The 69,517-nt window shown below is 50.4% G+C and overlaps 5 protein-coding genes, 2 long non-coding RNA genes and 1 other non-coding gene across 8 annotated transcripts; 4 read left to right on the top strand and 4 right to left on the bottom strand.

The window, feature by feature from the left end:
* Positions 1-1,035: 1,035 nt before the first annotated feature.
* Positions 1,036-4,229, bottom strand: znf721 (zinc finger protein 721). The gene is given in 5 exon segments (NM_001113106.1): positions 1,036-2,481; positions 2,854-2,983; positions 3,081-3,218; positions 3,329-3,481; positions 4,167-4,229. Coding segments are annotated over 4 exon segments (1,431 nt in total). The 5' UTR covers positions 3,413-3,481; positions 4,167-4,229; the 3' UTR covers positions 1,036-1,402.
* Positions 4,230-12,934: 8,705 nt separating this feature from the next.
* LOC101734394 lies at positions 12,935-39,887 on the top strand. The gene is made up of 18 exons (XM_031893320.1): positions 12,935-13,174; positions 14,596-14,789; positions 14,900-15,037; positions 15,135-15,264; positions 15,602-16,876; positions 21,975-22,102; positions 22,181-22,951; positions 27,257-27,325; positions 28,361-29,458; positions 32,405-32,449; positions 32,560-32,697; positions 32,795-32,927; positions 33,165-34,222; positions 37,190-37,222; positions 37,792-37,908; positions 38,019-38,156; positions 38,254-38,380; positions 38,584-39,887. The coding sequence occupies exons 2-18, from the start codon at positions 14,673-14,675 to the stop codon at positions 39,849-39,851; spliced, it is 6,783 nt and encodes a 2,260-aa protein (XP_031749180.1). The 5' UTR covers positions 12,935-13,174; positions 14,596-14,672; the 3' UTR covers positions 39,852-39,887.
* Positions 21,768-26,216, bottom strand: LOC116407549 (oocyte zinc finger protein XlCOF7.1-like). The gene is made up of 5 exons (XM_031892991.1): positions 26,074-26,216; positions 25,607-25,760; positions 25,359-25,496; positions 25,129-25,261; positions 21,768-24,114 (listed from the first exon to the last, which is right to left on the bottom strand). The coding sequence occupies exons 2-5, from the start codon at positions 25,721-25,723 to the stop codon at positions 21,797-21,799; spliced, it is 2,706 nt and encodes a 901-aa protein (XP_031748851.1). The 5' UTR covers positions 25,724-25,760; positions 26,074-26,216; the 3' UTR covers positions 21,768-21,796.
* A 4,362-nt stretch (positions 39,888-44,249) lies between the features above and the next one.
* LOC116407605 lies at positions 44,250-45,071 on the top strand. The gene is made up of 3 exons (XR_004220423.1): positions 44,250-44,262; positions 44,608-44,734; positions 44,890-45,071. It is a non-coding gene; the product is annotated as an uncharacterized LOC116407605 (long non-coding RNA).
* Position 45,072: 1 nt separating this feature from the next.
* LOC105947134 (oocyte zinc finger protein XlCOF22-like) lies at positions 45,073-46,391 on the top strand. The gene has a single exon (XM_012962035.3). It carries the CDS (start codon positions 45,150-45,152, stop codon positions 45,843-45,845), a length of 696 nt encoding a protein of 231 aa, XP_012817489.2. The 5' UTR covers positions 45,073-45,149; the 3' UTR covers positions 45,846-46,391.
* A 3,151-nt stretch (positions 46,392-49,542) lies between these two features.
* Positions 49,543-66,014, bottom strand: LOC101732904 (oocyte zinc finger protein XlCOF7.1-like). Its single transcript, XM_031893319.1, has 7 exons — positions 64,000-66,014; positions 57,458-57,527; positions 56,847-57,337; positions 52,731-52,847; positions 52,483-52,620; positions 52,259-52,385; positions 49,543-51,145 (listed from the first exon to the last, which is right to left on the bottom strand). The coding sequence occupies exons 1-7, from the start codon at positions 65,707-65,709 to the stop codon at positions 49,866-49,868; spliced, it is 3,933 nt and encodes a 1,310-aa protein (XP_031749179.1). The 5' UTR covers positions 65,710-66,014; the 3' UTR covers positions 49,543-49,865.
* LOC105947130 lies at positions 55,432-56,182 on the top strand. Its single transcript, XR_004220420.1, has 3 exons — positions 55,432-55,473; positions 55,617-55,704; positions 55,963-56,182. It is a non-coding gene; the product is annotated as an uncharacterized LOC105947130 (transcript).
* Positions 66,015-66,304: 290 nt separating the features above from the next.
* On the bottom strand, positions 66,305-67,900 carry LOC116407601. Its single transcript, XR_004220417.1, has 4 exons — positions 67,798-67,900; positions 66,932-67,014; positions 66,447-66,597; positions 66,305-66,336 (listed from the first exon to the last, which is right to left on the bottom strand). It is a non-coding gene; the product is annotated as an uncharacterized LOC116407601 (long non-coding RNA).
* Positions 67,901-69,517: the final 1,617 nt, after the last annotated feature.

Genomic DNA, 69,517 nt, shown 5'->3' with positions numbered 1-69,517 from the left:
CCCCGATATTGATTCATGCAGCTCAGTTACTAACAGTACAATATACTGTTTCATTATTACAGAGGTGGGATGTAAACATTTCTTTTTCTAAAAGAGAACACATTGTGGGAAAAACACTATTGTGCCAATGAATTGTACTCATCTAAATACAGAAGGAATGGGCTTTATAAAGTAGTGTTTCCGGCTGATTTATTGGAAATTCCCCCCAAACCCCACTAGCCCCGCCCATCTGTGCCACTTCCTGCTGGCTGAATTCTCTGGATGAGCTGGGGAGCCGGCGGCCCTCCGTACCCTGCACTGTAGGATAGGAACCAATCAGCAGCTAGGCTGACCTGATAGGGAACTGAAGCCTGTCTGTGCTTGTGTGAGTGCAGGGCTGTGATTGGCTCTCCCCCTCCTACTGTGCTTCTGGCAGGGACCGTTAGGACACGCCCACCCCTCATGTGAAACCCAGACAGGGACCTGAGAGGATCTATAGGGAGCTCCAATAAAGGGGCCATTGTTACAGATAGGGTTAATGTTTAGCCCAAAGGGAAACCAGCACCGGATATTATTCATAAATATTCTACTGAGCACTGAGCTGCCATCTTCTCTCCTTCCACAAGGGGCCCTGGCTGGGCTGGGCCAATGGCAGCCAAACTTGCACGTGCACAGCCCCGTGGCGGAGGGAGGATCTCAAGCCAGTAAAGGAGATGGGGCACGGGGCTCAGTAGGACACTACCTCAGGCCAGTGTGCTTTTCATTGAACATAAGCAGGGGCCCAGGGTCTGATAAGGTTGGGAGTGATTGGCCCAGGGTCTGATGTGGTTGGGAGTGATTGGCCCAGTGATACAGCCTCTACTTGTTTTCTATGGGTCACTAGATGCCTATACAGTGAAACCTCCATTGATCTCCTGAATAATGTAAAATGGGGTTTCTACTGTATGTCCTATGTACCAGAACCATATAATCCTATTGGACTGTGTGTGCCCCCATCTTTATTCCATGCCAAGCAGGAAGATAAATGTTCCACCTTCTGCCACAAACACAGAGAAATAGAAATGCTTTTATTTATTTCAACAATTAGTGAGTTTGACCCAATCCCACCCCAGACGTCCCAAATGGGAGATGCACCCTCCTCCTCTGCCTTCATCCATCATACACGGGTAGGGTTTCCACCCTTCTTATTTTTACTGGCTTGTGTGTGGGAGAGAAGAACAGAAGGGGCGGGCAGTAGCATAAAAGGGGTGGGGATTTTATGCAGGGGAAGATGGAGGACAAGTTATGCAAAGGTCTGGGGGAAAAAAAGTTAGTTGCCCCCAAACTGTTGCTGAAACAGTCAGTTTTATTAAAGGCACAATCAGACACAGATATTTGTGCCACAGGGTGCAATGAACCGCAAGCATACGCACATTTCCCACCATCAGAGCGGCTTCTGCCTGGCGTGAGTCCTGAGATGGTCGCTCAGTAGCTGTGGACATGAGAAACGTAGCCCACATTCTGTACAGGCCTGGAGTTTCTCTCCCGCGTGAATGGCTTTGTGCTTCTTAAGGGTGGCGCGGTGGGCAAAACATTTCCCGCACTCAGAGCACGAGAAGGGCTTCTCCCCAGTGTGAATCCGCCGATGCTCGGTTATCTGCGACAGGCTGGAGAAGCGCTTCCCGCAGTCAGCGCAAGTGAAAGGTTTCTCCCCCGTGTGGATTCGCTGGTGCACGGTCAGGGTGCAGACGCGCGCAAAGCGTTTCCCACAGTCGGAGCAGGAATACGGCCTCTCCCCCGTGTGGATCCTCTGGTGCCGAGTGAGAGTTGTCTTGGTTCTAAAGAGTTTATTGCACACAGAGCAGCGGAACTTTCCCTGTACCGGGGGCTTCCTCAAGGGGGAGCTACGCTTGGAACCGCTAACAGTTTTCCCATAATTATTCGTATCTGAGAAGCCGCCATACAAACTGTATCCACTGCCGGAAGTCGTCTGATCTGTAACTGGCATTGTAATAATGCGGCAATCTGATTGGTTCCCCCTTTCCCATGAAGCCACTTCCTCTTTAATCCCATTTGATACATAATAGGCTGGCGAGTTGGTATTCAGGCTGCAGCCCATGGTGGGAGCTGATTGGTCCGTTCCCAGGGGCTGCTCTGTATTTATGTTGCAGTAATTATGGTCTGTTTCCCATGAATCCGATTCCTCTTCAGTACCATGGGCTGTATCCTTAGGGAAAACGCTGCTATTCAGGCTCCGCCCCATGAGAGTCGCTGTGTCTGTTCCTTGTGTTCCTTCAGCGAGGGGCTTTTCTTCCTCCCATGAACTCGCCTCCTCTTTAATAACAACCGGTGTATAATCCCCTGCCGAGCTGTTATTCAGGCTGCACCCCATGATAGGAGTAGGTGTGTCTGTTCCCTGTATCTGTTCTGTAAGGGGATTAATGCTGCAATCTGATTGGTTTCCCCCTTCCCATGAAGCCACCTCCTCTTTAATCCCATTGGCTGTAACATTAACTTCCTGACCTGGAATAAACATGATTTGGGTTTAATTTCATCTACAGAATAATGTACAGATACTGATGTAGTCTGTTAATGGGTCAGTAATGGTTCCAGTAATTATCCTTTGGGTGCCAGAGAGGCAGAGGCCTGTAGGGGGCAGCACATGTCACACTTTTATTTCAATGAGGGAGCCTCACACTGTCACATATACAGTAGGCACAAACTCATGTTACCCTCCTCTTCTCACTCTGATTGCTGGGGGGAAACCTTTGCCAATCCCACATATATCCCACCTATAATCCTCATATATGTTGTTTGGGGAAGTGGCGAAAGTGTGAGTAGGGGAGATAGATACAAGCCCTAAGTGTGGGAATAAATCCTGCACCCATTACTCACCCAGTGGGCGGAGCTGCTGGGGCTCCTCCTCCTCCTTTATCCCTTCCCTGTAAAGGGCCTTGTTTCCTTTTATATACTCCCACTCCTCCAAGGAAAAATAGATGGAAACATCCTCACACCTTATGGCAACCTGGCACACACAATGTTACAGTCATCCCCCAGCCAGAGAAAGGGATTATCATACACTGTTACTAAACAATAAGGGGGGATTGGGGGGCCGCACCCACCTCTCCAGTTAGCAGCTGGATGATGTTGGAGATGAGTTCCAGGATCTTCTTGTCATTTTCCTTCTGTATGACGGAGCCAGGGGCATGCAGGGCCCCCAAACCCACAGTTGGGCTCTTCTTCTTAGGGATGACGTAGCCCTATGTATTGAGAGGGAGAGAGAATGATGAGTGTGTAACGCAGCAGAGAGACCCCCTTTGTACAGACAGACAGTCTCTTCTCACTGTGCCACTCACAGTGCCCCCCTCACCTCTCCAGTCAGCAGATAGATAATCTCCAGTGTGAGATTCAGGATTCTCTCCTTCCGCTCCTCATTTTTATCCTTCTTCCCCATCACTGGGTCACTCGCTTCCTCCCACATTCCCATTGGCTCCTTGGGGGAGGGACTGGCCTGGAAGTGCCCCTGGAATTGAATGGTGTAGATACTGGTGATTTAACTGTATACTATAAACAATTATTAGTTCCTATTAAAGAAGGTTACAGCATTGAACACCAACCCCCAGTCCCACAGCTCCCACCGACCCCCAGTCCCACCGACCCCCAGTCCCACCGACCCCCAGTCCCACAGTCCCACCGACCCCCAGTCCCACAGCTCCCACCGAGCCCCAGTCCCACAGCTCCCACCGAGCCCCAGTCCCACAGCTCCCACCGACCCCCAGTCCCACCGAGCCCCAGTCCCACAGCTCCCACCGAGCCCCAGTCCCACAGCTCCCACCGACCCCCAGTCCCACAGCTCCCACCGACCCCCAGTCCCACCGACCCCCAGTCCACAGCTCCCACCGACCCCCAGTCCCACCGACCCCCAGTCCCACAGCTCCCACCGACCCCCAGTCCCACCGACCCCCAGTCCCACAGCTCCCACCGACCCCCAGTCCCACCAACCCCCAGTCCCACAGCTCCCACCGACCCCCAGTCCCACAGCTCCCAGCAGGAGTAACCCCAGTGCCACACACACAGCCCATAGTACAGGAGAGTGAGGGGGGTAAATGGCGGTCGGTCGGTGCCACACAAGGTAGGAATAAGGGAGGCAGCAGGGGATTTAGCAGCACATATGGGCTCAGTATATGGGGGGGGGGGGGGTATCTCACATTTAGTGCTGCTCCTCACGTTCCATCCCGTTGCACTATTTGGCTGCTTCCGCACAGTATTCAAGTAGTGTGTGGGTCTGGCAGGGCGAAATAGTAAGGGTATAGAAGTGCCCAGCGATTGGTTGCCTAGCGGAAGTATTCAGTGATAGGCTAGATAGGGAAAGAGGTGGGCGGGATAAATAAAGAGGAAGGAGAGTGATTGGCTAAATGGGAAATGGGGCGGGAGTGACAAAAAAAGAAGAATCGCCAAAAGAGGAGGATAACCTACACATTAAGCCGAGGGGAGGGGCAAAAGCCACACACATATAGGGTGCTCAGTGATTGGCTAGTTGATAGAGTAGGGCGGGGATACTGCAGGGTAAAGGATCGAGGATACGGTTACAGCCGTTTAGTAAGTAAGAGTGTATTCTCGCAGTAACTGCTGTGCCTGTGAGGCGCCTCAGTGCTGTAACCCATAGCAGCCAATCAGAGGATTGCTTTCAGTATTCCTACAGGCTGATCCAAGCCAATGGCTGGTTGGTTGCTATGGGTTACTGCACTCTGTGGGAGACACAGGGGAGGGGCTGGGGCCACAGAGCGTTAGTGTATAACATAGCGCCACTCTGGCTGGCATAAGCTACGTTGGGGCAATAGTTGGAAGGGCTGATTCCCATTGGCAGTAATGGGGGGTAATTAGACTGCAGAAGACTCCAGGGGATGATCTCAGGCTCAGAACCCCATGGCTTTGCTTCCCCACCTGCTCCCCCAGAGTTGGGCTTGGTACTGCCCGTCCCACACTGTAGGCTCCCCCCAGAGTTGGGCTTGGTACTGCCCGTCCCACACTGTAGGCTCCCCCCAGAGTTGGGCTTGGTACTGCCCGTCCCCCACTGTAGGCTCCCCCCAGAGTTGGGCTTGGTACTGCCTGTCCCACACTGTATGCTCCCCCCAGAGTTGGGCTTGGTACTGCCCGTCCCACACTGTAGGCTCCCCCCAGAGTTGGGCTTGGTACTGCCTGTCCCACACTGTAGGCTCCCCCAGAGTTGGGCTTGGTACTGCCTGTCCCACACTGTAGGCTCCCCCCAGAGTTGGGCTTGGTACTGCCCGTCCCACACTGTAGGCTCCCCCCAGAGTTGGGCTTGGTACTGCCTGTCCCACACTGTAGGCTCCCCCCAGAGTTGGGCTTGGTACTGCCTGTCCCACACTGTAGGCTCCCCCCAGAGTTGGGCTTGGTACTGCCTGTCCCACACTGTAGGCTCCCCCCAGAGTTGGGCTTGGTACTGCCCGTCCCACACTGTATGCTCCCCCCAGAGTTGGGCTTGGTACTGCCCGTCCACACTGTAGGCTCCCCCCAGAGTTTGGGCTTGGTACTGCCTGTCCCACACTGTAGGCTCCCCCCAGAGTTGGGCTTGTACTGCCCGTCCCACACTGTAGGCTCCCCCCAGAGTTGGGCTTGGTACTGCCTGTCCCACACTGTAGGCTCCCCCAGAGTTGGGCTTGGTACTGCCCGTCCCACACTGTAGGCTCCCCCAGAGTTGGGCTCGGTACTGCCCGTCCCACACTGTAGGCTCCCCCAGAGTTGGGCTTGGTACTGCCTGTCCCACACTGTAGGCTCCCCAGGAGTTGGGCTTGGTACTGCCTGTCCCACACTGTAGGCTCCCCCAGAGTTGGGCTTGGTACTGCCTGTCCCACACTGTATGCTCCCCCCAGAGTTGGGCTTGGTACTGCCCGTCCCACACTGTAGGCTCCCCCAGAGTTGGGCTTGGTACTGCCTGTCCCACACTGTAGGCTCCCCCAGAGTTGGGCTTGGTACTGCCTGTCCCACACTGTATGCTCCCCCCAGAGTTGGGCTTGGTACTGCCCGTCCCACACTGTAGGCTCCCCCAGAGTTGGGCTTGGTACTGCCTGTCCCACACTGTAGGCTCCCCCAGAGTTGGGCTTGGTACTGCCTGTCCCACACTGTATGCTCCCCCCAGAGTTGGGCTTGGGTACTGCCTGTCCCACACTGTAGGCTCCCCCAGAGTTGGGCTCGGTACTGCCCGTCCCACACTGTAGGCTCCCCCAGAGTTGGGCTTGGTACTGCCTGTCCCACACTGTAGGCTCCCCCCAGAGTTGGGCTTGGTACTGCCCGTCCCACACTGTAGGCTCCCCAGAGTTGGGCTTGGTACTGCCCGTCCCACACTGTATGCTCCCCCCAGAGTTGGGCTTGGTACTGCCCGTCCCACACTGTAGGCTCCCCCCAGAGTTGGGCTTGGTACTGCCCGTCCCACACTGTAGGCTCCCCCAGAGTTGGGCTTGGTACTGCCTGTCCCACACTATAGGCTCCCCCAGAGTTGGGCTTGGTACTGCCCGTCCCCCACTGTAGGCTCCCCCAGAGTTGGGCTTGGTACTGCCCGTCCCACACTGTAGGCTCCCCCCAGAGTTGGGCTTGGTACTGCCCGTCCCCCCGAGTTGGGCTTGGTACTGCCCGCCCCCCAGAGTTGGGCTTGGTACTGCCCGCCCCCCGAGTTGGGCTTGGTACTGCCCGCCCCCCAGAGTTGGGCTTGGTACTGCCCGCCCCCCAGAGTTGGGCTTGGTACTGCCCGCCCCCCGAGTTGGGCTTGGTACTGCCCGCCCCCCAGAGTTGGGCTTGGTACTGCCCGCCCCCCAGAGTTGGGCTTGGTACTGCCCATCCCCCAGAGCCCGTACCGTATAGGCACATTATAATGAAGGCTTGGGGAGAGCAAAGGTACATAAGGTTATAGTTCAGCTAATACAGTGCTGTAGGTGCCTGACCCTTACACCTCACATTAGGCAAATCCTAACAACTGTTCCAATATATCCTTCCCCAGCTCCAGTCTGTTCCACACTAGACTCACAGCTCTGTATCAGCCGCTCCCCCCATGCCCCTCACCGCTCCCAGTCAGATGCAAATTATTCTCACATTTAGGGCCCTAGACCCTGAAGCCCCTCCCTATATCTCAGCTCTGATCTTAATATACCCTCCCCCCCCCAACCTACCCTCTGCTTCTGCCCTTCCCTCTCTTCGTCTCATCACTTCACCCCATTCCCGATTACAAGACTTCTCTGAAGCCTGTCTGTGCTTGTGTGAGTGCAGGGCTGTGATTGGCTCTCCCCCTCCTACTGTGCTTCTGGCAGGGACCGTTAGGACACGCCCCCCCTCATTTGAAACACAGGCAGGGACCTGAGAGGATCTATAGGGAGCTCCAATAAATAAATAATAATGAAGTGCTGGGCAATCAGGCATGATGCAAACCCATAACCCAGGAATAAACTATTCCCATGGGGCACTTGGGCAGGGTGTGTGTATCCCAGTTCAGCAGTCTCTGCTGGGACTTTTTGTTGTTCATCTTGCCCACCCTGTTCCGACTGCTGCTAAGGGGAAACATTAAGGGCAGCAGAAACAGATGAATGGACCTGGCCAGGATAAAGGAATGTTTAATAGGTAATGCATGAGGTGAGGAGGGGAAGGAAGCGGGGGGATACAGACAGGGGGGGATACACACTGGGGAGCAGGAAGACAAACTGTCAGGTTGGTTGTTAAATAATTACTTTCAGGAGATGTCATTTTGTCAGTATCCAAGAAACTAAAATACACACCCATCTGCCTTATACCTACCCAGAATCCTGCCTCTCATGTGGGATACCCTGACATTCACACAGTGGGGTGCCTCTAGTTCCCCCACCTCATACGGCAGGGAGGGAAATGTTTCATCGTAACAGTCACTAGCTGCAAAGCGTTTGTGTATCATCTCTACCGGATCCCTACGATTCCCAAGAACCCAAGCCGACTGTGTGAGCAGCCATATTTGTTACAGGAAGATAAAGGTGTATTTCCAGTAGGATTCGGGGTCTAAACTTCCACCTTCAGCCACAAACAAATTCATTCCAAATATAAATTATTTTATTGCTTTCACTGAACAAGTGAGTTAGTAAGAGAATGTGTTACACGTTCTGCCGATTGGGCCACGCCCCTTTAATTGCTCCCCCCCCCCCCCGGGGTCTCAGGGCCCCGCAGCTCTGTACTTAATGGCAGCTCAGGGCAGTACTTATCCGTTGTTATGCAGAACTACATAGCAACCATCACACCAGGCAGTTATCCCTCCGTGTTACTGTGCTTGGACCAACAGAAGCCCTCCCTGCAGAGCACAATCAGAGTGGAAGCACATTGGATTTTCCCATATGAGTTCTGATGTGATTGTTCAGCCACGAGCGATGTGCAAAGCCTTTGCCGCAATCGGGACACCAGAAACGATTCTCTCCGGTGTGAATCTTGTGATGGTCGCGCAGCAGCTGGGGATGGGTGAAGCCTTCGCCGCATTCCGTACAGCTGTAGTGTTTCTCTGTCGTGTGGGTCTTGCGATGCACGCTCAGCAGGTACATGCGCGAGAAGCATTTCCCGCATTCCGGGCAGGCGTGGGGCTTCTGCCCCGTGTGGATCTTCTGATGGCTGCTGAGGGTGGAGCGATGAGCGAAGCTTTTCCCACAGTCGGGACACGAGAACGGCTTCTCCCCCGTGTGAATGCGCCGGTGCGAGACCATATGTGCCAGGCTGGAGAAGCCTTTGCCGCATTCCGTGCAGGGAAACGGTTTCTCCCCCGTATGAGTTCTCTGGTGCATCGTGAGAGTGAAAACACGCGCAAAGCGCTTCCCACAGTCGGGGCAGGAATACGGCTTCTCCCCCGTGTGCACTATCTGGTGGCGCTCCAGGGTTCTCTTACTGATAAACAGTTTATTGCACACAGCGCAGCGTAACTTTCCCTTCGGTTCATTGGAATCATTAGCGGTTTCCCCTTCCCCATAGTCACTGATATCTGCATGGCTGTTATACAGAGTGTATCCGCCCCCAGGCGTGGCCTGATCTGTACCTTCTACTTGTTTTGGGATTGTAACAATCCTGTAATCTGATTGGTTTCCTCCTTCCCATGAAGCCGTCCCCATATTAATACCATTTAATATAAAGTTATCAGTCGAGCTGTTATTCAGGCTGCACCCCATGATAGGAGTAGGTGTGTCTGTTCCCTGTATCTGCTCTGGAAGGGGATGAATTCTGTAATACGATTGGCTTTCGCCTTCCCATGAAGCCACCTCCTCTTTAATAAGAAATGATACATAATCGGCTGGCGAGTTGGTATTCAGGCTGCAGCCCATGGTGGGAGCTGATTGGTCCGTTCCCAGGGGCTGCTCTGTATTTATGTTGCAGTAATTATGGTCTGTTTCCCATGAATCCGATTCCTCTTCAGTACCATGGGCTGTATCCTTAGGGAAGCCGCTGCTATTCAGGCTCCGCCCCATGAGAGTCGCTGTGTCTGTTCCTTGTGTTCCTTCTGCGAGGGGCTTTTCTTCCTCCCATGAACTCGCCTCCTCTTTAATAACAACCGGTGTATAATCCCCTGCCGAGCTGTTATTCAGGCTCCGCCCCATGATAGGAGCAGGTGTGTCTGTTCCCTGTATCTGTTCTGTAAGGGGATTAATGCTGCAATCTGATTGGTCTCCCCCTTCCCACAAAGCCGCCTCCTCTTCACCTCCATTTGTTGCAGTATCACTTGTAACATCAGATTCCCAACCTAAAATAAACATGATATGGCTTTAATTTAATCTACAGAATAATGTACAGATACTGATGTAGTGCTGGTCTGTTATTGGGTCACTAATGGTTCCAGTAATTACCCTTTGGGTGCTAGAGAGGCAGAGGCCTGTAGGGGGCAGCGCATGTTACACTTTTATTTCAATGACAGAGCCTCACACTGTCACATATACAGTAGGCACAAACTCTGTCATGTTACTCTTCTCTTCTCACTCTGATTGCTGGGGGGGTGGACCTTTGCCAATCCCACATATATCCCACCTATAATCCTCATATATGTTGTTTGGGGAAGTGGCAAAAGTGTGAGTAGGGGAGATAGATACAAGCCCTAAGTGTGGGAATAAATCCTGCACCCATTACTCACCCAGTGGGCGGAGCTGCTGGGGCTCCTCCTCCTCCTTTATCCCTTCCCTGTAAAGGGCCTTGTTTCCTTTTATATACTCCCACTCCTCCAAGGAAAAATAGATGGAAACATCCTCACACCTTATGGCAACCTGGCACACACAATGTTACAGTCATCCCCCAGCCAGAGAAAGGGATTATCATACACTGTTACTAAACAATAAGGGGGGATTGGGGGGCCGCACCCACCTCTCCAGTCAGCAGCTGGATGATGTTGGAGATGAGTTCCAGGATCTTCTTGTCATTTTCCTTCTGTATGACGGAGCCAGGGGCATGCAGGGCCCCCAAACCCACAGTTGGGCTCTTCTTCTTAGGGATGACGTAGCCCTATGTATTGAGAGGGAGAGAGAATGATGAGTGTGTAACGCAGCAGAGAGACCCCCTTTGTACAGACAGACAGTCTCTTCTCACTGTGCCACTCACAGTGCCCCCCTCACCTCTCCAGTCAGCAGATAGATAATCTCCAGTGTGAGATTCAGGATTCTCTCCTTCCGCTCCTCATTTTTATCCTTCTTCCCCATCACTGGGTCACTCGCTTCCTCCCACATTCCCATTGGCTCCTTGTGGGAGGGAGGGGCCTGGAAGTGCCCCTGGAACAATATAACATATCACTTATTATTATAGAATATTACAGAATTGAAAACCTACCCCCAGTCCCACAGCTCCCACCGACCCCCAGTCCCACCGACCCCCAGTCCCACAGCTCCCACCGACCCCCAGTCCCACCGCCCCCACCGACCCCCAGTCCCACCGCCCCCACTGACCCCCAATCTCACAGCTCCCACCGACCCCAAGTCCCACCGACCCCCAGTCCCACAGCTCCCACCGACCCCCAGCTCCCACCGACCCCCAGTCCCACAGCTCCCACCGACCCCCAGTCCCACCGACCCCCAGTCCCACAGCTCCCACCGACCCCCAGTCCCACAGCTCCCACCGACCCCCAGCTCCCACCGACCCCCAGTCCCACAGCTCCCACCGACCCCCAGTCCCACAGCTCCCACCGACCCCCAGTCCCACCAACCCCAGTCCCACAGCTCCCCCGACCCCCAGTCCCACAGCTCCCGTCGACCCCCAGTCCCACCGACCCCCAGTCCTACCGACCCCCAGTCCCACAGCTCCCACCGACCCCCAGTCCCACCAACCCCCAGTCCCACAGCTCCCCCCGACCCCCAGTCCCACCAACCCCCAGTCCCACAGCTCCCCCCGACCCCCAGTCCCACAGCTCCCGTCGACCCCCAGTCCCACCGACCCCCCAGTCCCACAGCTCCCACCGACCCCCAGTCCCACAGCTCCCACCGACCCCCAGTCCCGCCGACCCCCAGTCCCACAGCTCCCACCGACCCCAGTCCCACCGACCCCCAGTCCCACCGACCCCCAGTCCCACAGCTCCCACCGACCCCAGTCCCGCAGCTCCCACAGACCCCCAGTCCCGCCGACCCCCAGTCCCGCCGACCCCAAGTCCCACAGCTCCCACCGACCCCCAGTCCCACAGCTCCCACCGACCCCCAGTCCCACAGCTCCCACCGACCCCCAGTCCCACAGCTCCCACCGACCCCCAGTCCCACAGCTCCCACCGACCCCCAGTCCCACCGACCCCCAGTCCCACAGCTCCCACCGACCCCCAGTCCCACAGCTCCCACCGACCCCCAGTCCCACCGACCCCCAGTCCCACAGCTCCCTCCGACCCCCAGTCCCACAGCTCCCACCGACCCCCAGTCCCACAGCTCCCGCCGACCCCCAGTCCCGCCGACCCCTAGTCCCACAGCTCCCACCGACCCCCAGTCCCACCGACCCCCAGTCCCACAGCTCCCACCGACCCCCAGTCCCACAGCTCCCACCGACCCCCAGTCCCACCGACCCCCAGTCCCACAGCTCCCAGTCCCACAGCTCCCACCGACCCCAGTCCCACAGCTCCCACTGACCCCCAGTCCCACTGACCCCCAGTCCCACCGACCCCCAGTCCCACAGCTCCCACCGACCCCCAGTCCCACCGACCCCCAGTCCCACAGCTCCCAGCAGGAGTAACCCCAGTGCCACACACACAGCCCATAGTACAGGAGAGTGAGGGGGGTAAATGGCGGTCGGTCGGTGCCACACAAGGTAGGAATAAGGGAGGCAGCAGGGGATTTAGCAGCACATATGGGCTCAGTATATGGGGGGGGGGGACACTGACCTAGTTATTGCGGCCCCTCAGGCTTTCCCCCGTTGCACTATATTATTATTATTGCGGCCGGACTATAAGCAAATAGTGTGAGAGATTAGACGGGCGGAACACAATGTATTTAGAAGCGCACAGCGATTGGCTACCCGGCGGAAGTGTACACTGATTGGCTGATACGCCAAAAGAGAACGGAAAACTGGAGATGATGCCGAGAGGTTAAAGGGGCGGGGCTAATGCAGACACCTGACTGCTCACTGATTGGCTAGTTGGACACAGAGGAGGGAGAGGAGACTGTAAAACTAAGGAATAGAGGATAATAGTGCGCCCATTTTTCACCAAGGTTTAAATCTTAAAGCGGTAACTGCCCCTGCCTGCTCTCTTACTGTGAGGCACCCCAGTACTGTAACCCACAGCAGCCAATCAGAGATTTGCTTTCAGTATTCCTGATCCGAGCCAATGGCTGGTTGGTTGCTATGGGTTACTGGGAGACCCAGGGAGGGGCGGGGCCACAGAGGGTTAGTGTATAACACAGGGGCAGTCTGGCTGGTACAAGCCCGTATCTCACTCCCAGCTGTATTAAACCTCGGTTAGAAATGCTGAATATTTATCCTCGATCCCTTCCTCCTAACCCACCCCCCCCCCTGTCCTGCGGCCAATCACTGTGCGGAACTGCGGCTGTGGCGGTCCGCCTTCTCCTTTGCTCTTCTAACCAATCGCGCTGCTTCGTCCATTGCTTTCTCTTCAGCCAATCACTGAATACTTCCGCCATGCTGCCAAATACTGGGCATTCCTGCATTTATTGTGTTCCCTCCACTCGCTAATCCGTCCCTGTTCTACGGAACAACCATAGGGAGTCTGAATAGTGCGGAACAGCGGTATCTGGTCAGTGTGTCCCCTCTCCCCCCGATATACTGAGCCCATATGTGCTGCTAAATCCCCTGCTGCCTCCCTTATTCCTACCTTGTGTGGCACCGACCGACCGCCATTTACCCCCCTCACTCTCCTGTACTATGGGCTGTGTGTGTGGCACTGGGGTTACTCCTGCTGGGAGCTGTGGGACTGGGGGTCGGTGGGAGCTGTGAGACTGGGGGTCGGTGGGAGCTGTGGGACTGGGGGTCGGTGGGAGCTGTGGGACTGGGGGTCGGTGGGAGCTGTGGGACTGGGGGTCGGTGGGACTGGGGGTCGGTGGGAGCTGTGGGACTGGGGGTCGGTGGGAGCTGTGGGACTGGGGGTCGGTGGGACTGGGGTTACTCCTGCTGGGAGCTGTGGGACTGGGGCGGTGGAGCTGTGGGACTGGGGGTCGGTGGGAGCTGTGGGACTGGGGGTCGGTGGGACTGGGGGTCGGTGGGAGCTGTGGGACTGGGGGTCGGTGGGACTGGGGTCGGTGGGAGCTGTGGGACTGGGGGGCGGTGGGACTGGGGGTCGGTGGGAGCTGTGGGACTGGGGGTCGGTGGGAGCTGTGGGACTGGGGGTCGGTGGGAGCTGTGGGACTGGGGGTCGGTGGGACTGGGGGTCGGTGGGAGCTGTGGGACTGGGGGTCGGTGGGACTGGGGGTCGGTGGGAGCTGTGGGACTGGGGGTCGGTGGGACTGGGGGTCGGTGGGACTGGGGGTCGGTGGGAGCTGTGGGACTGGGGGTCGGTGGGACTGGGGGTCGGTGGGAGCTGTGGGACTGGGGGTCGGTGGGACTGGGGGTCGGTGGGACTGGGGGTCGGCGGGAGCTGTGGGACTGGGGTCGGCGGAGCTGTGGGACTGGGGGTCGGCGGGAGCTGTGGGACTGGGGGTCGGCGGGAGCTGTGGGACTGGGGGTCGGCGGAGCTGTGGGACTGGGGGTCGGTGGGACTGGGGGTCGGCGGGAGCTGTGGGACTGGGGGTCGGTGGGACTGGGGGTCGGTGGGAGCTGTGGGACTGGGGGTCGGTGGGACTGGGGGTCGGTGGGACTGGGGGTCGGTGGGAGCTGTGGGTCGGTGGGAGCTGTGGGACTGGGGGTCGGTGGGACTGGGGGTCGGTGGGACTGGGGGTCGGTGGGAGCTGTGGGACTGGGGGTCGGTGGGAGCTGTGGGACTGGGGGTCGGTGGGACTGGGGGTCGGCGGGAGCTGGGGTCGGTGGGAGCTGTGGGACTGGGGGTCGGTGGGACTGGGGGTCGGTGGGAGCTGTGGGACTGGGGGTCGGTGGGACTGGGGGTCGGTGGGACTGGGGGTCGGTGGGAGCTGTGGGACTGGGGGTCGGTGGGAGCTGTGGGACTGGGGGTCGGTGTCCAATTCTGTAATCTTCTTTAATAGGAACTAATATAATTATTTACAGCATGCAGTTAATTCACCAGTATCTACATCGTTTAATTCCAGGGGCACTTCCAGGCCCCTCCCTCCCACAAGGAGCCAATGGGAATGTGGGAGGAAGCGAGTGACCCAGTGATGGGGAAGAAGGATAAAAATGAGGAGCGGAAGGAGAGAATCCTGAATCTCACACTGGAGATTATCTATCTGCTGACTGGAGAGGTGAGGGGGGCACTGTGAGTGGCACAGTGAGAAGAGACTGTCTGTCTGTACAAAGGGGGTCTCTCTGCTGCGTTACACACTCATCATTCTCTCTCCCTCTCAATACATAGGGCTACGTCATCCCTAAGAAGAAGAGCCCAACTGTGGGTTTGGGGGCCCTGCATGCCCCTGGCTCCGTCATACAGAAGGAAAATGACAAGAAGATCCTGGAACTCATCTCCAACATCATCCAGCTGCTGACTGGAGAGGTGGGTGCGGCCCCCCAATCCCCCCTTATTGTTTAGTAACAGTGTATGATAATCCCTTTCTCTGGCTGGGGGATGACTGTAACATTGTGTGTGCCAGGTTGCCATAAGGTGTGAGGATGTTTCCATCTATTTTTCCTTGGAGGAGTGGGAGTATATAAAAGGAAACAAGGCCCTTTACAAGGAAGGGATAAAGGAGGAGGAGGAGCCCCAGCAGCTCCGCCCACTCGGTGAGTAATGACCAACTGCATCAATGGACAAAGGCTGTATAAGTAAAAATATCAGATAATTACTTTAAATTAGGAGCTGAGAATTGTGCCCATTGGTCAGTTTTTATAACATATTAAACGTTTCTCCTATTTCCCATGATACCATGTAACCCACCCGCAAGCTATCCTGGAGTAACGTGATACAGTTTGTGCATATATTTTGGGTATAGAGGCTGAAAGTGTAAGACTCGGTCCCTTAGAATAATAGTATAACATCCATCTCGTGATTGTTGCCTCTTTACATAAATTTTTTTCTTTTCTCTGTGCACAAACTTAAATCCAAATCATTTTATTCCAGGTGGGGAATGTGATGTTACAAGGGAGATTCCAGCTGATCTGGGAGGAACATTATGTTATAATAATGAGCCAAGCAAGATTGGGGCTGAAGGGGCAGATTTTTGTGCCGACGGAAATCTCACAAACCCAGACATTTCTCCAGCGGAACAGCCCCCACCGGCCAATGGGATTAAAGAGGAGGCGGCTTCATGGGAAGGGAGAAACCAATCAGATTGCAGCATTAATCCCCTTACAGAACAGATACAGGAAACAGACACACCTACTCCTATCATGGGGTGCAGCCCAAGTAAAGTGTTGGATAAATATATATCTGTGGTTATTAAAGAGGAACCAGATTCATCTGAGGAGGAAGAGACAGAGGGGGTGGAAACTCCCAACCTAAATCACAGCAGCCCTGTCAAGGCAATGACAGAGGAGGCAGCTTCATGGGAAGGGGGAAACCAATCAGATTGCAGCATTAATCCCCTTACAGAACAGATACAGGGAACAGACACACCTACTCCTATCATGGGGCGGAGCCTGAATAATCTTCCTGATTTACGAATCATTGCGATCACTCAGCCAATACTGGGGACGTACATTTCTGCTCCTATGATAGGCTGCGGCCTAAACATGAATTTACCTGCTGGTTATGTAGCAAACACTCTGAATAAAGAGCAGGCCTCATGGGAAGGGGGGAACCCGTTGGATTACAGAATCATTGCAATGCCAGGACCGGTACCGGCTGCAGCCGTTAATGATAACAAACACACTGAGCCCCCCGTACAGGGGAAGTTACGCTGCGCCGTATGCAATAAGCTGTTTGCCAGTAAGATAACGCTCGCTCGCCATCAGATAGTGCACACAGGGGAGAAGCCGTATTCCTGCTCCGACTGTGGGCGGCGGTTTCCGCGCGTCACCTCCCTGCAGGTGCACCAGAGAACTCACACGGGGGAGAAACCGTTCACTTGCAGCGAATGTGGGAAATCCTTTGCCATCCCGCAGCATCTGAACGAGCACCGCCGGACTCACACAGGGGAGAAACCCTTCTCATGTTCCGACTGCGGAAAATGTTTCGCCCACCGCTCCTCCCTCAATAAACACCTCACCGTTCACAACAAGGAGAAGCCGCACGTGTGTGGGGATTGTGGGAAGTGTTTCTCACACCTGTATCTGCTGAGGTTGCACCGCAGGACTCACACGGGGGAGAAGCCGTACTCGTGCTCCGACTGCGGCAAACGTTTCGCCCATCGCTCCTCCCTCACTGACCACCAACGGTCTCACGCGGGGGGGAAGCGCTGAGCCAACATGGAGGGAAGCTGGACCGATGTCAGCTGGCACAATGCACATTGCTCGACTGCTAAAGAAAAGCACTGATTTCACAAGGGTGAAAAAACGATGAGTCGGGTCTGGTGTGCCGGCTGCAGTGCAATACGTATAACGACTGGGCTGCTCTGAGTGGCCATTCAGTACAGAGCTCTGGGGCGCCTTAAGCCCCTCCTTGTGCCTCGTGTATGATGGATTCAGGCTGAGGCGCAGGGTGTTTCCCATATGGAGAGTCTAATTAAAGAAGAACTAAACCCTAAGAATTCTACTGAACCTATTGCACCAGCCTAAAGGTTCAGCATCTCCTATAAGTATTGATCCAGGCCTTCAAACTTGTCACAGGAGCTCCCCATCTTGGAAAGTGTCAGTGACACACACATGCTCAGTGGGCTCCGGGCAGCTGTTGGGAAGCTGAGCTTAGGGGTCACTGCTAATTATCAAGCAGAAATAAGGTTTGCCTGTTATATATGCTATTGCTGCAAGGCTTATTATTAAAGTCTGACGCTAATTGCACTGAGTAATTAGCTGTATTAATTGGTAATCAGCCTTATATTGTGACATTTATATTGTATATATACAGTATATTGGGACACTTAGTCTATACAGTATATTGGGACATTTATATTTTATATATACAGTATATTGGGACACTTAGTCTATACAGTATATAGGGACATTTACAGTATATTGTATATATACAGTATATTGGGACATTTATATTTTATATATACAGTATAAAGGGACACTTAGTCTATACAGTATATAGGGACATTTACAGTATATTGTATATATACAGTATATTGGGACACTTAGTCTATACAGTATATAGGGACATTTACAGTATATTGTATATATACAGTATATTGGGACACTTAGTCTATACAGTATATTGGGACATTTATAGTCTGTCTATACAGTATATTGGTACATTTATATTCTATATATACAGTATAGTGTGAGTGGGTCCCTAAGCTCAGGTAAGTGACAGCAGCACAGAGTATATGCAGGGAATCAGCAGAAAAGAAGATGGGGGGCTACTGGGGCATAGATCTTCCCTGCTAGGGGGCTAAGGGTTCCTTGGGCGGGTACAGAATATATAATATTTATGCCCTACTTTAGTGAGGCTTTAGTTCTCCTTTAAAGGCGCCTGTGACTGGGTTGGGGCTTAATAACTCACTAAATAACGCGGTCATTTCAATAAATAAAAGTATTTCTGTTTCTCTGTGTTCCCTCCCTAAGAATGAATTAGTTTTTGGCTGACAATGGAGACTTTAAGGGATGTGCATGTCGGTATCTATGGGCCGTGCATGTACTGGCCACTCTGGGATGGGGCCGAATGCCTGGGAGTTGGCACTTTGTTAAAGGGGTGGTTCACCTTTTAAGTTTTTAACTTTTATGTATGTTATAGAACAGCTACTTTGCAATTGGTTTCCATTCCACAAGGTTAAATGGCAGGGGGAATTATTTGCTGTGTAACAGGGTCATTTAGAGATAAACAGCCCCATAAATATCATGGCAGGGTCCCTTTATCTTCCTATGCAGCCCCTCTCCTATTCATATTGATGTCTCTCATCCAAACCAGCACCCACCTGTGATTATAGTCATTAAGCACAGCCCACAGGCTGACACTCGGGCACCCCGGCCTGGGGTAGTATTCCAATAGCCCCTCGCTGCCATCTTGTGTCCTGCAGTTGGAAATAGAAGGCTCTACCCTAGTGGCTGTATATTGTGTTTGCAGATACCATTGTGTATTATTTGTGCGGCCTGAGCAGTGGGTGCCATGCCGGGGGGTGAGTAAGGGAACAGCTAATAATCCCGTGTTGGAATTCCTTATACTTATTGCCCCAAGCAAGGAAAAAAAAGAATGACCCCCCTTAATGATGGACAGGGCCGGATTTCTGTTTTGGGCGCCCCGAGGCCGCCCCTGTCGGTTGCCCCCTCCCCACCCGTGCGCATGCGCGAAAGTGCGCCCCCCCCCCCAGTACGCATGCGCGAAAGCCCCCCCCCCCCCCCCCCAGTGGGGAGAGGTCCCGAATGCTCCGTTTGGAAGCCAAATTTAATTTTTTTTCTGCGGCGGGGCGGCCGCCCTAGGCCCGGGTCTTTGTGGCCTCTCCACAAATCCGGGCCTGATGATGGAATCTTTTTTTTTTTTTCCTGGATTCCTGTATCTGCAACAGGGAAACCCAGAGGGAAGGGTAGTCACTAATTGTAGCCAGAAATAGTTGGCCGGCCATCGTGCCCGAGGTTTGGGAACCTGAGGTATATACGCTAGTGCCACAGAAGCTTACAGTTGGGGCGTGTCATTCTGATCATGTGTCCTATAGTCCCACCCCCAGGTCACATGTGTCCTAAAGTCCCACCCCCAGGTCACATGTGCCATCTCTATCAATTGCCCCTCCCCTTCTCACTGATACCAGTCTGTATGAACTACAGACTGAACTGAATTCCTGCCAATCCCCCCTCTTATTAGCCCTCCCTATGCCCCTTACTATCACCCCATGTGATTATAACCCCCTTTTTATCATCCACCTACATTAGGGTGAGTTAATTCCATACCGTTTCCCTTTTTTGCAACTCTCTACACGGATTATTCCACCATAACTATAATAGTGATTGTAAAGCAACCCCGGTTGCCAGCAGGGACAGCGCACAGTATTCCCAGCGCTCTCACTTACACACACAGCGCTATTATCGCATCATTGCTTCCGGGGGCGCTAGGTGTGGCTCTAAAGAGGCGGTACAGAGAGAGAAGTGTGAATGGATAGAGATGTTCAGAGGGGCGTGACAGCGATTGGCTGAAAGAGAAATAGGGGCGGTATGAGTAGGGTACAGTTTGTAAACAGTGAGTTAAAGAAGACATATCCTATAAAAATGATGAATGTACCAGGGAATTATACTCCTCTAGATATAGAAGGATTGTGCTTAAAGTTGTGTTTCTGACTGATTTATTGAGAAATTCCCCCAAAACCCCACTAGCCCCTCCCATCTGTGCCACTTCCTGCTGGCTGAATTCTCTGGATGAGCTGGGGAGCCGGCGGCCCTCCGTACCCTGCACTGTAGGATAGGAACCAATCAGCAGCTAGGCTGACCTGATAGGGAACTGAAGCCTGTCTGTGCTTGTGTGAGTGCAGGGCTGTGATTGGCTCTCCCCCTCCTACTGTGCTTCTGGCAGGGACCGTTAGGACACGCCCACCCCTCATGTGAAACCCAGACAGGGACCTGAGAGGATCTATAGGGAGCTCCAATAAAGGGGCCATTGTTACAGATAGGGTTAATGTTTAGCCCAAAGGGAAACCAGCACCGGATCTTATTCATAATTGCCTACAAAATTACCTTTTTTTCCCATTTATCCAATATGTCTCCTTTAAGGAATGACACAGTGACGAGGCAGGTGCTGAAGAGTCCATTGTATGTGGGAGATATAGCGGCAGTGATAGTGATTATGGCTGAGGGAACCCTGAGCAGAACTATGTGTGCGGATATCTCTGTCTCTTTCCCCTCAGTGAGACACGTAATTCATTGCTAGGCGGAGTGGCGGGACCGCAGCGCTTCACAACTGGCAATAATGGGGCATAGATGGGGAGGAGTAGGGTGTGTTATAGCGACATCTAACGGCAGGGAGTGGAAGTGCAGGTGAGGTTTCTCCTGGGATGTAGTTGTACAGTAACAGAACCCACAGGTCTGTTTGGGATGGTGCTGGCAGCGAGTTGCTCCTCCCATGCCCAGTTAGGCCCCTCCCACATCCAGTACTTCATGTCCCCCACCTGTCCACTCAGATCATTTAGCCACCCCTTATGTCTCCAGCAGTGAATTTCATTAGATAGGTGAGCCACCCTACAGATGGGAAGGGCCTCTGGCCCGGTGCCTTCCTCTCAGAGCATGGCTAACAAGCCATTATGTAGGAGTAGCCAGCAGCACATTAGAGCTATAATAGCTGCCCCAGCAGCAAAGGCCAGTCAGGCTAGTTAGTGAGGGTAGTGTCAGCATTAGGGGAGCTGATGGGCCAAGGCTTTATGTTACCCTTGGGGTAACTGGATATAACGGGGCCATGGCACAGCTGGGGGTACTGCTTATGCCTATCAGCAGCTAGGCTGACCTGATAGGGAACTGAAGCCTGTCTGTGCTTGAGTGAGTGCAGGGCTGTGATTGGCTCTCCCCCTCCTACTGTGCTTCTGGCAGGGACCGTTAGGACACGCCCACCCCTCATGTGAAACCCAGACAGGGACCTGAGAGGATCTATAGGGAGCTCCAATAAAGGGGCCATTGTTACAGATAGGGTTAATGTTTAGCCCAAAGGGAAACCAGCACCGGATATTATTCATAATTGCCTACAGGGTTAGGGTTTTCCCATTTATGCAATATGTCTCCTTTAAACACTGTAAATGATTTTTGTCTGTAACTGTATACTAATGTCCCAATCTGTCAGGTCTGGATTAAGAGTCAAAATAGTCCCTGGCATTCAGGGTTGGGCAGGGCTTCCACCCCCAGGGGCCCCCCGCCCATCCTCCCCTAAGTGCGCGTAGGTTAAACTTACTTTCAGAGTGTCAGGGGAGGGAGGCTGGCAAATCGGGGGAGCGCCTTTAGGGATCAGGTCAGGGCCCACAAGGGCCAAGGCCCACTGGGTTTTTTCCTGGTGCCCCACCCGCCCAGTCTGACCCTGCTGGCATTCTAAATACAGAGGCCAAAATAGCCCCCCCCCCAACCCAACAAATAGGGGACGGTCTATGGCATCTTACAGCAGCCCCTCTGGCATTTACAAGACCCACAGTCCAGGCCTGGGTCTGTATTATGAGCCAATAAACACACTGCTTATACCTGGTATTTTAGGTTTTACTTTGCCTTTAAATAAAGTAGACTCAAGGTAACATAAAGGGAAAATCGTTTCGCTCATTTATTTAAGAATATGCTTTCCCGCCTCCGAGTGAGTTCTCTGATGGGCGATAAGGGTTGCGCGCCTGGTAAAGAACTTCCCACACTCAGTGCAAGCGAAGGGTTTCTCTGCCTTGTGCACCGTCAGATGCACGTCCAGATGTGTGCGCCGTTTAAACAGTTTCCCGCACTCGGGGCAGGAGAACGGCCTCTCCTCCGAGTGAATGAGGAGATGTCTGTTGAGCTGGGAATTGTCTATGAAACACTTGGCGCATTCAGGACAAGAAAACGGTCTCACTCCCGTGTGGATTTTGCGATGGCGGAGGAGGTAGGTGCGGTTTATAAAACACTTCCCGCATTCAGAGCAGGTGAATGGTTTCTCCCCCGTGTGAATCCTTTGGTGCAGGACATATCTCGTATACTGCGCAAAACACTTGCCGCACTCAGGGCAGGAATACGGCTTTGCGCCCACGTGACTCTGGCAGTGTTTAGTAAAGGAGGAGCTTTGCGTGAAGGACTTGCCACACTCACGACAGGAGTACGGCTTTATACCCACGTGGGTCTGGTAATGCTTCACAAAGCCCGAGCGCTGCGAGAAGGATTTCCCGCACTCAGTGCAAGCGAAGGGTTTCTCCGCCTTGTGCACCGACAGATGCACGTCCAGATGTGTGCGCCGTTTAAACAGTTTCCCGCACTCGGGGCAGGAGAACGGCCTCTCCTCCGAGTGAATGAGGAGATGTCTGTTGAGCTGGGAGTTGTTTATGAAACACTTGGCGCATTCGGGACAAGAAAACGGTCTCACTCCCGTGTGGATTTTGCGATGGCGGAGGAGGTAGGCGCGGTTTATAAAACACTTCCCGCATTCAGAGCAGGTGAATGGTTTCTCCCCCGTGTGAATCCTTTGGTGCAGGACATATCTCGTATACTGCGCAAAACACTTGCCGCACTCAGGGCAGGAATACGGCTTTACACCCATGTGACTCTGGCAGTGTTTAGTAAAGGAGGAGCTTTGCATGAAGGACTTCCCACACTCGCGGCAGGAGTACGGCTTTATACCCGCGTGGGTCTGGTAATGCTTCACAAAGCCCGAGCGCTGCGAGAAGGATTTCCCACATTCGTTACAGGAAAACGGTTTCTCTTTGGTGTGAATTCTCTGATGCCTGACGAGCTTCGAGCGGTAAGTGAAAGATTTGCCGCAGTCAGAGCAGGAGTATGGCCTATTGCCGCTGTGGCTCCTGTAGTGTTCGCCCAGGCTGGAGCGACTGGTGAAACGCTTCCCGCACGTGGAGCAAGGATACGGCTTCTCTCCGGTGTGAATCCTCTCGTGCGCGACCAGGCTTTCCTTCCGACTGAAACCCTTGTGGCACACAGAGCAGCAGAAATAGGCTTGGGAGGGCTGAATTGGAGAGAAAGGGGGTTGTGTGGATTTCTTACCAAACCTACCGAATCTGCTGAGCCCCATTCCCAACAAGCTGTTATGTAGGCGGTACTCCATCATACCCATAGTTCCATTGCTTCCATCAGTCTGTTCTGCCAGTGAATTAAAGCTCAAGTCAGAATGGTTTTCCCCTTCCTCTTTGATGTCACCTGATACACACAGTGCTGGGAAGCTGCTACTCAGGCTCCATCTCAGCAAAGGGCTGGATGTGTCAGTTCCCTGTATCTGTTCTGTGAATGGATTCAATCTGTAATCTGATTGGTTTCCCCCTTCACATGGAGCTGAATTTCCCGATATATAATCCTCTGCCGAGCTGTTATTCAGGCTGCACCCCATGATAGGAGTAGGCGTGTCTGTTCCCTGTATCTGTTCTGTAAGGGGATTAATGCTGCAATCTGATTGGTTTCCCCCTTCCCATGAAGCCACCTCCTCTTTTATAACATCTGATATATAATCGTCTGCTGAGCTGTTATTCAGGCTGTACCCCATGATAGGAGTTGGTGTGTCTGTTCCCTGTATCTGTTTTGTAAGGGGATTAATGCTGCAATCTGATTGGGTTTCCCCTTCCCATGAAGCCACCTCCTCTTTTATAACATCTGATATATAATCCTCTGCCGAGCTGTTATTCAGGCTGCACCCCATGATAGGAGTAGGCGTGTCTGTTCCCTGTATCTGTTCTGTAAGGGGATTAATGCTGCAATCTGATTGGTTTCCCTCTTTACACAAGTCAGACTCCTCTTCTGCCATTTGCTGTTTGGTTGGACAAGGTCCCTTTGTTCCGAGACTTCTGTGCTGAAACAAAATGGATTCTTTGGCAACGGCAATGTCTGGCTCATTATTATTATTACATAGTGTTGATGGCTGATTAGCATTAACATCGGTCTTGTCTTCATAGTCACAATCTGGGAAAGAAGCAGGGACATTTATTCTTATATCTGTAAATAGATTTATCAAACTAGTATTGATACACGCAGAGAAATTATCCCACTTTATTACTATTATTAAAGGAGACATATAGGATAAACAAAAAGATCTCTAACCCTGTAGGCAATTATGAATAATATCCGGTGCTGGTTTCCCTTTGGGCTAAACATTAAAGGAGACATATTGGATAAATGGGGAGCAACGCTAATTTTGTAGGCAATTATGAATAATATCCGGTGCTGGTTTCCCTTTGTGCTAAAAATAAATTCTCTCTGTAAAAATGGCCCCTTTATTGGAGCTCCCTATAGATCCTCTCACTTCTCCCTCCAGTGTGAAATGGAGAGTGGGCGTGTCCTAACGGTCCCTGCCAGATACACAGTAGGAGGGGGAGAGCCAATCACAGCCCTGCACTCACACAAGCACAGAGAGGCTTCAGTTCCCTATCAGGTCAGCCTAGCTGCTGATTGGTTCCTATCCTACAGTGCAGGGTATGGAGGGCCGCCGGCTCCCCAGCTCATCCAGAGAATTCAGCCAGCAGGAAGTGGCACAGATGGGCGGGGCTAGTGGGGGTTTTGTGGAATTTCTCAAAAAATCAGTCAGAAACACAACTTTTTAAGCACAATCCTTCTATATCTAGAGGAGTATAATTCCCTGGTACATTCATCATTTTTATAGGATATGTCTCCTTTAACCCTATCTGTAACAATGGCCCCTTTATTGGAGCTCCCTATAGATCCTCTCACTTCTCTGTCCTAGTTTGAAATGAAGAGTGGGCGTGTCCTAACGGTCCCTGCCAGAAGCACAGTAGGAGGGGGAGAGCCAATCACAGCCCTGCACTCACACAAGCACAGACAGGCTTCAGTTCCCTATCAGGTCAGCCTAGCTGCTAATACACTGATACAGTCCCCACCCAACAGGATTTTCATGCCTGTTTGATATCAGTAAGTCATTCAGTAAGTTCTGATATTTGGAGCCCTGCACCCATTACTCACCCAGTGGGCGGAGCTGCTGGGGCTCCTCCTCCTCCTCCTTTATCCCTTCCCTGTAAAGGGCCTTGTTTCCTTTTATATACTCCCACTCCTCCAAGGAAAAATAGATGGAAACATCCTCACACCTTATGGCAACCTGGCACACACAATGTTACAGTCATCCCCCAGCCAGAGAAAGGGATTATCATACACTGTTACTAAACAATAAGGGGGGATTGGGGGGCCGCACCCACCTCTCCAGTCAGCAGCTGGATGATGTTGGAGATGAGTTCCAGGATCTTCTTGTCATTTTCCTTCTGTATGACGGAGCCAGGGGCATGCAGGGCCCCCAAACCCACAGTTGGGCTCTTCTTCTTAGGGATGACGTAGCCCTATGTATTGAGAGGGAGAGAGAATGATGAGTGTGTAACGCAGCAGAGAGACCCCCTTTGTACAGACAGACAGTCTCTTCTCACTGTGCCACTCACAGTGCCCCCCTCACCTCTCCAGTCAGCAGATAGATAATCTCCAGTGTGAGATTCAGGATTCTCTCCTTCCGCTCCTCATTTTTATCCTTCTTCCCCATCACTGGGTCACTCGCTTCCTCCCACATTCCCATTGGCTCCTTGTGGGAGGGGCCAATCTTCAGGAACTTCCTGTAATTAAAGGGATACACACAAACCTATGAGATTGAGGCGCCCGTAGCAATATAACTAATAACTGGTTCAGTATTACTTACAATAAAAAGAGATTTGATTCCCCAGACACTGCACCAAGCAATATAAATAGCTTTCTGTATTAAGGTGCCATTACAGCTGTGAGCCAGGGAAGACCTGGAGTCACTTGGCTACAACTCTAGCTCCCCAGTGCTATAGAGGCAGCCAGGAGCATTCTGGGAGTTGTAGTTCAGAGACTAGGGAGCGGTAGCACAGACAGACAGATAGGGTAAGGCAGCTCTTTGCTACTCACACTGCTGATGAAAAATAGATACAGAGCTCGTACTGCCCCTGCCCGACTGTATCTGCCCCACAAAGGAAGGGGATTTATTGAGTCTGTTTCGCTGTTTTCCCTGTGGGAACCAAGACGCGATAAAAGTGACGTCACTGGGGGAGGGGCCATGTTCCTATAGGCCTGTATCGCCGTCCGTCACCTCCTCCTGTCAGACCGCAGTCACATGACTAACACGCCCCCTCAGGAATCCCGGAAGTGCTGCGCTGAGCCCACAGCCCTGTGAGAGGGGCAGATACAGTCGGGCAGGGGCAGTACGAGCTCTGTATCTATTTTCCATCAGCAGTGTGAGTAGCAAAGAGCTGCCTTACCCTATCTGCCTGTCTGTGCTACCGCTCCCTAGTCTCTGAACTACAACTCCCAGAATGCTCCTGGCTGCCTCTATAGCACTGGGGAGCTAGAGTTGTAGCCAAGTGACTCCAGGTCTTCCCTGGCTCACAGCTGTAATGGCACCTTAATACAGAAAGCTATTTATATTGCTTGGTGCAGTGTCTGGGGAATCAAATCTCTTTTTATTGTAAGTAATACTGAACCAGTTATTAGTTATATTGCTACGGGCGCCTCAATCTCATAGGTTTGTGTGTATCCCTTTAATTACAGGAAGTTCCTGAAGATTGGCCCCTCCCACAAGGAGCCAATGGGAATGTGGGAGGAAGCGAGTGACCCAGTGATGGGGAAGAAGGATAAAAATGAGGAGCGGAAGGAGAGAATCCTGAATCTCACACTGGAGATTATCTATCTGCTGACTGGAGAGGTGAGGGGGGCACTGTGAGTGGCACAGTGAGAAGAGACTGTCTGTCTGTACAAAGGGGGTCTCTCTGCTGCGTTACACACTCATCATTCTCTCTCCCTCTCAATACATAGGGCTACGTCATCCCTAAGAAGAAGAGCCCAACTGTGGGTTTGGGGGCCCTGCATGCCCCTGGCTCCGTCATACAGAAGGAAAATGACAAGAAGATCCTGGAACTCATCTCCAACATCATCCAGCTGCTGACTGGAGAGGTGGGTGCGGCCCCCCAATCCCCCCTTATTGTTTAGTAACAGTGTATGATAATCCCTTTCTCTGGCTGGGGGATGACTGTAACATTGTGTGTGCCAGGTTGCCATAAGGTGTGAGGATGTTTCCATCTATTTTTCCTTGCAGGAGTCAGAGAATCTGAATAAAGACAGTGCCAAAATCACAGAAGGGATAAAGGTGGAGGAGGAGGAGCCTGTGCAGCTCTGCCCACTGGGTGAGTAATGGTTGCTTTCTTTCATTTGCAAAACATAGAATCTATGCAGGATATTTAGTCTTTTTTGGATGCACAGGGAAGATGTCAGTTAGGGCACCTACAGGTATTTATACCCATTTAATCACTCGCGGTACAGGTACCCAGGTTACAGATCTGTAAGAGTTGCCTCCATGCTGTGTTGGGATGGGTTGATATCCCAAAAAATCCAAACTATGTGCTTCCTTTCCAACAAACAAAAAGGAATGTCATTCTAAGCAGATTTCCAAGATACAAAAATTAAAAGAATGTCACTGGTCCTGAAACAACGTTACATGCCGACTGATCTAACCTGATTAAAGACCTAGAGGAAAACTGACTCCTGTTACGTTGTTGTAAGAGTCAGACTTGAAGAGCAGAAAGGGATGGACACATAACTATAAACCAACTGAAGCTGTTAATGCAAAAAGTACATTTGAGGGTGGAAAAGCCCTTTAACCCTTTTACTACCAAAAGAATATTGCTTTTTATTTGTAATTGCAAACTGTTTTTTGTGAAGTTTAATGGCAGGTTTACCCCAAGGAACAAAACATTTTTGGAAAGTGCATGTTCTAACGAATCCAAAATGGGTAAATCGGTCTTTCCAATCCTTTCTATATTAAATTCTGTAAGTGTTTGTGTGAGTGAGAACTGTAAGGGTTAAACACCCCCACACTGCCCAAACAATACATGGGTGTGTCTGTAAAGTGTGTGAGTTTTTCTTCTCTCCAATATTATTAAACATTGTTTGCCAGATGCTTCTTTTTCAGATCGGCCATTAATAACAGTCTCTATCCTTCCCTTTAGCAGCCTGTGAATATAAAGATGGGAGCGATGTTACAGCACATACGGAAGCAACTTTATGTTGTAATAATGATGGGAATCTCACAAACCCTGATGTTTCGCCAGCGGAACAGCCCCCACCGGCCAATGGGATTAAAGAGGAGGGGGCTTCATGGGAAGGGGGAAACCAATCAGATTGCAGCATTAATCCCCTTACAGAACAGATACAGGGAACAGACACACCTACTCCTATCATGGGGTGCAGCCTGAATAACAGCTCGGCAGAGGATTATATAATAGATTCTATTAAAGAAGAATCGTGTTTGTACGAAGAAGGAAACCATCGTGATTACACTATTATTACACTTACAGAACAGATACAGGAAACAGATACACTGACTCCTACCATGGAACTCAACCTGTATAAAAGTTTGTCTGGTAATTATATATCAAATGGAATAAAAGAAGAAGCGGCTTCATGGGAAGGGGGAAACCAATCAGATTGCAGCATTAATCCCCTTACAGAACAGATACAGGGAACAGACACGCCTACTCCTATCATGGGATACAACTTAACAAACAGCTTGTTGGAAACAAACTTTATGAGAAACAGTATGAATTCACATTATGGCAGAGCGCCCCCCCTGCAGGTGAGGTACGGCAGTGCAGGGTACAATGGAAGTGACAGCAGCAAGAGACTGCTCGCTGAGCATGAAAATGCCGACAAAGAAGAGAAACCATTCACTTGTCCTGAATGTGGGAAACGGTTTACACATCTCTGTGATCTCAAGAGACATCTGAAGATCCACTCGGGGGTAAAACTGCACTCTTGTTCCGACTGTGGGAGGCGCTTCACACACCGCTCGCACCTCGTCGTGCATCAGAGAACTCACACGGGGGAGAGGCCGTTCGCTTGTTCCGAATGCGGGAAATGTTTTGCAGATCATTCGGCTCTCAATGTGCATCACCGGATTCATACCGGCACCAAGCCGTACGGCTGCCCCGAGTGCCACAAACGCTTCATACACCGGTCCCAGCTCTCCGCGCATCAGAGGGTTCACACAGGGGAGAGAACTCACTCTTGTTCCGAGTGCGGCAAATGGTTCTCGCGGATGGCGCACCTACGGAGGCACCAACGGACCCACACGGGGGAGAAGCCATACTTTTGTTCCGAATGTGGCAAAAGCTTCATGCACGGCTCTGATCTAAAGCGCCATCAGAATATCCACACGGGGGTGAAACCCTTCCTATGTCCCGAGTGCGGCCAGTGTTTCTCTTACCGTACACAACTTACTGTACATCAGAAAATTCACCGGTAACGGCCCCATCGCTCATCGACAACTTTGTAACATATAAAATAACGAGCTCTGTTTGCTTTCAGTGTTTGGTAAGTTTGTCTGACATTCTCAGAAAGCAAAATAAATACCGGGCAGGGTGGGGCCCACAATCTCCCACTAATTTCTCTCTGCTTTGCTTTTCCTTCTTATTGTTTACAGTATAAATGTACAGGTTTCCAGATTTTATAAACGTGTTGCTGGAAGGCTCCACAAGTGAGAATAATGGGGGGAAAACAAGAAAAGCAAAATAATACAGTGCAGTGTTCTTAAAAATATCCACCCTTGTGTCAGGGAATATCGATCCAAAGAATAAGATGTTAAAGGAAACATATTGGATAAAGGAAAACCCCTAACCCTGTAGGCAATTATGAATAATATCCGGTGCTGGTTTCCCTTTGGGCTAAACATTAACCCTATCTGTAACAATGGCCCCTTTATTGGAGCTCCCTATAGATCCTCTCAGGTCCCTGTCTGGGTTTCACATGAGGGGTGGGCGTGGCCTAACGGTCCCTGCCAGAAGCACAGTAGGAGGGGGAGAGCCAATCACAGCCCTGCAGTCACACAAGCACAGACAGGCTTCAGTTCCCTATCAGGTCAGCCTAGCTGCTGATTGGTTCCTATCCTACAGTGCAGGGTACGGAGGGCCGCCGGCTCCCCAGCTCATCCAGAGAATTCAGCCAGCAGGAAGTGGCACAGATGGGCGGGGCTAGTGGGGTTTGGGGGAATTTCCCAATAAATCAGCCTAGAACATAAGTTGTTTAAGCACAATCCTTCTATATCTAGAGGAGTATAATTCCCTGGTACATTCATAATTTTTATAGGATACTGTATGTCTCCTTTAGCTGAGTTCAGTTGGAGATATTGCACTAACCGGCAGATCTGAGCTTAGTGAACTATTGTGAAATTTGGGGAAATTTTCAGCAGCAGCACAAAAGGCAACTTGAGTTTTGTAAAAAAAAATTCTATATTAACATAATATGAATTATTTTGGGCGCTGACAGGGGGAAGCAGAGCTGGCAAGTGTCCCGGATTAACTGGGAGTCTCACAAAAAATCCCGGTCCCCCCTCGGTCTCCCCAGTAGGTTTAAATTCTCCTGAATACTCGCTGCTCTGTATGTATAACTTTATTTATAAAGCGCCACAAGGGTACGCAGCGCTGTACAGTCTTACAGAATACACAATTACACACAGGGAGGACAAGTGATATAATAAATACAATAAATACATATATATATATATAAGTGCCATGTGGTATGAGACACAGTAGGAAGGAGGTCCCTGCCCCGTAGAGCTTACAATCTAAGTGCAGTGATCATTCCATAATGTGATGTGTATTCTGTATTCTGCACAGTGGCATCACATTACACAGGCAGTGACATCACATTATGCATGCAGTGACATCACATTATGCATGCGGTGACAATACATTACACATGCCCATAGGCTCTGATGCATTGGGGAGGACGTCGGATGGGGGACCCTGGGGGGAGTTAGGGGTGCGATCGGTGGGAGCCCCAGTGGGCCCTGCAACCCCCAGTCCGACCATGTTGGCACCGCCTTGCACGTGCAGTAATTTTCCCTTGGAAGACTGCAGGGGTTGGCAGCTGTGGGGAAGATAGTTAATTGCTTTAGGAAAGTACCATGTTTAGGGAAGGGGTAACATGGAGGATTTGGTGACTCTGTTCCCTATAACAGGTTACAGGATATTACAGCGCAGAGAGGGGACCAAGGGTCTGGGAGTGATGGAGGCAGCAGGGGATAGAGTGACCAGATCATGTGAAAATTCAGGGACACGTATAGAAAATCCATCTAGAAGGGCTGTGCAATCAGTGCAGCCTTGCAACATGTATTTATTAGATTCATCCCTGGATTTTCAAGTGCTCTGGTCGCCATAATTGCAGCAGCACCATACACTGAGCCTGTAATGTGCAGGATGATGTAGTAGAACTAAAAGAATCAGTAATGCCCAGCCTGTACCGTCACTAAGGGACCAGGTACCAGATTTGGCTATATTGGCTTATTCATAGAAACACTGGAGAGTCAGTAGCATCCTGGGCAGCTCTGCCCTGTTAGACTACAATTCCCAGAATACCTGAAGGAAATGCGTTTTATCACATGAGGTATAACAGCCAATTAATGCAGCGTCTGTATCTGCAGCAAACTAGTTTGCTATATTTGTATACGTTGGGGCTGAAAAAAGGAACTTGCCCTCACTCCCTAACTCACAATCCCTCCCCCCATACTTATTAACCAACCCCCTTCTTCTGCTCCATCCCCGCCTCACCTCCAGCCAGTAAGGAAGTGAACCCCGCCCACTTTCTCTCTGAGCCAATGAGTGAGCTTGTTCCGCCCCTCCTGCACAGCTACAGGCAGCACAACACTTCTTCCCCCGGGAAACAGAACTGGGAAGCAAAAGCGGGTAAGTGAGGCACTGAGGCTTGTGAGAAACTTAACTCTAGTGCGTCTGTTTGATTGTAAGCTCACTGGGGCAGGGACCTTAGATTGTAAGCTCACTGGGGCAGGGACCTTAGATTGTAAGCTCACTGGGGCAGGGACCTTAGATTGTAAGCTCACTGGGGCAGGGACCTTAGATTGTAAGCTCACTGGGGCAGGGACCTTAGATTGTAAGCTCACTGGGGCAGGGACCTTAGATTGTAAGCTCACTGGGGCAGGGACCTTAGATTGTAAGCTCACTGGGGCAGGGGCTGATGGGAATAATATATAATTGTATATATATATGTAGATAGATATATAATGGTAATTGTTTTGGGGGATATTGCTGGGAATAATCCCCTATAGAAATGTGTAAGTGCTTAATTCCACTTCCAGGCCCCTCCCTCCCACAAGGAGCCAATGGGAATGTGGGAGGAAGCGAGTGACCCAGTGATGGGGAAGAAGGATAAAAATGAGGAGCGGAAGGAGAGAATCCTGAATCTCACACTGGAGATTATCTATCTGCTGACTGGAGAGGTGAGGGGGGCACTGTGAGTGGCACAGTGAGAAGAGACTGTCTGTCTGTACAAAGGGGGTCTCTCTGCTGCGTTACACACTCATCATTCTCTCTCCCTCTCAATACATAGGGCTACGTCATCCCTAAGAAGAAGAGCCCAACTGTGGGTTTGGGGGCCCTGCATGCCCCTGGCTCCGTCATACAGAAGGAAAATGACAAGAAGATCCTGGAACTCATCTCCAACATCATCCAGCTGCTGACTGGAGAGGTGGGTGCGGCCCCCCAATCCCCCCTTATTGTTTAGTAACAGTGTATGATAATCCCTTTCTCTGGCTGGGGGATGACTGTAACATTGTGTGTGCCAGGTTGCCATAAGGTGTGAGGATGTTTCCATCTATTTTTCCTTGGAGGAGTGGGAGTATATAAAAGGAAACAAGGCCCTTTACAGGGAAGGGATAAAGGAGGAGGAGGAGGAGCCCCAGCAGCTCCGCCCACTGGGTGAGTCCAATATGAGCACACATATATAGATATATCTGCTTATACATGATTATGAAAAGGAATGTAGTAAGTTGCCCCATTACCTCTTTAAGCTTTGTCCTATACATCAACGGTAATTTAATTTATTAAAAATCACTTATAATATTTCAGTTTCTTTATGACAAATATGTAAATAAAAGTGTTTAGAAGTGAAATGTTTGTGTTACCGTTCCCTTAATGCACCTGTATCTTTGCCAGGTTACTATGAAGAGAATGGGGATGATCTCCAGGTTACGTTATGTCGTAAAATTCATCCCAGCAAGATTGTGGCTCGAGAAGGTGATTTTGTTCAAAATGGAAATCTCACAAACCCTGAAATTTCTGCAGCGGAACAGCCCCCACCGGCCAATGGGATTAAAGAGGAGGCGGCTTCATGTGAGAGGGGAAACCAATCAGATTGCAACATTAATCCCCTTACAGAGCAGATACAGGGAACAGACACACCTACTCCTATCATGGGGTGCAGCCTAGATAGCAGCTCAGCAGTTAATTATGTATCAAATGATGTGAAGGAGGAGTTAATTTCTTCATGGGAAGGGGGAAACCAATCAGACTGCAGCATTAATCCCCTTACAGAACAGATACAGGGAACAGACACACCTACTCCTATCATGGAATACAATTTAACAAACAGCTTGTCGGAAACAGACTTCATAAAAAACAGTAAAACTTCCCATCACCGCAGATTGCTCCCCCTACAGGTGAGGTTCGGCAGCGCAGGGTTCCACAGGAGCTACAGCACTAAGGACAAGGAAGAGAAACCATTTCCATGCCCCGAGTGTGGGAAACGTTTCACCCATCCCTATGCCGTCAAGAAACACCAGAGAAACCACTCAGGGGTAAAACCGCACTCTTGTTCCGAGTGTGGGAAGCGCTTTGCCCACCGCTCGCACCTCATCGTGCACCAGAGAAGCCACACGGGGGAGAGGCCGTTCTCTTGTTCCGAATGCGGGAAATGGTTTGCGCGGACGACGCACCTGAGGCGTCACCAAAAGACTCACACAGGGGAGAAACCATTTCCATGTTCCGAGTGCGGCAAATGGTTTGCGCGGATGACGCACCTGAGGCGACACCAGCAGATTCACACAGGGGAGAAGCCATACTTTTGTTCTGAATGCGGCAAAAAATTTCTGCGCGGCTCTGATCTAAAGCGCCACGAGACAGTGCACATGAGGGCAAAGCCCTTTCTCTGTTCTGAGTGCGGCCAGTGTTTCCCGTACCATTCACACCTGAAACTGCATCGGAAAATTCACCAGTAACGATCCTTTCCCTCAGCTTTGTAACATATCAAACACCGAGCTCTGTGTTTGGTAAGTTTTTCTGACATTCTTAGAAAGCAAAATAAATATGGTGGGCCCACAACCTCCCGACCCACAGATTTCTCTCTGCTTTGCTTTTCCTTTATACTATGAAAATGTACAGGTTATTGGCTCCTCGCACAATTGGCCCTAGTGAGTGTGAATGTGGTTGGGACCTTAGATTGTAAGCTCACAGGGGCATGTGTGTTGACAAGACCCATAGGAAGCGGCCTTAGTGCTGGCTGTTACCTACCCTTTAAAGTAAACTCAGTCAAATCCACACTGATCATTGGCTAGTTCAAGGCAACAACCCTGACCCAGCAACCTCCATGGAACATGTGACAAAACTTTTCTGGTCCAGGGTCGGACTGGGGCACCGGGCAAAAACCAGGTGGGCCCCGGTGGCCCAGACCCGATCCCTGTCAACGCTCCCCCGGCCTCCGGTGTCCCTCCCTTGACGTGTTGAAAATAAGTTTCACTTACGCGCGCTCAGCGGAGGACGTTGCATGGGTGCCCCTAGGGGGGGTTAGGGAGGGAGCAGCAGGGGCCCCTTTGGGGGGTGTGGTGGGGACATCTTGTGGCGTGCCAGGCCCCTGGAGCAGCAGCTCTGGTGGCCCTGCTTCTCCCAGTCCGACCCTGTTCTGGTTTGTTCTAGTCAGTCACGTAAGGGAAGATGAACTGCAGCTCCCTATCAGGTCTGCTGCGCTGCTTGATTGGCTGCAGTTAGAGGGCTGGGAGTTGCTGGCTGTCAGGAACAGTGTGAATAACTGCAGGAAGTGGATGTATAACTTGTATTATATACTGCTACTGGTATAAACAGTGATGTACATTTTTTACATTAAAGTTACAAAGATTAAGTGCCATATTATGAGAGACAAAGGAAGATCCCTGCCCCACAGAGCTTACATTCTATATGGGTGGGTAACTTACAGGTATGATTAAGAAGATCCACATGGGGGTAAAACCATTCTCTCGCCCTGAGTGTGGGAAGTGATTTACTCGTGGCTCAAACCTGATAGAACTTTAGAAGATTCACACAAATTCCCTCTGATCTGAATGTGGGAAATGTTTTATCCAGAGCTCGACCCTTGTGGTGCCTCAGATACACACAGGGGAGAAGCCGTAGGCATGGCCATTATGTGGGAAATTTTTACTCACAGCTTACTGTATATGTGTGTGTATGTGGGGGGGTGTATATATGTATGCGTGCGTGTGTGTGTATGTGGGGCGGGGGTGTGTATGTATTCGTGGGTGTGTGTGGGTAGGTGTGTGTGTATATGTGTGTAGGGTTGGGTGGATGTGTAACTTTATTTATGTGCACCAGAGAATGCATGAATAATTTGTCTTAAATTCCACACAATTAAAGCATATTCCACAACACAGAAAATAAATAAAAACTTACCTTATGTAACCAGGGAGGCCTGTGGGGATGGCACAGCCAGAGGCTCTAGTCATTATCCCGCCCAGCCCTTACCCTCCCAGCATCCCCCCGGGGTTATGTGAGGGGTACAGGCACTTTATAACTTTACAACAAGTGCGAACATTTTACTCCATTATATATGTGGCTGGATGCTGTGATGTTTTTGTTTATTGCATCTATCACTTTTTTTATTTTTGAATACTTCATCAAGTACTTCCCAACTTATTTTGCTTGCCATAACCATGCCCCCTTCTGCCCCTTCATGTGCAAACATGCCCATTGTTAACCCAATCCTGACCAGTCCCTGTCTTTTTTCCTGCAAAGCTGCCGGCCACACAGGTGTGGGGGCTCTCACTGCCAGCCAGGAACCCAAGTTATGAGGCATTTACAGAGCCATGAATCATTTGTGCCTCTTTATAAACCCAAAGGTACTAAAGTAAATTTATTCTAACGGCAATACATAAGTGATTTTATTCCTAATGGCCCTGTCTTTCAGCGCAACATTGCCTTGAGTTTAGTAATGTTTCCTTGGCAACTACTACAATTCCCAGATTGCACCATTACAGGAAAGGAGTGTCAGTGTCACCTGATGAATGACAGCCAATGAGGGCACTGTGTGTCTTGGTATTTGTGGCGATCTGTATATTGAGGTAGAACTACCCACACTGCGTTACCAGGCCAGGCTGGCTGTGGCTGCTATAACTTTGGGGTTACACATTTGTGGAATGACGGGTGTACGGAAACAAAGCTGTCAGTAGTTAGTACGCTCGCAACTGCAGGTCAGTAACAGTGGAATCACTGACACTATGAGGTTTGGTTAGCAGGGCACTCTGGCTACTATTGGTTGATTTAACCCGCCTACTTCCCTCTTAGCCAATGAGTGAGTTTGTCCCGCCCCTCCTGCACAGCTATAGGCAACTTCAGCCCTTCTCCTGGAAAACAGAGCTGGGAAGCAGGAGCGGGTCAGTGAGGGATGGGGAGGCTTTACTCATACTATTAGGTTCGGTTGGCAGGGTGCTAATGTCTGGAGCTGTGTTATACACAGTGAAAACAGGAGACAGTATGAATGGAACAGGCGGTCATTCCTGGGTTCTAGCTTTCAGCAGCCCCTGGCAGCTTGTGGGAGTTATAGTTCAACAGAAATAGAGGGAGGGGGTAGGGCTGGGCGATATACAGTTTACTACCGCATACCGGTGTTTTTTTTTTTTTTAAAACTATATTCATTTTTCAGATACCGCAATACCGGGGTGTCAGGGTACTCACCCGTGCGGCCCGGTCTTGCGCACGTCCCGTTGTCCGCGGGACGTTACGCACGCGCATCCAGGTGGGCGTGCGTCAAAGCGCACGTACATGTCAAAGCGTGCACGTCCATGACGCGCTGACGGCGCCGGTTCGTGGGGGGTATTTAAAGCTACCAAACGCCTCCTCCTGTGCTATGTTGTCTGCGGCCTTGCCTGGGAAACTAAGCCTGCCTGATGTACCTTACGACTTTCTGTTGCCGATCCTTCGCTTGCCCGACTCTGATTTTCAATACTGCAGTAATTATTTTCTAATTTATTAGGAAATGGGGTTAACACCTAATCATGCATGGAAAAAAAAATACCGTCAAATAACATGACACCGATATAATTTTGAAAAATACCGTGATATAAATTGTTGGTCATACCGCCCAGCTCTAGGAGGGGGGCTGGAGAGTGTTGGATAAGGGGGGCTCTGCCTGTATATCTACCTACATTCTCCAGTTACCCTCTCTGCAAATACTTTCTTTAGCAGTCAGGAGAATAGTGATACTGCGTGCGCATCTGTAGGCACCTGGGGGCTGAGAAGAACCATTGGGGGGGAGTTGTCAGATACTGTTTTGTGCAGTGCACATCTCCTATAGATTAGTGTTGTAGTCCTGATACAGATGTCCTCTGGTTCTCCTACGCAATCACCACTAAAACTTTCCTTCCTCTGGGAACATTTTATGAACCTTCTGTCTTATTCATTCTCTATTACCATTCCCTATCCTCCCATACACACATCCCCCATCCCCTCAGCCCTCTGCATTTCTACCCTCATTGTGCTTGTTTCACCCACCTATTCTCATTGTTTCTTTCTCTCCAAGAAGCCAATGGGAATCTCAGAGGAACCAAGTGACACCGTGATCGAGGATAAAAATGAGGAGCGGAAGGAGAGAATCCTGAATCTCACACTGGAGATTATCTATCTGCTGACTGGAGAGGTGAGGGGGGCACTGTGAGTGGCACAGTGAGAAGAGACTGTCTGTCTGTACAAAGGGGGTCTCTCTGCTGCGTTACACACTCATCATTCTCTCTCCCTCTCAATACATAGGGCTACGTCATCCCTAAGAAGAAGAGCCCAACTGTGGGTTTGGGGGCCCTGCATGCCCCTGGCTCCGTCATACAGAAGGAAAATGACAAGAAGATCCTGGAACTCATCTCCAACATCATCCAGCTGCTGACTGGAGAGGTGGGTGCGGCCCCCCAATCCCCCCTTATTGTTTAGTAACAGTGTATGATAATCCCTTTCTCTGGCTGGGGGATGACTGTAACATTGTGTGTGCCAGGTTGCCATAAGGTGTGAGGATGTTTCCATCTATTTTTCCTTGGAGGAGTGGGAGTATATAAAAGGAAACAAGGCCCTTTACAGGGAAGAGATAAAGGAGGAGGAGCCCCAGCAGCTCCGCCCACTGGGTGAGTAATGGGCACAGGGAAAAAAACATTAGAACCCCGTGTGTAACGGAACTTATATGTGACTGTTCATCCTGTATCAGAGCCTGTCGGGGTGACAGTTCCTGCGCTGCTGCTCCTTCTATTCCTGCATTCCCTGACACAATGAATCCCTACATATATGTATAAAATGTGATAATGATTTCTCATGCTTGTACCTCTGCCAGACGGGGAATATGAAGATAAGAGAGAGATTCCAGCTGATCTGGGAGGAACATTATGTTATAATAATGAGCCAAGCAAGATTGGGGCTGAAGGAGCAGATTTTTGTGCTGACGGAAATCTCACAAACCCTGAAATTTATCCAGTGGAACAGCCCCCACCGGCCAATGGGATTAAAGAGGAATTGGAAGGGGAAAACCATTCAGGTTTCAGGTTGTCAGTTAATTATTTATCCGTTGTTATTAAAGAGGAGACGGCTTCATGGGAAGAGGGAAACCAATCAGATTGCATCATTAATCCCCTTACAGAACAGATACAGGGAGCAGACACACCTACTCCTATGATGGGATGGGACATCATTGATAACTTGTTGGAGGCAGAGTGTAGAGAAAATTGTGAAAACACTAAGAAATGTGCATTTTTATCAAACGAGAGAGCACTCGCGTTGCCCCTTGTGTACGACTCCACTGAGGGTCTTAATGACTTTGCCGAGAATTACAGAATTCACATGGGGCAGAAATCGCACTCTTGTTCTGAGTGTGGGAAACGTTTCACGCGCCGCTCAAACCTTAAAATCCACCAGAGAACTCACACGGGGGAGAAACCATTTACCTGCAGTGAATGCGGCGGGTGCTTCTTCCACCGGTCCGACCTGGCTGACCACCAGAGAACCCACACCGGGGAGAAACTGCACTCTTGTCCTGAATGCGGGAAATGTTTTGTCCGTCCCTCCGAACTGAACATCCATCAGAGAATCCACACCGGCGAGAAGCCGTACTCGTGTTCCGAATGCGCCAAATGTTTCACGCATCGCTGTGATCTGACTCAGCACCAGAGAATTCATACCGGGGAGAAACCGTACTTTTGTTCGGACTGTGGGAAACGCTTTACGCAGCACTCGCACCTAAACGTGCACAAGAAAATCCATTCTGGGGAGAAAACCTTCTCTTGTTCCGAATGCGGGAGGTGTTTCACGCATCACTCGCGCCTTAAGATTCACCAGAAAATCCACTCGGGGGATAAGCCGTATTCGTGCCCCGAATGTGGCAAATGTTTCACGCAACGCTTCAACTTCACCGAACACCAGAAAATCCACCGAGGGGAGAAGCCATTCTCCTGCGCCGAGTGCGGGAAATGCTTCACGCAACGCTCGAACCTTAACGTGCACCGGAGAACTCACACAGGGGAGAAACCCTTCCTGTGCTTTCAGTGTGGGAAACGCTACACGAGCCTGAAGAACCTCAGTCACCACCAGAGAATCCACTCATGCTGATTCAATAAAAGATCTTACGTTATTCTTGCCCCTTTCGTATAATCGTGCATTTCATTTAGGGGCCTATTCCTCTTCCCTGGCATGTAAATAATGAGAGCCTCTAGCATTGGTTTATTACTCAGCTGCCTCAGTCTTTGATTATTTCGGGCCTAAGAATATGCACACACTCACTTAAATGAAATAAAAATGCATTATCCCTATATATATATATATATATATATATATATATACAGTATATAGCCAAAAAGTTGTTTGGCTGCTGGAATGTCAGAGCTGTTACCTGGGGATATTATATGAGGAACCACAAGATATTGGGGGTGATGTATGGAGTGTTTGCCCCTTACAGTAACCCATGGCCTCCAAGGTGCAGTTAGAATAATGGAAACAAACCCATCTCATTGGTTGCTATGGATTTCTGGAGGGCGGTGCTGCTGTATAATCCCTGTTGGGTGTAGAGTGAGGGGATTAAAACACTAAATACTGACCCCACCGATTGATTGTATGACCTGTGTATTTGGTTGCTAACTGCCCAGCACACCTGCAGTACATTGTGCCCCCCATAGTAATACAGATATACTGCCCACCCTAAGCGCCCAGCACACCTGCAGCACATTGTGCCCCCCATAGTAATACAGATATACTGCCCACCCTAAGCGCCCAGCACACCTGCAGTACATTGTACCCCCCATAGTAATACAGATATACTGCCCACCCTAAGCGCCCAGCACACCTGCAGCACATTGTGCCCCCCATAGTAATACAGATATACTGCCCACCCTAAGCGCCCAGCACACCTGCAGTACATTGTACCCCCCATAGTAATACAGATATACTGCCCACCCTAAGCGCCCAGCACACCTGCAGTACATTGTACCCCCATAGTAATACAGATATACTGCCCACCCTAAGCGCCCAGCACACCTGCAGTACATTGCGCCCCCCATAGTAATACAGATATACTGCCCACCCTAAGCGCCCAGCACACCTGCAGTACATTGCGCCCCCCATAGTAATACAGATATACTGCCCACCCTAAGCGCCCAGCACACCTGCAGTACATTGCGCCCCCCATAGTAATACAGATATACTGCCCACCCTAAGCGCCCAGCAGTGCATGGCATCACCCGTGTAGAATACTGTGTGGTTGTGATGCCCAGCTATAACTGCTTACAGTATATAAACGGTACCGGCTCATCTGGGATATGTATTTAGAGTGTTCAACAGATTACACTACAACTCCCAGCATGCACTGCTATGCTTATCTTTCAGCCTATAGAAGTACATGATGGTGCGTCTAGCAGCTGGCTGTGTGGTTGGAACTGAGAATTGAGGTAAAGGGTTACATGCTGCAAGTGGGTGTGGGATCCCTGCCTTAAATGGGGCTCAGAACCTCCCCACTTATTTTGGGTTGTAGAACTGTAGTCCAAAAGTATGTAGGAAGTCTGCAGCAGGAGTGTGCTAAGTGCTCAGGCACTGACTCGGTTACATTTCCCACAATGCAGTGTGCAGTCCCCACAGCCCATATTCTTTCCTGCAGTTCTGACATGGGCAGCTTTATTCCCATAACTGCTGTTTAGCAACAGGAAGCTCTGTGTGGGATTTCCTACTGCCAGAAAGATTAGACTGAAAGGAACAAAGCCTAAGGGACTGTTGCATGCTGGGACTTGTAGTGCAGCTGTGACCTTCAGCCTGGTCTCATTTTGACATAATACACTACATTTCCCATAATGCACACGCTGCAGGAAGTAAGAAGTGTCACATGATACGCCACAGCCAGTTACAATGGTGCTTGAGCCAGACTGAGAATTGGAGGCGGCGCTTCTCAGTAAGACACAACTGAGGTAGGAACTGAAGTAGAGATTTCCAGGCTTTTTAGATTAAAAAAGGTCAGACATTTGATTAGTCCCCGTGGTACCTAACAATTAACACTCACCCAAATCTCCTAAACCTAAAGGTTACATTTATATAGAAACAGTCACCCTGCTGTAGTTCCAGGGGTACCCAGGGTACAAATAAGCACTCACCCCAAATCCCCCCCTAACTGGCCTTCAGGCTGGGCCCCCTTAGCCCATAACAAGGTTACAGATATATAGAAACATTGGGGTAACAGTCACCCTGCTATAGTTCCAGGGGTACCCAGGGTACAAATAAGTACTCACCCCAAATCCCCCCCTAACTGGCCTTCAGGCTGGGCCCCCTTAGCCCATAACAAGGTTACAGATATATAGAAACATTGGGGTAACAGTCACTCCGCTATAGTTCCAGGGGTACCCAGGGCACAAATAAGTACTCACCCCAAATCCCCCCTAACTGGCCTTCAGGCTGGGCCCCCTTAGCCCATAACAAGGTTACAGATATATAGAAACATTGGGGTAACAGTCACCCCGCTATAGTTCCAGGGGTACCCAGGGCACAAATAAGCACTCACCCCAAATCCCCCCCTAACTGGCCTTCAGGCTGGGCCCCCTTAGCCCATAACAAGGTTACAGATATATAGAAACATTGGGGTAACAGTCACCCCGCTATAGTTCCAGGGGTACCCAGGGCACAAATAAGCACTCACCCAAATCCCCCCCTAACTGGCCTTCAGGCTGGGCCCCCTTAGCCCATAACAAGGTTACAGATATATAGAAACATTGGGGGTAACAGTCACCCCGCTATAGTTCCAGGGGTACCCAGGGCACAAATAAGCACTCACCCCAAATCCCCCCCTAACTGGCCTTCAGGCTGGGCCCCCTTAGCCCATAACAAGGTTACAGATATATAGAAACATTGGGGTAACAGTCACCCCGCTATAGTTCCAGGGGTACCCAGGGCACAAATAAGCACTCACCCCAAATCTCCCCCTAACTGGCCTTCAGGCTGGGCCCCCTTAGCCCATAACAAGGTTACAGATATATAGAAACATTGGGGTAACAGTCACCCTGCTATAGTTCCAGGGGTACCCAGGGCACAAATAAGCACTCACCCCAAATCCCCCCCTAACTGGCCTTCAGGCTGGGCCCCCTTAGCCCATAACAAGGTTACAGATATATATAGAAACATTGGGGTAACAGTCACCCGCTATAGTTCCAGGGGTACCCAGGGCACAAATAAGCACTCACCCCAAATCCCCCCCTAACTGGCCTTCAGGCTGGGCCCCCTTAGCCCATAACAAGGTTACAGATATATAGAAACATTGGGGTAACAGTCACCCCGCTATAGTTCCAGGGGTACCCGGGGCACAAATAAGCACTCACCCCAAATCCCCCCTAACTGGCCTTCAGGCTGGGCCCCCTTAGCCCATAACAAGGTTACAGATATATAGAAACATTGGGGTAACAGTCACCCTGCTATAGTTCCAGGGGTACCCAGGGCACAAATAAGCACTCACCCCAAATCCCCCCCTAACTGGCCTTCAGGCTGGGCCCCCTTAGCCCATAACAAGGTTACAGATATATAGACACATCCCTCACATGGAGAAAATGCCAGTACCTGAATTGTTGCACAGTGTATATAATATTTAAAGGAGACATATCCTATAAAAAATAACAATGTACCAATGAATTATACTCCTCTAGATATAGAAGGATTGTGCTTAAAAAGTTGTGTTTCTGACTGATTTATTGAGAAATTCCCCCAAACCCCACTAGCCCCGCCCATCTGTGCCACTTCCTGCTGGCTGAATTCTCTGGATGAGCTGGGGAGCCGGCGGCCCTCCGTACCCTGCACTGTAGGATAGGAACCAATCAGCAGCTAGGCTGACCTGATAGGGAACTGAAGCCTGTCTGTGCTTGTGTGAGTGCAGGGCTGTGATTGGCTCTCCCCCTCCTACTGTGCTTCTGGCAGGGACCGTTAGGACACGCCCACTCTCCATTTCAAACTCGGACAGAGAAGTGAGAGGATCTATAGGGAGCTCCAATAAAGGGGCCATTTTTACAGATAGGGTTAATTTTTAGCCCAAAGGGAAACCAGCACCGGATATTATTCATAATTGCCTACAAAATAAGCGTTTTTCCCCATTTATCCAATATGTCTCCTTTAAATATAATCATATTACCCTTCCGTTCCAGAAAGGAGGAAAGTCTGTCTAGGGTGTCTCTTCCTGGTGAGGATCAGGAATCCTAAATGCAAAGTACTGAATAGCAGCCAATTTTCTCCTATAACACAGTTTGTGTAAATGGATCATATGCTCCCAGTTTATACTATCACTAATGCCCGTGATGTTCTTTGGGATGCTCCTTATTATAATCCCCTATAGAAATGTGTAAGTGCTTAATTCCACTTCCAGGCCCCTCCCTCCCACAAGGAGCCAATGGGAATGTGGGAGGAAGCGAGTGACCCAGTGATGGGGAAGAAGGATAAAAATGAGGAGCGGAAGGAGAGAATCCTGAATCTCACACTGGAGATTATCTATCTGCTGACTGGAGAGGTGAGGGGGGCACTGTGAGTGGCACAGTGAGAAGAGACTGTCTGTCTGTACAAAGGGGGTCTCTCTGCTGCGTTACACACTCATCATTCTCTCTCCCTCTCAATACATAGGGCTACGTCATCCCTAAGAAGAAGAGCCCAACTGTGGGTTTGGGGGCCCTGCATGCCCCTGGCTCCGTCATACAGAAGGAAAATGACAAGAAGATCCTGGAACTCATCTCCAACATCATCCAGCTGCTGACTGGAGAGGTGGGTGCGGCCCCCCAATCCCCCCTTATTGTTTAGTAACAGTGTATGATAATCCCTTTCTCTGGCTGGGGGATGACTGTAACATTGTGTGTGCCAGGTTGCCATAAGGTGTGAGGATGTTTCCATCTATTTTTCCTTGGAGGAGTGGGAGTATATAAAAGGAAACCAGGCCCTTTACATGGAAGCGAGAAAGGAGGAGGAGCCCCAGCAGCTCCACCCACTGGGTAAGTAAAGGTTGTCTGTGCATAAAGAAAGGGTTGGGTGCCTTTTTATCAAGTTAATTAAATATAATAGATTTGATAGTATTGGGTGAGGGCCTGGGTCAAGTATCATTCTGGAAGCAGAAACTAATTTTTACCCTTGGCTCATATCTTGCCAGATTGTGAATATGAAGCTATTACAGCTAATCACGAAGCTGCAGTGTCTTGCAATAATGGCCTGAGGGAGATTGTGGCCGAAGGAGCAGATTTTTGTTCTGATGAAAATCTCACAAACCCTGAAATCCCTCCTGCAGAACAGCCCCCACCAGCCAATGGGATTAAAGAGGAAGCGGCTTCATGGGAAGAGGGAAGCCAATCAGATTGCAGCATTAATCCCCTCACAGAACAGATACAGGGAACAGACACACCTACTCCTATTATGGGATGCAGCCCGAATAACAATTTGGCAGATTATTATACATCAGATGAAATAAAAAAGGAGGCGGCTTTATGTGAAGAGGGAAACCAATCAGATTGCAGCATTTATCCCCTTACAGATCAGATACAAGGAATGGATACACACAGTATGACATTCATGCAATGCAGCCTAAATTATAATCTATCAGCCACTACCTGGAATGAAGATATTGAGAACTTTAGCAGCACCACCCAGATACAAACGATACAAGGTTCCGAGTGCCATAAAGGCTTCAGAAGGCAGAGAGATCTTGGGAGACCCCAGAAAACTCACACAGGAGAGAAACCCTATTCTTGTTCTGAGTGCGGCAAATGCTTTAGACAGTGCTCCCAGCTCACTGTCCATCAGAGAACTCACACAGGGGAGAAACCCTACGCCTGCTTCATATGTGGAAAATGCTTCGCTCAGAGCTCTCAGCTTTCTGTGCATCGGAAAACCCACACGGGGGAGAAGCCCTACTCCTGCGCTGAATGTGGCAAATGTTTCACCCAACGCTCCAGCCTCAAAATACACCAGAAAATCCACACAGGCGAAAAACCGTACTCTTGTTCTGAGTGTGGGAAATGTTTTGCTCGCCGGTCACACCTTATTGTACATTACAGAGTTCACCAGAAAACATTTCTTGCTCACACTAAGACGGCCCATATGAGTGTGTAGGACGGCCCATATGAGAGTGTCGGGTGGCCCATAGGAGGGTGTAGGATGGCCTATAGGAGAGTGTAGGACAGCCCATATGAGTGTGAAGGACGGCCCATATGAGAGTGTAGGAAGGCCCATTTGAGAGTGTAGGAAGGCCCATATGAGAGTGTAGGAAGGCCTATAGGAGAGTGTAGGACGGCCCATATGAGTGTGTAGGATGGCCCATATGAGCGTGTCGGGTGGCCCATAGGAGGGTGTAGGATAGCCTATAGGAGAGTGTAGGACAGCCCATATGAGTGTGTAGGACGGCCCATATGAACGTTTAGAACAGCCTATAGGAGAGCGTAGGACGGCCCATAGGAGACCGTAGGCGGCCCATAGGAGAGCGTAGGACGGCCCATAGGAGAGCGTAGGATGGCGTATAGACATTTTCTATCACTGCACTTGACCAATACTTGGGACTTTTGAGATTACTTTTGGATATGATGAGAATCGCAATGAATCTGCAAATGTGGGATCTTTGTACATGTTGGAAATTTTAAATTAATTTTATTTTGCAAAAACCTACTCCTTGTATGATTGGTATAGTTTAATGTACTCCCTACAATTGTATTTGGGCTTTCCAGAGTTACAGCCAGTCATTATTCCTCTGTATGACTCTGCAGAAGTGCTGCCATATTGGGGAGGAGCTTGTGCCTTAGGTAAGTCCTAGCCACTCACCAGGAAGTCCACCCAGACCCCAAACCTACAGAGGTAACACCGTAGCCACTGCCGGAGCCTTCTCTCATGGAATCCCTCCGTTTGTATCAGAATCCTGGGGTGCATCGACCTTGGGGTACCTGGGTTAGGTACTGTATATACTCGAGTATAAGCCTAGTTTTTCAGCACCCAAAATGTGCTGAAAAAGTCACCCTCGGCTTATACTCGAGGCGGGTGCCATGGGTCCCTCTATACTAGCACCCTCTCTCCTTTGCAAATTCTCTCTGTGCAAATTAGGCCCCCCCCGCAAACCAGACCCTCCAGTGCCCTGGCCTAGGCTCCCACTAGCAATACTTATTTCCCCTTACATATCCTCTGGGACTGGGTCTGCTGCCAGTTTGCCAATGTGCAATGAGCGTGGGGTAGTACTCATTGTTTTTGTTGACCCTCTTCTCCACTTACAGAGCTAGTTTACTGTTTTTCTTTTAAATAAATATTGAAAAACATATACCCCACTGATGCCTCAATTAATGTCATTGTATTGGTATTTATTTTGATTATTAAAACTTAGCAGTAGCTGCTGCATTTCCCACCCTAGGCTTATACTCGAGTCAATAAGTTTTTCCAGTTTTCTTAGGTAAAATTAGGCACCTCGGCTTATATTCGGATCGGCTTATACTCGAGTATATACGGTATGTCTGACACATTTGCAGATGACCAATCCATTAGCTGTGGATGGTGGGAAAAGGGGGGGCAGTATTTCTGTAAAGGCCACGCCCCACACTGGGCAGGGCAGTATTGTCACCATAGAAACCCCCCTGAGTGATAGAGCCCTGAGGGTACCGGGAGGGAATTAGCCCTATAGGACTGATAGGAACTGCAGCCCCACTCGGTATGAGATTTCTGTAGCCAGAAGCAAAGATGCGCTGAATCCAGGATCCGGCCAAATCCCAAGCCTTCAGCTGAACCAAATCTGTACCCTCAGGGTAACTTACTGTGCGGAACGTTTCTTCATAATTGGTAGGGAATCCCATAACCTGACTGCCCTTACAGTAAGGAACCCCTTCCTATGCTGATGGTGAGATCTCCTTTCCTCCCCGCCCCAATGAATCACTCATTCCCCCTCTCTTGGTAGGGAATCCCATAACCTGACTGCCCTTACAGTAAGGAACCCCTTCCTATGCTGATGTTGAGATCTCCTTTCCTCCCCACCCCAATGAATCACTCATTCCCCCTCTCTTGGTAGGGAACCCCATAACCTGACTGCCCTTACAGTAAGGAACCCCTTCCTATGCTGATGGTGAGATCTCCTTTCCTCCCCACCCCAATGAATCACTCATTCCCCCTCTCTTGGTAGGGAATCCCATAAGCTGATTGTCCAGAAGAACAGTAGGAGGGGGAGAGCCAATCACAGCCCTGCAGTCACACAGGCTTCAGTTCCCTATCAGGTCAGCCTAGCTGCTGATTGGTTCCTATCCTACAGTGCAGATATTTTCAATAAATCAACCCAAAACTCAGCACCTTCCTTATATATTTAGAGGAATATAATGCACTGGCACATTCTTGTTTTTTGCACAATATTTTCCATTTAAAAGAACTTTGTTTTAAAGAAACTGAACACCTCTGAACGGTAGAATATGGCAACTCCCTTTCCTAAGTGGTTGGTGGTTGTTAGTTTGTGATGGGGAGGGTGGGATTACGGTGGGCTAACACCTATGGGAACATTTTATTCCAATGGTCTGAACCTTGCAGCATTAAAGGGAAACTAAACCCTGCTGCCCAGCGCGGCTCAACCAAATGTTACTCGGCTGTTGCCAGACAACAAATCCCAGAATAATGTAACATATAATGAAGGGTGAGGCATCAGGGTTGGATTCTTAAAGCAATATTGCACAATAAAACTTTCCCAGCTCTCTAGGGCCCGCGGCAGTATTGATATGCAAAAGAATCCTCCAATGAGAATCCCAGCTGATGTGAGTAAATCCGGCTCCCTGTTCTCTGTTCCTGCAATTGGAGTTGGGAGCATTAAGCACAGTTTCCCAGCACTGAACAAGTCTGTCCCTTTATCCCCATGTCTGATTCCTGTGCCATATAATGACGGGAAAAATGGCATCATTATCTCTATATGTAAGGTACCAGCAAGGGGCCTGACACAGTGCTGGGAATCAGCATTCTCATTGGTCAATTCTCTTGCATCTTTAATGAAGATTTTTACCAGTAGAATTCTCATTGGGGATTTGTTTCATCTTTCAGAGAGCTTCTAAGGAGAAACATTTCTGTTAGTAACACCAAGCAGGGGGCAGCACAGACACACACAATAGTGTAAAAATCCACCGTTACAAGGTTTATCACAATATAGAACCTCTAAGAATATATGAATTCTGGGGGCACCGAGTGTTCGGATAGAGAGTTGGTAAGAACATAGCGCGGGGGTGGGGCATTATAGAGAACTGAACAGCCCAATGGCAGCTTTATATGTGTAATTAATCTTCTTCCCCGGTGTCTGGGTTCCCTGAAAGAATTCGCTCTGGGGCCCAGAAAATCAGGACTTCCATTATGGGCCGAGGGCTACTCGCTCCCTATAGAGCAGCTTTTAAGGAGAAGGAAAGGCAAAAACTCAGTAAGCTTTATCAGAAAGGTAAATACAGCCATAAGCACTCACAGAAACGCTGCACTGAGTTCTCTATCAAAAGAAACAGGATTTCTTGTCTCTTTGTTTTCCTGTGCCACAGTCTGTGCAGCTCTCTTCTCTCTCCCCTCTCCTGCTTCCCCCTCCCTCAAGTATGCTAAGAACTCCCTCCCCCTGCCCCTTAGGAATGTGGATCTGAGCCAATCAGCAGGAAGCTTCTTCATAGTCTTACTAACTGGGCTTGGTGCAGGAGCAAAGCATTATGGGAATTTGCTTTACAGAGCTCAGTGATTTTTTTTTTTCCTATGAGGCTTCTGATCATCTGAACGGGAGAAATATGGGGAGACTTAAGGGCACTATTGAGAGAACTGAAGGTATGCCTGCAGCTTGGGATTAACTCTTTATTAGCCTTTCCTTCTCCTTTAAGTGGTTCAAGAGATAATGGCGGCCAAGTGCAATAGGCTTAGAACAGATCAGCCAAGATGGCCATTATTATATGCTCTTCTTTTTTTCAGATCTGTAATCGTAGCAAGTTCGTCAGGCTCCTCGTTAGAGCACTATACAATATATATATATATATATAAATACATTGCCGTAGTTCCACGTGTATAAGTGCTCACAGCAACACTTTCCCCTTCAGAATGGGATTCTGGGGCAGCCAATAGGCACTTGCCCTTCTCTTACCCTGATTGGCCCGCTGTTTAGTACATTTACTGGTGCATTCGCCTGCGGTGTATTTTAAGGTCCCCTCGCTGCGCAAAGCATTTCCCGCACTCAGAGCAGGAAAAGGGTCTCTCCCCCGTGTGGGTTCGGAGATGGACGTTAAGGTTCGAGCGGTCCGTAAAGCATTTGGCGCATTCCGGGCATGAAAAGATCTTCTCTCCGGTGTGGATTCTCTGATGTACCCTGAGGTTGGTGCGGCGTTTGAATGATTTGCCGCAGGCGGAGCAGGAGAACGGTTTCTCCCCGCTGTGAATCTTCTGATGGGACGTGAGGTTTGAGCGCTGGGCGAAGCCTTTGCCGCACTCGGAGCAAACGAACGGTTTCTCCCCGGTGTGAGTCCTCTGGTGCATGATGAAGGGGGTGTGATCCGTAAAACATTTCCCACATTCGGAGCAGGAGTAGAGTTTCTTGCGCGCGTGCATTCTCAGGTGGGCGTTCAGGTAGGCGCCGCGCGTGAAGCCTTTCCCGCACTGAGGGCACTGGAAGGGTTCCTCCCCCGTGTGTGTGATCTGATGGGAGTAGAAGTCCGAGTGGCGCTTAAAACATTTGCCACATTCGGGGCAGCAGAAGGGTTTGGTTCTGGCGTGGATCCGGAGATGCCTGTTCAGCTCTGAGCGGCGCGAGAAACACTTTCCGCATTCGGAGCAACAGAACGTTTTCTTCCCGTCGTGCGTCTTCAGGTGCGACTTGAGCTGAGAGCCGGTTGTAAAGCAGTCTCCACACTGCGGACAGAAAAATGGCTTCTCTCTCTTGCGAGATCTCTCGTGTCTACCGACATGAATGCTCTCCATCCCATGTACAGCCTGTGACTTACTGCCAGACCCGCCCACAGACCAGTATTGCGCCAAGCTGCAGCCCATGATTGGGTGAGGGGTATTGGTTTCCTGCACGGAGCCCGGAACAGTAATAATTCTGAAATCAGAGAGGTTTCCTTCTTCCCATGATGCCTCTTCCTCATCTGCATCAGTTGATATATAATTATCTGCCGAGCTGTTATTCAGGCTGCACCCCATGATAGGAGTAGGTGTGTTTGTTCCCTGTATCTGTTCTGTAAGGGGATTAATGCTGCAATCTGATTGGTTTCCCACTTCCTCTTTAATCCCATTGGCCGGTGGCGGCTGTTCCACTGGAGAAATTTCAGAGTTTGTGAGATTTCCGTCGGCACAAAAATCTGCTCCTTCAGCCCCAATCTTGCTTGGCTCATTATTATAACATAATGTTCCTCCCAGATCAGCTGGAATCTCTCTCTTATCTTCATATTCACCGTCTGGCAGAGATACAAGCAGAGAGATCAGTCTGATACATTTATTCTTATTTATATAATGACACAAAATGAGGCCAATGTATTATTAAACTTCCAAACTCTCCTTTTCCCCATTACATGAACCTTTGCCATTCCCTCTGTCACAGGATTCACAGTGCACACAAACAAGCCAAGGCACACATACATGCCATCAGCCAATGAATGGACAGAGTTCTGCCTTTTACTCCCACACTACTTCCTGTTACAGTTAGAGCTGCATCACTTCCTGTCAGCTGATCACTGAGGGAGCACACAGCCCATCACTAAATGGCAGCTCAAGGGAAAGGATGTAAAAGGGCAATATTTACTGATATATATATTCCAGTTTGGGGAGATTCTTTAATAGGCCACTTAACATAATATAAACTGTTGGTTAAGTACTCATTCTGGGGAAATGATAATGAAAAGGCAAATAAATGTTCTTGGCAGTATATGCCCTTTAAGAAGTACTGTAATTAATAGGTTCTAGTTAATGATATGTGTGTTGCTACTGTTCCTGTTAAAGGAGACATATTGGATAAATGGGAAAAACGCTTATTTTGTAGGCAATTATGAATAATATCCGGAAATATCCGGGTTTCACTTCGTGCTAAAAATTAATCCTCTCTGTAAAAATGGCCCCTTTATTGGAGCTCCCTATAGATCCTCTCAGGTCCCTGTCTGGGTTTCACATGAGGGGTGGGCGTGTCCTAACGGTCCCTGCCAGAAGCACAGTACGAGGGGGAGAGCCAATCACAGCCCTGCAATCACACAAGCACAGACAGGCTTCAGTTCCCTATCAGGTCAGCCTAGCTGCTGATTGGTTCCTATCCTACAGTGCAGGGTACGGAGGGCCGCCGGCTCCCCAGCTCATCCAGAGAATTCAGCCAGCAGGAAGTGGCACAGAGGGGGCGGGGCTAGTGGGGTTTGGGGGAATTTCTCAATAAATCAGTCAGAAACACAACTTTTTAAGCACAATCCTTCTATATCTACAGGAGTATAATTCCCTGGTACATTCATAATTTTTATAGGGTATGTCTCCTTTAAGAAGTTCAGTTATTGGGTTCTGGTAATTTGTGCCCTGCACCCATTACTTACCCAGTGGGCGGAGCTGCTGGGGCTCCTCCTCCTTTATCCCTTCCCTGTAAAGGGCCTTGTTTCCTTTTATATACTCCCACTCCTCCAAGGAAAAATAGATGGAAACATCCTCACTCCTTATGGCAACCTGGCACACACAATGTTACAGTCATCCCCCAGCCAGAGAAAGGGATTATCATACACTGTTACTAAACAATAAGGGGGGATTGGGGGGCCGCACCCACCTCTCCAGTCAGCAGCTGGATGATGTTGGAGATGAGTTCCAGGATCTTCTTGTCATTTTCCTTCTGTATGACGGAGCCAGGGGCATGCAGGGCCCCCAAACCCACAGTTGGGCTCTTCTTCTTAGGGATGACGTAGCCCTATGTATTGAGAGGGAGAGAGAATGATGAGTGTGTAACGCAGCAGAGAGACCCCCTTTGTACAGACAGACAGTCTCTTCTCACTGTGCCACTCACAGTGCCCCCCTCACCTCTCCAGTCAGCAGATAGATAATCTCCAGTGTGAGATTCAGGATTCTCTCCTTCCGCTCCTCATTTTTATCCTTCTTCCCCATCACTGGGTCACTCGCTTCCTCCCACATTCCCATTGGCTCCTTGTGGGAGGGAGGGGCCTGGAAGTGGAATTAAGCACTTACACATTTCTATAGGGGATTATTCCCAGCAATATCCCCACATGGTTTACACTTATCACATAGCTTGTCCTCCGGAGGCCTCGCCGTATAAGCAGGAGACAGACCCCTGGGGTAGCTGTTAAACACAGGGGAATGGGCACTTAGCTGTATGGGTTGGATGGGGGGGTGGCTCTATAGCTGCTATACACAAGGAGCCAGGCAGCTATGGGGGTACAGGCTGTACATGTTTGGGGTGTTGAGTCACTAGTGGGGCCCAGAAAACAAATCTTTAGTACCGTAAATACTGTACTGTAAGTCCCCAGAGCAGAAAAGTGGCTTTTGTAACGTCTGCAAGGATTGGACCATCAGTGTAGGGACCTGGGAAGCGCTACCCCAGTGTGGAACAAGAGGAGGAGCCATGGCTATAGCTGCCAGACACAGTCACACACACTGGGCAAGCGGCAACTAATGTGCACTATCAGCCTCTATTCCTACCTCTGTATTGTGATGGGAAGCTCCGCCTCTAATCCTCCATCCTGAGCAAGCGCTGCAGTGATTTGCTGAGATGTGTCACATGATACTCCACATGCCGGCACGTTTGGAATTGGATAACAGAGATCGTAGAAACACGCCCCCACCTATAACGTCACGGCATGGGCTGTCCTGATTGGCCCTCGCCCATCATGTGGCGGATATACAAATCCCAGTGCGCAGCGGTTGCAGGAAGTTAGAAGCGCAACTGGGGTTTGTGTGGGCTTGGAGGCGGGGCTTGTGGGTGAGATTGCGGAAGTGACGTTACGGGATTGTTTATGTGTTGTTTCATGCCTGGTGGCGGGACGGTGAGACTGATACTCAATGCTGCACCGGGGTGGGAGGCCTTTATTGTATCGGGCAGTTGAGGAGCCGCAGTGCAGATGATGAGGCGGCAGTAATATCCATTGAAGCCCGTTAAGACCCGCACAGCCCTGGAAGCTTCTCAGGTAAGGTTCCTGGGGTGATTGTGTATTTCAGCCTGATAAAGTCAGTACAGTACAGCTGTGAATGCCATGTACATGTAAAGGGTAACTGAGCCCCAGCAAACAGTATTAGAGCCTAGCTCTGCTGTGCCCCTCCCTCTGGGGGCGTGTTTACTAAATAGGTGATGTTTCCCATAGCAACCAATCAGCAAATAGATTTGAACAGTCACCTACAAGTTAGAAAGCAAAAGCAGATGTGTAATTGGTTGCTATGGGCAACATCACCAGTGATATTTATCTCCAGTCTTCCTAAACAGGCTCCATGTTCAGCTTGAGTTTTAGCTCTATATTGTACCCCAAACCCTGGAGCTACTCACTGCGCATCCGCTTCCCCCTAGTGCCAGGCCGCCCCGCAGGGTCCCAGGGGGCAGGTAGGGGGGTGAGCAAGGGGCACTAGGGGGCACATCTTTAAAGGAGACATATCCTATAAAAATGATGAATGTACCAGGGAATTATACTCCTCTAGATATAGAAGGATTGTGCTTAAAGTTGTGTTTCTGACTGATTTATTGAGAAATTCCCCCAAACCCCACTAGCCCCGCCCATCTGTGCCACTTCCTGCTGGCTGAATTCTCTGGATGAGCTGGGGAGCCGGCGGCCCTCCGTACCCTGCACTGTAGGATAGGAACCAATCAGCAGCTAGGCTGACCTGATAGGGAACTGAAGCCTGTCTGTGCTTGTGTGAGTGCAGGGCTGTGATTGGCTCTCCCCCTCCTACTGTGCTTCTGGCAGGGACCGTTAGGACACGCCCACCCCTCATGTGAAACCCAGACAGGGACCTGAGAGGATCTATAGGGAGCTCCAATAAAGGGGCCATTGTTACACATAGGGTTAATGTTTAGCCCAAAGGGAAACCAAAATTAGGGTTTTTCCCATTTATCCAATATGTCTCCTTTAAAACAGATTTACATTATTTCTATTTTCCTACAGTGGTGCTCTTGCAATACTCGCTGCAGTGGTTAGTGGGGGCTGCATCACTCTGTAAGTGTAGATTACAGCCATGTGAGGAACAGAGAGACTGTGGCCATAATGGAATAGTTCCACAAATATTTTCTCTGAACCCAGATTGTGTGTTACTGCTTCATGTAATGCAGATTTATCCAAATAGGAGCCCTTTGTCCTGTGACTGTATTATTTTCATTAACATGTGGTAAACTATAATTCAGTCTAACTGCTTAATTCCAGGGGCACTTCCAGGCCCCTCCCTCCCACAAGGAGCCAATGGGAATGTGGGAGGAAGCGAGTGACCCAGTGATGGGGAAGAAGGATAAAAATGAGGAGCGGAAGGAGAGAATCCTGAATCTCACACTGGAGATTATCTATCTGCTGACTGGAGAGGTGAGGGGGGCACTGTGAGTGGCACAGTGAGAAGAGACTGTCTGTCTGTACAAAGGGGGTCTCTCTGCTGCGTTACACACTCATCATTCTCTCTCCCTCTCAATACATAGGGCTACGTCATCCCTAAGAAGAAGAGCCCAACTGTGGGTTTGGGGGCCCTGCATGCCCCTGGCTCCGTCATACAGAAGGAAAATGACAAGAAGATCCTGGAACTCATCTCCAACATCATCCAGCTGCTGACTGGAGAGGTGGGTGCGGCCCCCCAATCCCCCCTTATTGTTTAGTAACAGTGTATGATAATCCCTTTCTCTGGCTGGGGGATGACTGTAACATTGTGTGTGCCAGGTTGCCATAAGGTGTGAGGATGTTTCCATCTGTTCCTTCCTTTTAGGAGTGGGAGTATATAAAAGGAAACAAGGACATTCTCAGGAAAGGGATAAAGAAGGAGGAGGAGGAGCCCCTACCTCTCCACCCAGTGAGTGAGTATAGTTAAATCCGAATCACCCAGTTTTTGAACCTGGCTTGTATTTGAGAGAAATGGCCATCTATCTTAATGTTTAATGATGGTCCTTCAAAATCAGGTGCCATATATTATTTATCATTACTTGCATGATGATGAGGATTTTAAGAAACACTGTCTCCTTTTCTTTTAATTTTCTTTAAATTGTACCCAATAGCATGATGATACTCAGATCTATACTTAAATTAGTTTTTTTTTCAACTTTTCTCTCTGCCAGACGGTGAATATGAAGATAAGAGAGAGATTCCAGCTGATCTGGGAGGAACATTATGTTATAATAATGAGCCAAGCAAGATTGGGGCTGAAGGAGCAGATTTTTGTGCCGATGGAAATCTCCCAAACCCTGAAATTTCTCCAGTGGAACAGCCCCCACCGGCCAATGGGATTAAAGAGGAGGAATCTTTGTGGGAAGATGGAAACCAATCAGATTGCAGCATTAATCCTCTTACAGAACAGATACAGGGAACAGACACACCTACTCCTATCATGGGGTGCAGCCTGAATAACAGCTCGGCAGATAATTATATATCAGTAGCCATTAAAGAGGAACCAACTTCATGTGAAGAGAGTAACCAATCCGATTGCAGCATTGATCAACTTACAGAACAGACACAGGGAACAGAGCCGGCTACTCCGATCCTAAATATTAAAGAGGAAGACGCAGACCTTTCTGATTTGACAATAATTACAGTCTCGGAACCAGTTCAGGAAACCAACGCTCCAATCCCGGTCACAGGCTGCAGCTTGTCGGCTAATTACATATCAAACAGTAAGAAAGTAAAGCGGAAACAACATCCAGATCCCGGCAGGGATAGTCCCCCCAGCAAGCAGCCGTGCATGGATCGCAAATGTGAACATGGTGCCCAGGGAAAGTGCAACAACGCCACGTGCTACAAAGCATTTCATAGACAGGGGGTTAATTCAAGGCAAGGGAAAAGCTGCGCAGGACCGATGCCATTTACCCTACCGGAGTACAGAGAGGATTCTTTACACCTTAATGTACAGCAGAGGGGGCAAACAGAAGAAACCCCCTGCTCATGTTCTGAATGCGGAAAGTGTTTCACACAGATCTCAGGCCTCGTTGCGCACCAGAAAACTCACTCCGACAAAAGTAATTTCTCTTGTTCTGAATGTGGGAAATGTTTCCCGCGCCTGTCGCTCCTCAACGTGCATCGCAAGTTCCACGAAGGCGCCAAACCGTATGATTGCGCTCAGTGTGGGAAATGCTTTACTCACCTCTCTGATCTTAATGCGCATCAGAGCAGTCACCGAGGGGAGAAACCCTTTCCCTGCTCCGTCTGCGGCACGGCTTTTCCCCGGAGCTCGGAGCTGCGCGAACACCAGAAACTTCACAACGAGGAGAAAGCGTTCGCTTGCACCGAGTGCGGCAAGTGTTTCTCGCGCCTCTCCTCCCTCACAGTGCACCAGATTAGTCACACCGGGGACAAACCGCTCTCTTGTTCCAAGTGCGGCAAGTGTTTCACGTATCGGTCGCAGCTCATCCTGCACCAGAGGAGTCACATTGGGATAAAGCCGTACTCTTGCTCCGAGTGCGGCAAAGGCTTCACGCAGCTCGCGCACCTCAACGCACACTACAGGGTTCACCAGTCATAGTTTTTAGTTCGGTTCAGTCACCTCCATGTCTGTCCCTGAGTTTCCTAACTGAGTTAGTCCTACAGCCTAAAGTGGGTCAAACCCCTCGTGTTCTTTACCTTTGTTACAGGACTCAGCATTGTTGTCGGAAGACTCTGTTGCACTTACGTCAAAGAACTTGTACTTAAACTGAGAGACAAATACATTCACCTCAGATTGAACCAATCCCCTGCTTGAGGCCTAGAGGCGGGGCAGGCAATATATGATTGACAGCTCAGATTTTTAACTACAACTACTTCAACTTTCCATTCAGCACTTCCTAGAATCCCCTAGATGGCAAATGCATAAGATTTTGGGGGGATACAAAGCCTCCCTTAATAACAGTGCCCACAAAATGGTGGCTGCCTGTTGGCAGTGACTGTAAATTCCAAGACTGAGGGGGAACAAAATGAAATAATTTATACAGTGTAAGTAAAGTTTATTTTGCTCTAATAACCTGATAGAAAAGCATTTGGAATTATTCCTTAGGGTGACAGGTCCCCTTTAAATAGATTATATAGCACTTCTCAAAGTCCCCCTGCCTGATTACAATTTGGGATAAAAGGGATCGTTGCCTTTACAAATGACCCTTTTAATTGAAGTTCCCAAAGATCCTGCCTGTTCCCTTCTTGTTACAAATGAGTGGTGGGTGTTCCCCAATGGTCTTTATTCGGAAGCCCAGTTGGATATAGGTAGCCAATCACAGCTGTGCCCAACACATAGGTCTGCTCTACCGCCAACTGCTCGCTGCCCGATACTGCTGCTCCCCGATACCATGCCCGGCTGCCCCCCCGATACAATGGCCCGGCTGCCCCCCCGATACCATGCCCGGCTGCCCCCCCGATACCATGCCCGGCTGCCCCCCCGATACCATGCCCGGCTGCCCCCCGATACCATGCCCGGCTGCCCCCCGATACCATGCCCGGCTGCCCCCCCGATACCATGCCCGGCTGCCCCCCCGATACCGATGCCCGGCTTGCCCCCCCCGATACCATGCCCGGCTGCCCCCCCCGATACCATGCCCTGCTGCCCCCCGATACCATGCCCGGCTGCCCCCCGATACCATGCCCGGCTGCCCCCGATACCATGGCCCGGCTGCCCCCCCGATACCATGCCCGGCTGCCCCCCCCGATACCATGCCCGGCTGCCCCCCCGATACCATGCCCTGCTGCCGCCCCCCGATACCATGCCCGGCTTGCCCCCGATACCATGCCCGGCTGCCCCCCGATACCATGCCCGGCTGCCCCCCGATACCATGCAGGCTGCTCCCCGATACCATGCCCTGCTGCCCCCTGATACCATTCAGAATGAAGACCAGTTGCAAATTGTATCAGAATATTATTTTCTACATCATACTAAGAGTTAATCTCAAGGGTTAAAGGGGAGGTAGTGTGTGAAAAACATATACCCCCTGGGGCAGTTTTTTTTGCAGAGCCGTTTCCTTTGCTTCCACCCTCTGTAGGAAACGTTTCTGTGAAACGCAAATAAGAGCCAGTGATGAAATCGAATTTGCCCCAAAGTCTGCTACATGTTTATCGGTCATTTTGCCTCCTTTATCTTTTTCATTTACCCAGATCAAACCGTAGCTGCTTCAGGCTTGGGCAAGCAGCAGTTTAACTACATGACTCTTACAATGACTGGTCCCACTCACATAGGGCCAATATGTGAGTACCAGTGGAAGCTGCCATACTGACATTGCTGGTTTGTGCCAATAAGTTCAGGTTCAACTCTATCTGTACTTTTATAAAGTGTCTCTGTGGTGCAGCATTATGGGTCGGGGGCCGTTCCAGAGAGTATAACAGTCCTACCCCCCTTTTTGCATATTTTTGACCCAGTGTCACAAGCGAGCACTCTTATTGGTCAGAGAGAGGATTATGTGCCTAAAGCGCTACTCAGTGCTGGATGATGGCCCCTCGAGGCAGTACCCAGGCACATAGTGAGATTAGAGTGGGGCGCTCCCCTGCCTATATTTCCCTATATCTGCATTGACCGGATGTTCAGCCGCCATTGGGGACTTAAATAAAATACTCAGTGGCTCAGAGCCGAGGGGACAGTGTGGCAAGTTTGTGGTGCACTTTGTGAAATAAATATTTTTATCCCTAATGATTCATCTTATTTTGTAGAAATAAATTATATTGTAAATATACCAACGCCTCTGATTTATTCAACAATTGGTTTCCCTTGCTGTAAATAATCTGCTTCATGGCAAACATGGCTCTACCCCCTGTGCCCCTATTGGGGCAGATGTATGCGTTATGTGCCAGCAGTGAGCAGCCAGGTTTGGTGCTACGATACTGTGCCCCCCAAAGGGAGTTCCCAGGACCCCACTGCCATTTGTTCATAATCAGTAGGAGACATTGAGAGCTGAAGTCTGAAGCCCTGGAATCAAAAAAAGGCTGAAGCAGTTTTGGTGCTACCGTACCCGGGGCTGCCATCATGGGAGAACAGTTGCACCTTATGGGTGTCCCAGCCGTGCTGCAGATACTCTGTTATAAGGGTAGGAGTGTGCAATGGGTTAATCACCAGTATTCTGACTATAACTCCCAGAACAAATGAATCTCTTGGCTGGGAACTGGCCAATGAGAGGGGCACAAAGAACATGACATCTCCTGTTGCCTAGCAACTGCAGCAAACTGTCAGCAGCACCATAAGCAAAGCATTATTTTTTAGGCATAAACACAGTGTTCTGTGCAATTTAGGTTTAGGTGCTGCCAGGGGTGGGGCAGAGGGAAGTTGCAAGGGGCAAATCACAGCGGTGATGGGAAGCATAGGCACACTTGTTGGTACGACCCTCTGCCCAGGGGCTCAGTGGGTACAACACACAAACCCAGGGGCAGGTTTATATTTTCACACTAACTGGCACATTTATATGCCCAGTAGCACCACCAACTGGGGTGCCCTGCCAACCAGACCCAATAGTGCCAGTGCAGCCTATGCCCCTTATTGTCCCACTCCGGCTTCCCAGCTCTGTCTGGTCGGAGGTAGAAGTGCTGTAGTCAGGCCCGGACTGGGATACAAAACAGCCCCCCCAATAAATAGTGACTGTCTGTGGCACTTTACAGCCCCCCTGGCATTCCCAGTACCCAGAGGCACAAACAGCCCCCCCAGCCCAATAAATAGTGACTGTCTGTGGCACCTTACAGCCCCCCTGGCATTCCCAGTACCCAGAGGCATAAACAGCCCCCCCAGCCCAATAAATAGTGACTGTCTGTGGCACCTTACAGCCCCCCTGGCATTCCCAGTGCCCAGAGGCACAAACAGCCCCCCCAGCCCAATAAATAGTGACTGTCTGTGGCACCTTACAGCCCCCCTGGCATTCCCAGTACCCAGAGGCACAAACAGCCCCCCCAGCCCAATAAATAGTGACTGTCTGTGGCACCTTACAGCCCCCCTGGCATTCCCAGTACCCAGAGGCACAAACAGCCCCCCCAGCCCAATAAATAGTGACTGTCTGTGGCACCTTACAGCCCCCCTGGCATTCCCAGTACCCAGAGGCACAAACAGCCCCCCCAGCCCAATAAATAGTGACTGTCTGTGGCACCTTACAGCCCCCCCGGCATTCCCAGTACCCAGAGGCACAAACAGCCCCCCCAGCCCAATAAATAGTGACTGTCTGTGGCACCTTACAGCCCCCCCGGCATTCCCAGTACCCAGAGGCACAAACAGCCCCCGCCCCCAGCCCAATAAATAGTGACTGTCTGTGGCACCTTACAGCCCCCCTGGCATTCCCAGTACCCAGAGGAACAAACAGCCCCCCCCCCAGCCCAATAAATAGTGACTGTCTGTGGCACCTTACAGCCCCCCTGGCATTCCCAGTACCCAGAGGCACAAACAGCCCCCCCCCCAGCCCAATAAATAGTGACTGTCTGTGGCACCTTACAGCCCCCCTGGCATTCCCAGTACCCAGAGGAACAAACAGCCCCCCCCCCAGCCCAATAAATAGTGACTGTCTGTGGCACCTTACAGCCCCCCTGGCATTCCCAGTACCCAGAGGCACAAACAGCCCCCCCCCCCAGCCCAATAAATAGTGACTGTCTGTGGCACCTTACAGCCCCCCTGGCATTCCCAGTACCCAGAGGCACAAACAGCCCCCCCAGCCCAATAAATAGTGACTGTCTGTGGCACCTTACAGCCCCCCTGGCATTCCCAGTACCCAGAGGCACAAACAGCCCCCCCCCAGCCCAATAAATAGTGAGTGTCTGTGGCACCTTACAGCCCCCCTGGCATTCCCAGTACCCAGAGGCACAAACAGCCCCCCCAGCCCAATAAATAGTGACTGTCTGTGGCACCTTACACCCCCCCTGGCATTCCCAGTACCCAGAGACACAAACAGCCCCCCCAGCCCAATAAATAGTGACTGTCTGTGGCACCTTACACCCCCCCTGGCATTCCCAGTACCCAGAGGCACAAACAGCCCCCCCAGCCCAATAAATAGTGACTGTCTGTGGCACCTTACAGCCCCCCTGGCATTCCCAGTACCCAGAGGCACAAACAGCCCCCCCAGCCCAATAAATAGTGACTGTCTGTGGCACCTTACAGCCCCCCTGGCATTCCCAGTACCCAGAGGCACAAAACAGCCCCCCCTGCCCAATAAATAGTGACTGTCTGTGGCACCTTACAGCCCCCCTGGCATTCCCAGTACCCAGAGGCACAAACAGCCCCCCCCAGCCCAATAAATAGTGACTGTCTGTGGCACCTTACAGCCCCCCCGGCATTCCCAGTACCCAGAGGCACAAACAGCCCCCCCCAGCCCAATAAATAGTGACTGTCTGTGGCACCTTACAGCCCCCCTGGCATTCCCAGTACCCAGAGGCACAAACAGCCCCCCCAGCCCAATAAATAGTGACTGTCTGTGGCACCTTACAGCCCCCCTGGCATTCCCCAGTACCCAGAGGCACAAACAGCCCCCCCAGCCCAATAAATAGTGACTGTCTGTGGCACCTTACAGCCCCCCTGGCATTCCCAGTACCCAGAGGCACAAACAGCCCCCCCAGCCCAATAAATAGTGACTGTCTGTGGCACCTTACAGCCCCCCTGGCATTCCCAGTACCCAGAGGCACAAACAGCCCCCCCTGCCGAATAAATAGTGACTGTCTGTGGCACCTTACAGCCCCCCTGGCATTCCCAGTACCCAGAGGCACAAACAGCCCCCCCCAGCCCAATAAATAGTGACTGTCTGTGGCACCTTACAGCCCCCCTGGCATTCCCAGTACCCAGAGGCACAAACAGCCCCCCCCCCCAGCCCAATAAATAGTGACTGTCTGTGGCACCTTACAGCCCCCCTGGCATTCCCAGTACCCAGAGGCACAAACAGCCCCCCCAGCCCAATAAATAGTGACTGTCTGTGGCACCTTACAGCCCCCCTGGCATTCCCAGTACCCAGAGGCACAAACAGCCCCCCCCCCCAGCCCAATAAATAGTCACTGTCTGTGGCACCTTACAGCCCCCCTGGCATTCCCAGTACCCAGAGGCACAAACAGCCCCCCCCAGCCCAATAAATAGTGACTGTCTGTGGCACCTTACAGCCCCCCTGGCATTCCCAGTACCCAGAGGCACAAACAGCCCCCCCCCCCAGCCCAATAAATAGTGACTGTCTGTGGCACCTTACAGCCCCCCTGGCATTCCCCAGTACCCAGAGGCACAAACATCCCCCCCCCAGCCCAATAAATAGTGACTGTCTGTGGCACCTTACAGCCCCCTGTTTGTACTACTTTGTTTTACACCTAAAAAATATATATATATGGCTTTTAAAGCTACATTTGCACTGATCTATCAGTTCCCTAAACCCCTGATAGAACTGATATTAAAGGAGACATATTGGATAAATGGGAAACCCCTAACCCTGTAGGCAATTATGAATAATATCCGGTGCTGGTTTCCCTTTGGGCTAAACATTAACCCTATCTGTAACAATGGCCCCTTTATTGGAGCTCCCTATAGATCCTCTCAGGTCCCTGTCTGGGTTTCAAATGAGGGGTGGGCGTGTCCTAACGGTCCCTGCCAGAATCACAGTAGGAGGGGGAGAGCCAATCACAGCCCTGCACTCACACAAGCACAGACAGGCTTCAGTTCCCTATCAGGTCAGCCTAGCTGCTGATTGGTTCCTGATTGGTGCACAGCCTGGGAAAGGAGGCAACAGGAAGTGCAACAGATGGGCGGGGCTAGTGGGGTTTGGGGGAATTTCTCAATAAATCAGTCTGAAACTCAACTTTTTTCAACACATTCCTTCTTTATTTTAGTTTAATTTACATAATTTTCCCATATGTCTCCTTTCAATTCAGAAAAACTCTCTTCACGTGGGACTGTGGGAAAAAAAACTGGACCTGAATTAGGAGAAAAGTTTTTACTCCTCAAATTGAATCTCGTCCACGAGTTTTCATGTTATAGAACTACATCCAGCTTGTGCCAATGGCAGAATATCCAATGGAACCTTCCGTATGTTTGAATCCAAGATAAATAAGGAAAATGAAAAATGTTCGAAGCTGTGAATGAATAAGTGGATCCTTGTGGCCATGACACGGGGTGTGGTTTCTCCCCCTTGTGAATGTTCCGGTGCAAGCGATTGGTATCCCTCACACACTAAATAATATATTAAATTAAATAATGAGGGTCATCCCATCTACGAGACATCTGCCAGATTCAGGACAAGACCAAAGCTTTTCTCGGTGTGAATTCTCTGATGAGCCGCGAGCCTCGACGGCCGCACAAAACATTTCCCGCATTCGGGGCAACAGTACGGCTTTTCGCCAGTGTGGATTTTCCGATGTGCGTTAAGGGTGGAGGGATCCGTGAAACACTTTCCGCACTCGTAACAAGAGTACGGCTTCTCTCCGGTGTGAATGTTCTGATGAAGGGCGAGCTGCGCGCGGCGCGTAAAACATTTGCCGCACTGGGGGCAGGAATATGGTTTTTCTCCCGTGTGGATTTTTTGGTGCACGATGAGACGCGAGCGTAGTAGAAAACACTTTCCGCACTCAGAACAAGAGTGTAGTTTCTCCCCCGAGTGAATCTTTAGATGCGCCTTAAGGTACGTGCGCTGTGCGAAGCATTTCCCGCACTCGGGACACGAGAAGGGATTGTCGTCCGAGTGAGTCTTCTCGTGCGCTAAAAGGTACGAACGTTGCGCAAAACATTTCCCACAAACGGAACAAGAAAACGGTTTCTCCCCGGAGTGAATCCTCTGATGGATATTAAGGTAGGCTCGACGGGTGAAACATTTCCCGCAGTCCGAACATGAAAACGGTTTCAGTCGTTTGTGAACCTGCTGATGGGAAATAAGAGATGAGTGGTACGTGAAGCACTTCCCGCATTCGGCGCAGGAGTACGGCTTCTCCCCCGTGTGGATTTTCTGATGCACGTTGAGGTTCGAGCTCAGGGTAAAACATTTCCCGCATTCGGCACAAGAAAATGGCTTCTCCCCCGTGTGATTTCTCTGATGCACGATGAGATACGAGCGTTGCGTGAAGCTTCTCCCGCAGTCAGAGCAAGAGTACGGCTTCTCCCCGGAGTGGATCATCTGATGCACAGTGAGGTAGGCGCGGCGCGTGAAACATTTCCCGCATTCGGAGCAAGAAAACGGTTTCAGTCTTTTGTGAATCTGCATGTGGGAGAGCAGAGACGAGTGATAGATAAAAGCTTTGCCGCATTCAGAACATGAGAACGGTTTCTCCCCCGTGTGAATCTTCTTGTGTGCGTTAAGGTTGGAGCGAAGGGTAAAACATTTCCCGCATTCATCGCAGGAGAACGGCTTTTCCACCGCGTGAATCCTCTCATGCTTAATGAGGTCGATCTGTCGATAAAAACCCTTATGGCACTCAGCGCACGTGTATATTCCTTGTATTGTGCGTCCTTGTTGGGATGCGCTTGACACTTCATTTGAGCTATTAATTAGGCTGTATTGGATGATAGGAGTAGGGCTGTCTCTTCCCTGTATCGGGTCTGTAAATACATTAACACCGTACTCTGAATGGTTTCCCCCTTGATATAAAGCTGGTCCTGCTGCAATACCATGTAATATATAACTGTCTAACAAGCTGGAATTGAGGCGGCACCCCATGATAGGAGTAGGTGTGTCTGTTCCCCGTATCTGTTCTGTGAGGGAATTAATGCTGTAATCTGGTTGGTTTCCCTCTTCCCATGAAGCTGCCTCCTCTTTATTCCCATTGGCCAGTGAGGCCTGTTCTGCTGGAGACATTTCAGGGCTTGTGGGATTTCCATCTGCTCCTTCAGCCCCAATCTTGCTTGGCTCATTATTATAACATAATGTTCCTCCCAGATCAGCTGGAATCTCTCTCTTATCTTCATATTCCCCGTCTGGCAGAGATACAAGCATGAGAAATCATTATCACATTTTATACATATATGTAGGGATTCATTGTGTCAGGGAATGCAGGAATAGAAGGAGCAGCAGCGCAGGAACTGTCACCCCGACAGGCTCTGATACAGGATGAAAAGTCACATATAAATCCTTACTGAGTCCGTGAATAAGAGCAGGAATGATACTGGCACAGGAGTCAGACTGACCAACCGAATGGATTGGATTGCTCTCCAATGCCAACGACACTCAGATGAACTGGCTATAAGATTCCATTACTCACCCAGTGGGCGGAGCTGTTGGGGCTCCTCCTCCTTTATCCCTTCCCTGTAAGGAACCTGGTTTGCTTTTATATACTCCCACTCCTCCAAGGAAAAATAGATGGAAACATCCTCACACCTTATGGCAACCTGGCACACACAATGTTACAGTCATCCCCCAGCCAGAGAAAGGGATTATCATACACTGTTACTAAACAATAAGGGGGGATTGGGGGGCCGCACCCACCTCTCCAGTCAGCAGCTGGATGATGTTGGAGATGAGTTCCAGGATCTTCTTGTCATTTTCCTTCTGTATGACGGAGCCAGGGGCATGCAGGGCCCCCAAACCCACAGTTGGGCTCTTCTTCTTAGGGATGACGTAGCCCTATGTATTGAGAGGGAGAGAGAATGATGAGTGTGTAACGCAGCAGAGAGACCCCCTTTGTACAGACAGACAGTCTCTTCTCACTGTGCCACTCACAGTGCCCCCCTCACCTCTCCAGTCAGCAGATAGATAATCTCCAGTGTAAGATTCAGGATTCTCTCATTCCTCTGATTTATATTCTTGTCCCCCATCACTGGGTCACTCGCTTCCTGTGAGATTCTATTTAGCTCCATGTAGGAGCCAATGACCTTGAGACTCTCTCTTTAAATAAACAGGAAGAGAGTTAATTGTTATGGGGGGACAGAGAGACATTGAATTCCATTTTAGTTGTACTTACATTTCCTGCCTTGGGTACTCCTTTTAGTTCAAAGTAAAGGACAGAATTATGGGATGTCCCCAGGGTATATATATGCAGGGGGGCCAGTTTGGAGACAAGTCTTATTGATGTAGGCTAATAAAATCCAGGAATTCTGGGTACAAAGACAATATTTTCATTTTACACCAATGTGAATGCCTAGGCCGTCCCTCTTGGCACATAACTAACTCCCACCTAAAGCACCATCTGGGGTTGGTTGGCTCCAGCTATGCTACTTACTCAGTTCATGGGCCTTTCCATTCCTTAACTCTCAGTGTGAGGAAGCTTTTTGGCTGCCGGGGTCAGTCACCCACATTTGAAAACTGCAAAGAATCAGAAGAAGGCAAATAATTAAAAATCTGTAAAACATCAAAATAGATGATGAAGACTAATTGAAAAGTTGCTTAGACTTGGCCATTCTATAACAGACTAGAGGTGAAGCACCCCATTAACGTAGCACAGGCTATGGAGGCAGGAATCTCATTCAACCACAAAGGTCAGAACTGTTTGGACTCTTAGGTTTGATGGTTGTTCATAATGAGCTGAAAGGAAGCCACCCAGTCTCCTTTGTAAGTCCATTCATGTTTCCTAATGTAGGGGGTGGAGCTATTTAAGGAGGAGGAGCTTCTGAATGACACTGCACTTCTCCATTTACCAAAATAAACTGCTTGTGTGATTTCCAGTTATACTATTACTTTCCAAGTTATACTTTATCCCAGGAAGACATTAACATCACTGCTCTGTTTGGCTTGAGGTGCCAGTGATTTAGGGCACATTGGCGCCACCACAGACAGACTCACTCAGGCCATTGTGCACAGATTATCTCTAGGGCACTTTTGTTACTAGGCAACAGCCAATCCCCACTCAGCCTAATTCAGCCACCCCCATTGGCTCAGTACATGGGCCTTTCCATTCCTTTATCCTGAGACTGATAGAGAGTGGCACAGAGAGCCCAGATACAGCAATCCTGCTCCATAGTGAATGGCTGAGGTGCTGGGAACTGTGCCACAGTCACCGACCCCTCTAGTAACAGATTTGTACTGACACACTAACTTGCTCAGCTGTACACCCAGCCATTAGCACCCAGGGTGCCCTGCCAACCAAACCTGATTGTGCCAGTGCAGCCTCCGTCCCTTACTGACCCGCTCCGGCTTCCCAGCTCTGTTTCCCAGGGGTAGAAATGTTGTGCCGCCTATAGCTGTGCAAGAGGGGCGGGACAAATGTGCTAATTGGCTAAGAGAGTAGGGGGTTGGACATAGACAGCCAATAGTACACGCTGTGCACGGCCAACCAAACCTGAGCGTACCGGCGATGCCTTTGTGTCTGCTCCTGCCTGCCAAAGCAGCAAGAACCCTGTTGCCTGTATCTGTGCAGAAGGGGAGGGGCTAGCTTGCTCATTGGCTAAGAGGGCGGGGAGGGACGATGAATAGGGGGAGCTCACTTATTGGCTAAAAGGCGAACTAGAGCTAAAGATAGCGATGCCAACCGAACCTGATAGTGCACCAATAACATTCTCAAGCGCTACTTGGCTGAGAATAAAGGGGCTGTAACGCTATCAGTTATTGCTGAGAGAAGGGCGAATGAAGCTAGGGAGTGAGAGGAAATCTAGCTGTGTCTGTTCCTCAGCAGACTGTCCGTAGGGCCGCGGAGTACCCAGCATGCAATGCGGGAGAGATGTAGGGAGCTCTAGCATACTGCCTTTATATTATGGCACAGAAACAAATACATGGATATAGATTATTTATGGCCTGACCCACTAATGCAAATAAACGTTTTGTTTGGGTCTCTCCATTGACTGGGCAATTGCCCATCCCTAAAGGCAATGTGCCTCTCCCAGCAGCTGGCACTGCATGATGGGATTTGTAGTATCAGTGTGGCCTGGTCTGTAGTCCCAGTATGGCCTGGTCTGTAGTCCCAGTGTGGCCTGGTCTGTAGTCCCAGTGTGCCCTGGTCTGTAGCCCCAGTGTGCCCTGGTCTGTAGCCCCAGTGTGGCCTGGTCTGTAGTCCCAGTGTGCCCTGGTCTGTAGCCCCAGTGTGGCCTGGTCTGTAGCCCCAGTGTGGCCTGGTCTGTAGCCCCAGTGTGCCCTGGTCTGTAGCCCCAGTGTGGCCTGGTCTGTAGTCCCAGTGTGCCCTGGTCTGTAGCCCCAGTGTGGCCTGGTCTGTAGCCCCAGTGTGGCCTGGTCTGTAGCCCCAGTGTGGCCTGGTCTTTAGCCCCAGTGTGGCCTGGTCTGTAGCCCCAGTGTGGCCTGGTCTTTAGCCCCAGTGTGGCCTGGTCTGTAGCCCCAGTGTGGCCTGGTCTGTAGCCCCAGTGTGGCCTGGTCTGTAGTCCCAGTGTGCCCTGGTCTGTAGTCCCAGTGTGCCCTGGTCTGTAGCCCCAGTGTGGCCTGGTCTGTAGCCCCAGTGTGCCCTGGTCTGTAGCCCCAGTGTGGCCTGGTCTGTAGCCCCAGTGTGCCCTGGTCTGTAGCCCCAGTGTGGCCTGGTCTGTAGCCCCAGTGTGCCCTGGTCTGTAGCCCCAGTGTGGCCTGGTCTGTAGCCCCAGTGTGGCCTGGTCTGTAGCCCCAGTGTGGCCTGGTCTGTAGCCCCAGTGTGCCCTGGTCTGTAGCCCCAGTGTGGCCTGGTCTGTAGCCCCAGTGTGGCCTGGTCTGTAGACCCAGTGTGGCCTGGTCTGTAGCCCCAGTGTGGCCTGGTCTGTAGCCCCAGTGTGCCCTGGTCTGTAGCCCCAGTGTGGCCTGGTCTGTAGCCCCAGTGTGGCCTGGTCTGTAGCCCCAGTGTGGCCTGGTCTGTAGCCCCAGTGTGGCCTGGTCTGTACCCCAGTGTGCCCTGGTC

This window comes from Xenopus tropicalis, chromosome 9 (genome assembly GCF_000004195.4).
Source record: "Xenopus tropicalis strain Nigerian chromosome 9, UCB_Xtro_10.0, whole genome shotgun sequence".
Taxonomy (NCBI): Eukaryota; Metazoa; Chordata; class Amphibia; order Anura; family Pipidae; genus Xenopus; species Xenopus tropicalis.
The sequence above is the reverse complement of the archived record's forward strand: the minus strand, read 5'-3'. Positions and strand labels throughout refer to the sequence as shown.

Coding starts and splice junctions, on each gene's coding strand:
- LOC116407549 (XM_031892991.1), bottom strand. CDS start 25,723: ATGGGAATGTGGGAGGAAGCGAGTGACCCAGTGATGGGGAAGAAGGAT. Junction 25,262..25,358: donor TCCAGCTGCTGACTGGAGAG/GTGGGTGCGGCC, acceptor TGTGTGTGCCAG/GTTGCCATAAGGTGTGAGGA. Junction 24,115..25,128: donor CCAGCAGCTCCGCCCACTGG/GTGAGTAATGGG, acceptor CTTCTTTCCCAG/ATTGTGACTATGAAGACAAG.
- LOC105947134 (XM_012962035.3), top strand. CDS start 45,150: ATGGGATGCAGCCCGAATAACAATTTGGCAGATTATTATACATCAGAT.
- LOC101734394 (XM_031893320.1), top strand. CDS start 14,673: ATGGGAATGTGGGAGGAAGCGAGTGACCCAGTGATGGGGAAGAAGGAT. Junction 22,952..27,256: donor TGCCTGACGAGCTTCGAGCG/GTAAGTGAAAGA, acceptor TTTTCCTTGCAG/GAGTCAGAGAATCTGAATAA. Junction 32,698..32,794: donor TCCAGCTGCTGACTGGAGAG/GTGGGTGCGGCC, acceptor TGTGTGTGCCAG/GTTGCCATAAGGTGTGAGGA.
- LOC101732904 (XM_031893319.1), bottom strand. CDS start 65,709: ATGCTTGTATCTCTGCCAGACGGGGAATATGAAGATAAGAGAGAGATT. Junction 57,528..63,999: donor TGAATCTGGCAGATGTCTCG/TAGATGGGATGA, acceptor TTTGTCTCTCAG/TTTAAGTACAAGTTCTTTGA. Junction 52,386..52,482: donor TCCAGCTGCTGACTGGAGAG/GTGGGTGCGGCC, acceptor TGTGTGTGCCAG/GTTGCCATAAGGAGTGAGGA.